The sequence below is a fragment of the Micrasema longulum genome, unplaced genomic scaffold (assembly GCF_059751315.1).
Source record: "Micrasema longulum isolate JH-2025_06_02 unplaced genomic scaffold, ASM5975131v1 h1tg001828l, whole genome shotgun sequence".
Taxonomy (NCBI): Eukaryota; Metazoa; Arthropoda; class Insecta; order Trichoptera; family Brachycentridae; genus Micrasema; species Micrasema longulum.
This window is the reverse complement of record NW_028279002.1, coordinates 121,421-193,509: the sequence shown is the minus strand read 5'-3', so window position 1 is coordinate 193,509 and position 72,089 is coordinate 121,421. Positions and strand designations below refer to the sequence as shown.

Below are 72,089 nucleotides of genomic sequence, written 5' to 3'. Positions count from 1 at the left end.
GGCCCCGGGTATCCGCAAAACGGTTGCCCAACGCTTCACTAATATTATTACTTTTCCTTTCCAGGCACTCAGTCGACAGCATCATCTGCGGAGAGTATAAATCTACCCGCGCATAGTGCGGAACCACTACCGGAGTTTGAATATGAAACGGGACAGAAGTATGCTTGTAATGAATGTCAGTCAACTAGTACTGACAAGAAACGGTTTACATGCTCCGAATGTAAATATTCAACTCCACGGAATAGTAATTTAAAGAGGCATATGTTAAAACACACTGGTGAAAAACCTTTTGCCTGCTCAGAATGTAGATTTGCAACTAAACAGATGCATAATTTAAAGGAGCACATGTTGATACATACTGCCGAGAAACCATTTGAATGCTCGGAATGTAAATATAAGACTCAACGGATGAGTAATTTAAAACAACACGTGTTGACGCATGCTGTTGAAAAACCTTTAGCATGCTCAGAGTGTAAATACACAACTCAGCGGAAAGTTAGTTTGAAACAGCACATGTTGATACATACTGATGAAACACCGTTCGCATGCCCAGATTGTAGTTATGTAACTCGTGATAAAAACAGCTTAAAACGGCACATGTTTGTACATTCTGAAGAGAGACCGTTCGCGTGTTCGGAATGTAAATATATTACTTATAGTATAGTTAAATTAAAACGGCATACTATGATACATACTGGCGAGAAACCTTTCACTTGCTCATATTGTAACTATGCAACTCGACAGAGAGGTAATTTGAAACAGCACATATTGATACATATTGGTAAGAAACCGTTTGCATGCTCAGAATGTAACTATGCAACTTCACAGAAAGGTAATTTGAAAAAGCACATGGTGATACATACCGGTAAGAAACCACTCGCATGCTCAGAATGTAAATATACAACGGGACGGAAGAGTAATTTAAAACAGCACGTGTTGATACATACCGGGAAAATACCGTTTTCATGCTCGAAATGTAAATATACAACTCAATGGAAGAAACGTTTGAAACGGCATTTGTTGACACGACATTCTACCTAGAATACTTTCTAATGCTCAGAATGTGACTCAACTCAAGTTTAATTTGGATCAACATTCTTCATACACAAGAAGTACTCACGTCTGTAAGTGGAAGAGTGCGGACGTGTGCAATTTATAAAATTATAAACCGTTAAATGTTTCAGCATACTATTGTATGGAAGTGAAACGTGGACATCGGACAGGCAGAACGTCGGCGGCTGGAGGCGTTTGAGATGTGGTGCTTTTTTTAAATATTATAATTATTCTTTATATAGGATTCATCGAATCTCTTAAATCATCAATAAAATTATAATTGTAAGATATAAATCAATCATTAGTAAATTAAACCTGGCAAACGAATAAATTTGAATCAACAACACAATTTAGATCAAAAAACTGAAATCAATAACCATGAGTCTAATGCCAAGCCGTCTTGTTCTGCAAATATTCTTCGACTCTATAGTAGCTCTTTCCAAACAGCCTGTCCTTGACAAAATCTTAAAAAAAAATTGTTGGCAAAGCCTGAATTTCAAGAGGTACCTTGTAGAATCGTATGCAGTTTGAGACAAAAGAATCATGAATTTTTTGCAGTCTTGTAGAGGGCACAACTAGCGTACGTTTATATCTAGGGTTGAACCTATGAAAATCTCTATTTCTTCCAAAATCAACAATAGTTTTATGTACATACATTAAGTTTTCATAGATATGTATATTGACATGTGACTGTCAGTAGGTATTGAAAGCAGGGTCTCGGTGGTTTTTTATTGATTACAAAAGGCTGTTAAGTAATTAACAGCATTTATCGATACTATCCCTGGCCGATTACCTTTCTTTCCCATCATTCCCTTGACCCATCCTTATGGTACCTACCTTACAACAAGATAAAAGAAATTGAAAATTAGAACAACATTTTGACACTTCACATACATTTGCGTTGAAAACATCGGTACAATTCGTAATGCATTTCATCATCCAGTGGTTAAGATTAAAGAACATTTACGTCATATCAAAGGTCCATCCATGTTCCTATTCTTTCTTTAAATATTTCCCTATCATAAAACCAAATGAAATTTGTTTTTCATTTACAGTCCGCCTTTTCGTTAACAGAGACATACGCAAAACCGTCCAATTTCGCCCTTGATGGATATTTTTCCCAAAGAGTCTAATCTATGCTCAACCTTTAAAAAAATATATTTTCATTTGAGTTCGGTAAATTTGTTACATTAAGGAGAAAAGTAGATTTATGTCACTAATTTTACTGGGTGGCTTGTCAGAACCTGTCAAAGTCCGCGTGTAATTTGTTGCGGGCCAATTACGACTCTGTGTTTTTTAATATACTGCCCGATGGGAAAGACAAAGGTAAGTTTTTCTTGTTGCATAATATAGACAATGGTTTTCAAATAATTTCCTGTTTATATAATGTGCTGTCAGTAGCTTCAATCAAGAATTATGACGATGTGCAAATAAACCCGCATAAGTTGAGCCTCTGGGTTTTCAATTTTGCCCAAACGAAAAAATGAGTTAGGGTTGTCACTTTCTGATTTTAATAATTAGTTTAAATTAAATTAAAACTATTACGAAGGTTTTGCACACATAAGTTATTTTAGATTTTCAAAAGTGTTATTATTGTGGATAATTTAATTTAATTCTACTTTGCCTTTCTTAATTAATTTGAAAATGTGTTTTTATATTCCTTATATTGCTTTTTAATAGTTTCTGAAGCATTTCTAATTGTTTGCATGGTATACGATTTGTTTCTATATTAGATTATTTTCATCATATCTGGAGTTAACCAGCCTTCGTTATTATCCACCCTCAAACGATATTTTTTCACTCTCGTAGCTATGGAAAAATAATTTACGAAATAATTTACATTAATTTTTAAAATTGATGTCGTCTAGTTTTAACCTTCTTAGTTGTTCGTTAACTATATTCCTGAAACAGTTATTATTTCTCACAACATAGGTATAAGTATTTGCCATGTCGAAAAATGTGTGTACCTTCCTAATATTAAAAAATGTCATTTAGGTAATTAAGATTAAAATTATTGGCATGTGTACTTAAATAAAACATTTCTTTAAATAAACAAGATTTATCAATTTTTCTTAAGTTACCCACCAGATTTTGAAACCCTAAAGCCTATAAATTGCTTTTATGAAAACAAATAAAGTTTGGCCGGTAAAATTGCCCAATTGTTTTTAGACGAATATTTTATTAGTTAGCCATTGAAAATATGCTCAAACGACAATTTTGCTCTTGAATTAATAATTCAATAAAATAGTTCTTAGACAAGAACGCCATATGAGCTATATTTCAACAAATAATGGTTGCGGGCAAACATGGAGGAACCTGCAGGTAATTTTGCCCGCCATCAAAATTTTAAAATGCTTGAAATCGCATTTAAATGTGACTGAATTTACAATTGTAACCTAATTCAATGATTACCAAGGTCATTCTTTGTAATTAAAAAGTAAAGCAAAGTTTACATTTTTTTGGAGAAAATCAACATAATTGCAAAAAAACGTGCAACATTCTAATGTTTTCCGTCTACGGTTTCGCAGTATTTATATTTATTTACAACTTGTGCCCTTTTCCCTTGTTATTTCTTTTCATACTACAATCGATTTAGTACTAAGTGCACATAGGTTTAAATTCATTGATACGTTTATGCTTTGCTATTGCTCAAATTGGGGCTATATTTCCACTAAACAATCATTTTTCTACATTTCTTCTAGGTATTCTTTCTAAAGCTCACCTTCAAATATGTTGGAGGCTCAAAGGATATTAGTACTTTCTCCCGAGAGTTCTGCCCTTTGCTGTCTTACTGATATTACTACTACTACTACTACTACTACACTTTCGTCTAAGAGATTGCTGTTTGACCGCGTTCACTCGGATTTCATCCTTCGTATGCCAGTTGCATGTTTTGTTTACATTATGTTGTTAAAACTTCATTATGCACTCCCAGTTTAGTTGCTTGACATATTTTTATTATATAAAATCGACAATTATGACTTGGGCCCAAATGTAAAATTGTTTTTTTATTAAGGATTTTTTTAACTTTTCTTTATTTTACTTGTGTGTGTAAATGGAGTATCTGATTATATTAATAAACGAAATTTGGCAAAAAACCCTACTTATGCCCGTTTTCCGTATCAGCACAGATTAAATAGTATTTTTTTAATTAATTGGATCGGCCAAATTGTGCGGGTCTGCTGCGTGACATAAAAAAGAAAAGAGGGCGCCTCCGAGGGGAGTATTTAAAACAAGTGTGCGTCTAGTGTGTTGAACTGAAGAGGGCTGCAGAGAATAGAGAGCAGCGGAGGATGGGACGCAGTACTTGGCTGCCAACTGATTCCCAGGATTAAGATTGCGAAGAAGGCGTGATTTCATAAAGCAAACTAGGTACTTATTTTACTACATATTTTTGTTAATCTTAGTTCAATTCAATTTTATTGATATCAAATCAATTTTATGATAGTGTATTTATATATATATATACAATATCACAAAATAGGGTATCTTAATTCATACGTATAGAAATAACAATAATAAAAAGTCAGTAAAATTAGTTGCGTATTAAAATAACGTATACATAATAGCTTAAGAATAATATTATGTTTAAAAAGTAAGAGAATCTTGTAACGAAAAACTTCCTCAGAGACGTAAAAAATGTCAATGTCCAAAGTAATATGGTTCAACATAAAGATAGCCCTTCCAACAAGCATAACCCTTGGCCGGTTGGTTCTGTATATTGGAACGTGAAATTTTGACGCTGTCTAAGGTAATTATCCGGAATACAAAAGCTAATGCTCCGCATAATTTCACGGTTGTCAATAACACTGCGCAAAAATCGAAAGAAATGCATAGAATTTTATTAAGATAATTTTAGATTCCCGGGTTAATGTTCCATTTCAGTAACCACCCGGCTGTTAGTTTATTTAAAAAATCGGCATTGTGTACACGTAATTTACTTTTTTGGATTATACCTGAGAGTAATCAAGTCAAATGGAAAACACTCGTCCAAGATTTTAGTTTTTCAGCCGCCCGGATACGACGTCCTATTAACCAGATAAGTACCGTTTAGTACATTTATGTCTATGACCTTCTGTATTGTGGTCTAAATTATCTGTGATATTGTCTATGCAATTCATCAAAATGGCCGCTCGCGCGTGTCACATCAAATTAAACATTACGAGCTCAATTCCGTGTTCCCAAGATCTTGTTTGCATAAAACGTAAGTTGTTATTATAAATATTGAAGTTTCCGTTCGTAATTCATTTGTGTGGAGCCGAAACGAGCGCTAATACAGACATCTATTGCATCTAGGGTTGTGCCTTATTTCGCGAAAGGCTATTCTTGCACTGCTCTATATGGCGGTAGCCCGCTGTCAATATCAATATCTTTCAATAATATTATTAATATTTAAAGCATTAACTTTGTAGTCAAACATTTTACTATTTGTTGTGAAATATTTGTATACAACTACTAACCGACTTTTCTGCAATATTTTAGTGGAACAACTATGGTGAAGGTGTATGGTGGGTTTTGCATGTCTCGAAACCGGTAGACATATAACAGTCGGTTAGTGGTTATGTACAAATATATTTAATAACATTTATTATTATCTATTAATAAATTCTGTAAATTGCAATGCAAGGAAATGTGAAGAGGTTTATTCAATTTTTATTCCACTCCCACCACGTTTACTAGATACCATTGTGTATAAATATGTCCTTAAAAATGCCCATTGGGCGTATATATACATAAATAAGTAGTAAATATTATGTGTTCAACTTTTTTGTTCTCAGGCTGCTCTGCTCTTCAGATATAGCGAGGTGTTCATATTCGATTATGGAACAGACCGCTTCAGTGAGTATAAAGGCTGAACTAGAGACTGGCGTTGTTAAAGAAGATATTTTCCATACTGGGGGAGGGATACCACGTCCCTATAGAATTGAGGAGCCAGGTGTTATTACCGTGAAGTCTGAACCGGGGACTGGCGATGTTAACGGATATATTCTCCACATTAAGGAAGAGGCGTCATGTTCTTACAAAAGCGATGAATTAGGTGTTTCTAACGTAAAGGCTGAACCGAGGAATGGCGATGTTAAAGCAGATATTCTCCATGTTGAGGAAAGAGCGTCATGTTCCTACAAAAGCGATGAACCGAGCGTTGCTACCGTAAAGGCTGAACCGAAGACTGGCGATGTCAAAGGAGATATTCTGTATACTGGGGAAGGGACGCCATGTCCCTACAGAAGCGAGGAGCTATGTACTGCTACCGTGAAGACTGAACCGGGAACTAATATTGTGCAACAGAATACTATGGAGAGTGATATTCCGACTTGTACAGAAATTGACATTGATTACCCTGATATAAAACAGCAATGTTTAGAATCTTCTTGTAACACTGAAGTTATCTCTGGTAAGGAATGCATTTTACTTCATTATTTAGGACGCATGAATTGTATATATAACATTTTTTCAATAGTATTGTGTATGGTTGGGCAGGTCCTATCGTAGTCAGTAACCGATAGGTGTGAGTACTACAAACTTTCTTTGCTCACAGTCCCGAGTACCGAGTATCATCCGCGCCCGCCGCATCTATACATTGGCGACATACTAAGTTCAATGCTAGCCAACACCACCCCTTTTTAAAAATACAGGTAAACGGCGTTTTTCGCCGCTTCGATTTGCGCCGATTTACAATTACGGCGGTTGGTGCCGGCGTGGGATTCCCCGGTTCGGCTGACACCAGACGACAGTAGGCACCAGATGTTCAGACACAGGCAACACGGTGAATGTTACACAGTGTGTAAAGTGACAACTCAAACCGGCTAATGAGAGGTCATGAGCCCTGTAAGTGCCTAAACTTCCATATTCCCTTCTCTAAATTGTTCTCCATCTCTGTTGTAATTTGTGAATCTTAATAACTCCCTAGGGGTAAAATCCAGTCTTTCGTGGATGACAAGTAGGTCCCTGGTGTCCGCATAACGGTAGCCCAACGTTTTCAACCAGTTTAACATTATGAATTTTTCTTTTCAGAGAATAAGTCGACAACATTTTTTGCGGAGAGTGAAGATCTACCGTCCCATAGTGCAGAACCACTACCAGAGGCTGAATACGAAACACTACAGAAAAAACCTTGTAATGTACGTCTATTGACGAGTGCCGGCAAGAAACGGTTTAGTTGCTCAGAATGTAAATATACAGCTTCACAGAATAGTAATTTGAAGCAGCACATTTTAATGCATACTGGCGAAAAATCGCATGCATGTTTAGAATGTGAATATACAACTCGATGGATGCATCATTTAAAACAGCATATGTTAATACATACTGGCGAAAAGCCGTTCGGATGTTTAGAATGTAAATATACAACTCGAAGGAAGGATAGTTTAAAACAGCACATGTTAATACACACTGGTGAGAAACCGTTCGCATGTTCAGAATGTAATGTTAAAACTTTGTGGAAAAAAGATTTAAGAGTTCACGCTTTAATACATACTGGCGAGAAACCGTTCGCGTGCTTAGAATGTAAATACACAACTTCTAAAAATTCTTTCTTAAAACGGCACATGTTAATACATACTGGCGAGAAACCGTTTGCGTGCACAGAATGTAACTACGCTACTCGACGCAAGTGTACTTTAAGAAAACACATGTTGATTCACACAGGGGAGAAACCGTTCGCATGCTTACAGTGTAATTATACAACTCGACGGAAGGATCATTTAGACATGCACATGTCGATACATTCTGAAGAGAAACCGTTCGCTTGCTCAGAATGTAAATTTAAAACTCATCGGAACGGTTATTTAAGAAAGCACATGTTATTACATTCTGGTGACAAACTGTTCGCCTGCTCAGATTGTGATTATGAATCTCGAAGCAAATGTTTTTTAAAACAGCACTTGTTGAAACATACTGTCGAAAAACCATTTGCATGCCCAGAATGTAAATATAAATGTAAGCGGAAGTATGTATTAAAAAAGCACATGTTGACACATGTTGGGCGAAAAGCTGTTCGTTTACTCAGAACGTAATCATACTTTGTCGCCGAAAGTGTATTTAAAAAGCTCGTAAGGATTCACACTAATAAAATCCGTTAGATGGCACTTTATAAAAGGGTCAGATAATCTAAAAGAGCATACAAGTATACCGCATTTTATCATATTATATTAGCTGAGACTATCTCAAAGATTAATAATAAAGATTTGTTTATATTTACTATCGTATCTTCTACAGAATGTAAGCATACAACTGAATGGATGTTTTAATTTCTTAATTCTAAATATTATTACTTACATTATACTATTTTATTTTATTACAAGTTGCAGAACAGGCATTTTTACAAGCATTAACGTTGCTAGGAATATTTCCTTGCAATTTCGTACTGATACATTTTGTTAATAAAAATATTATTTTATTTTAATTTTACTATTAAGATTTTTTTTTTATTTTTTTTTTTATTTGGAAGTTCAACAAGAATACATAAAATACATACATTTTTTAAGTGAGCATAACTAACGTTCTTTACATATATTCTCAATTATAGAACTTCAACATCTTTCATAAATTATATAAAATAAGAGTGTAAATTCAATTTAAGTAATGGTAAAGATTAAGTTTAGTGAAAGGTAAAAATAAAGAAAGATTTTTTTTTTTTTTTAAAGAAAAGAAAAGAGAAATTAAAAACATATAAGATATAATAAAATAGACTAAAATTAATTTACATACACAAAATAAGGATTAGGCATTTGATCTAAGATACATAGTAATGTTTTTTTTATAACCATTTGCTCTATCATGATAAATGTCAATGTTAACTTTTTTTTCTATTTTGTTATAGAGTCTTAACATACTTGCAAGAGGGTTAAAATGTGCCATATTGTTTGTAAAAATTGGAAGGTAAAATGTATTAGGTGATCTAAGGCGCCTACGGGGAACGTACAATGACACACTTTGAACACAAAACACTGAATCAACATTATTGTGAATTATATTATACAAGTACATCATATCTATAATTTGTCTCCTAGTTTCTAACTTTTCAATTTTAAAATACTCCAAGCGCTCTTCATAACATTGAAGTATTCTGCCCATGTTACACTTAAACGACAAAGAACGAAGAAATTTTTTCTGTACAGTTTCAATTATATTTTTATAAATCACATAATGAGGTGACCAAACAATACTTCCAAATTCCAACTTGCTACGTACAAGAGAATTATACAAACAAATTATTGATGCTGCATTTCTAAATGGCTTGGATATTCTGTGTATGAAGCCCAGCATTTGTAAAGATTTCTCTTTAACAATATTGAAATGATTGGAAAAAGTTAAACGTGAGTCAAATGTGATTCCAAGATCTCGGATTGTGCTTACTGAGTTGAGGTCAATATTATTAATGCTATAAGTAAAACAGTTTTGAGTTCAAGGTTCGTAGGTTTTCACGGCCTTCAGAATACAGATAGTGTTTTTCTGGGTTATTATGCCGTGTTTGTGGGCTTTGTATTGCCGACGTTTCGGAGCACATTGCAGTGTCCATCTTCAGGGCTGAATGTATGAGTGTAGTTTTTAGTGTGTTTAATTGTGAGGAATTTGTACCGTGTCGCAGTCGGGCAATGTATGTGGTTAAGTGTGTGGAGTTTGTACCGTGGGCTTTGGAAGCACCGGGTACCATGAGGTTCGTAGTCGTAACCCATCATCCCTGTTTATGTTATTAGGATGCTTGTATATTTCTATGGCTTCCTTTATTAAACGGGCTTGATGATTTTTGGGCTTTCCAAGGACATTTGGCTCAAATGAGAAATTATGCCCTGTTTCTATGTAGTGCTCTGCAAGAGCTGATTTATCCGGGTAGCCCAACTTGCATGCACTCTTGTGCTCTTTTATTCTTGTCATTATGTTTCTGGCAGTCTGCCCTATGTAGACTGTTTCACAGCTTTTGCAATTTAATTTATATACTCCATCTGTTTCAAGTGGGTCCCGATCTTTTACTGATTTTAGTAAGTTTCTTACTTTTGAGGTCGTACCGAACACTGTCCTTATGTCCCGTTTCTTAAGCGTTTTTGCAATTCTATCCGTGACATTTTTGACATAGGGAAGGAACGCTATTCTTTTATCCGTATTAGCATCATCCATCTTGGAAATATTCTTTGGATTTGTTACCGACATTATTCTTCTTTTTATATCCTTCTTTTCATAGCCATTACTTTCTAATACTTTTGTCAGTATATTCAATTCCTCTTCTAGGTTACTTTCTTCACAAATACGTGTTGCCCTTCTGGCCAGCGTGTTTATGATGCCTAATTTTTGAGATGGGTGGTGATGTGAGGTAGCATGGAGATACCGGTTTGTATGTGTGGGTTTTCTATACACCGTATGTCCCAGTCTGCCATCTTCCTTTCTGCTTAATTTGACGTCTAAAAAAGATAGGCTTTTGTCCTCCTCTACTTCCATAGTAAACTGTATTGCCGGGTGGAGATTATTTAGGTGGTCTAAAAACACTGTTAATCTTTCTGCACCATGATTCCAAATGACAAATACGTCATCTACGTATCGAAGCCATACTTTGGGTGCATATGGAGCTGTGTCCAAGGCCGTTTCTTCAAATGTCTCCATGAAAAAGTTTGCTAGAACCGGCGATAAAGGATTGCCCATAGCCACTCCTTCTAACTGTTTAAAAATTTCATTTTCAAAAGAAAAGTATCCATTTGTTAAGCAGTACTCAAATAAAGCGCACATGTCTTCACTAAAAATCTCTCTTATAAGTACCATTGCGTCATTCAGGGGCACATTCGTGAAAAGTGACACTACGTCAAAACTGACTAATATATCATCCTTCTCAACTTTTAGCTCCTTTATTGTATCCACGAAATGTGAAGAACCTCTGACAAATGAAGTGGTTTTTCCCGTGTGTTTTTGAAGGAGACTTGCCAAGTATTGTGAGAGTTTGTATGTAGGAGCACCTATAGTGCTTACTATTGGCCTCAAAGGAGTGCCTTCTTTGTGTATTTTTGGTAGTCCGTATAGTGCTGGAGTTTTCGGAGCTTGTGTAAATATCTTCCAATGTAAGTCTTTAGGAATATTAGATTTCCTCACTAACTCCCTTATTCCTTTATCAATCTTATTGGTGGGATTTTTCTTTAGTTTTTCATATGTCTTGCTTTTTAATAGCTCACGCATCTTGTCAGAATATGTTTTTTGATCCAATACCACGGTTGCGTTTCCTTTGTCGGCTGGTAGAATTAAAATATCTTTATTGTCCCTTAGTTCTTTTAAGGCTATGCGTTCCTGTTTGGATATGTTAGATGGTGGTAATTTAGTTTTTCTTAATATCAGGCAAGTATCTTGTCGGATTTCTTCCGCAACTGCAATAGGGATCTTCTTACTTAGTGCCGCCTCAACTCCACATATTATGTCCTCAACCGGGATGGTCTTAGGCGTAACTGCAAAGTTGAGTCCTTTACTGAGTACCGATATTGCATCTTTGCTCAGAGTTTGGCTAGATAGATTCATCACCACTTTCTGTGGATCCAGTTGAATTGTCTTTTCTTTCTTTCTCTTTTCCATTTCTTGGAATTTCTTTTTCTGTTTCTTCTCTACTGCTAGTTTACTTCTTTCAGCTTGGGTATGGGTTATGTCTTCAATCTTCATGAAGTGTTGGGGTGTCAAGGTAGCACCGAGGAGAAGATGCAGATCATACAGGGTTTTCGAGATTTTGTTTAACTCGAAACGGGTATTGCTTATCCTTTCCCTGAGTAGCGCTGCTTCTGCTCTTTGGAATACTCTCTCGGACTTGAGTGTGCGAATATTTCGATGTATTTTAATGTGTGTAGGTATGATGTCGGTAACAAATCCAAAGAATATTTCCAAGATGGATGATGCTAATACGGATAAAAGAATAGCGTTCCTTCCCTATGTCAAAAATGTCACGGATAGAATTGCAAAAACGCTTAAGAAACGGGACATAAGGACAGTGTTCGGTACGACCTCAAAAGTAAGAAACTTACTAAAATCAGTAAAAGATCGGGACCCACTTGAAACAGATGGAGTATATAAATTAAATTGCAAAAGCTGTGAAACAGTCTACATAGGGCAGACTGCCAGAAACATAATGACAAGAATAAAAGAGCACAAGAGTGCATGCAAGTTGGGCTACCCGGATAAATCAGCTCTTGCAGAGCACTACATAGAAACAGGGCATAATTTCTCATTTGAGCCAAATGTCCTTGGAAAGCCCAAAAATCATCAAGCCCGTTTAATAAAGGAAGCCATAGAAATATACAAGCATCCTAATAACATAAACAGGGATGATGGGTTACGACTACGAACCTCATGGTACCCGGTGCTTCCAAAGCCCACGGTACAAACTCCACACACTTAACCACATACATTGCCCGACTGCGACACGGTACAAATTCCTCACAATTAAACACACTAAAAACTACACTCATACATTCAGCCCTGAAGATGGACACTGCAATGTGCTCCGAAACGTCGGCAATACAAAGCCCACAAACACGGCATAATAACCCAGAAAAACACTATCTGTAGTTTTGAGTTCTTTTTCTTGTAAACGTTATTTGATAGCATTTTTTAACATTAAGGTGCATATCATTCAGTTTACACCATTCACTTAAGGAATCAAGATCTTTTTGAAGCATTGCGTGATCATCTGTTGATTCAATTTTACGAAATATTTTCAAGTCATCAGCATAGAAAAGATAATTACACTCTAACAGGGAGCCAAGATCGTTTATAAAAAATAAAAATAATAATGGTCCAAGATTAGAGCCCTGCGGCACACCAGATGTTACAGTTAAAGGTGATGATTCAAATTTATTTATGCATACAATTTGGGTTCTGTTTTTCAAATAAGATATCATCCAATTTAGAAGATCGCCATGTATACCGATTGCTTCCAACTTTTGTATCAATATATGGTGGTTAACTTTATCAAAAGCCTTCTGGAAATCTGTATACACAGCATCCACCTGACATTTTTTATTAAATGATGAACAAATATAGTCACAATATTCCAGAAGGTTAGAATTGATAGATCTTTTAGGAAGAAAACCGTGTTGCTTGGGACAAATTAATGGCTTAACATATTCCAGAACAACTTTATAGATTAACGATTCAAAAACTTTGGCAAAACATGAAAGAATACAAATAGGTCTGTAATTCGTGACAGACGATTTATCCCCAGATTTATGGATGGGGGTCACATTAGCAATCTTCCACAAATCAGGAAAAATACATTCATTAAGAGATTTATTAAATATCATGTACAATGGTTTGCTTAATTCATTGCTGCAGTTTTTTAAAAACATACTTGGTATCTGGTCAGGCCCTGGACCCTTATTGATATCCAAATTTTTTAGAGAAACTTTGATTACATCTTCGTTAATTTTTAAATCAGATAGGTTAAATTGGTGGTATCTATCATTTGATACTTTGGATGTATTTGATACATTCTGAACAATGTTTGATTTACTGAAAACAGAGGCAAAATAATTCGAGAACATTTCAGCTACGGCAATTCCATCACTGGCGCGTTCATTTTCATATATCATAACTTTTGGAATACAGTTAGTAGCACGCTGTGTTTTAGTAAATGACCAGAATACCTTCAAATTGTCTACTAAGCCTTCCTCAACAGATTTTATATAAGTTCTATAGCATTTCTTTTGCAAAGCTTTGGATCTTTTTCTTAGGATGGAGAATGCCTCATAATCCAGTGGATTATTGTATTTTTTCGCCCTCGTCCGCATTTTATGTTTTTCTTTTAAAACCTTAATTAATGGTTTACTAAACCATTGTGGATAGTTACAATTTGATTTACTATTTTTAAATGGGGCATGTCTATCTATTATTTCCCATAAAATGTTGTAGAAAATCAAGACCATATCATTTGTATTATGTTCTCCAAACTTCATCTTCTAGTCTTCAGATGATATGTCTTGACGGCAGAGTTCGTAATTACATTTTTTAAAGTTGTATTTGAGAGTTTCGCAATTTTCATTCAATAATTGAGTATTCTCAATTTCAAATGAAATTTCGATTGCTGGATGATGCTGATCAATTGCTACAAGACCGTCGACTGGAAAAACTTTTAAATTATTTTTATCAGAGAAAACTAGATCCAATATTCGACCATTATGATTGCATTGATAATTAAATTGATAAACGTTACAGATACATGCAAAGTCAACCAAAATTAATGATTTTGGGCTAGTATAATTTGTAGGACAGAGAAAATTATTATTACCTGAAGCATCTGATACCCATTTAATTTCAGGTATGTTAAAATCGCCCAGAATGATGCATTGTGAATTTGATTTACGTTGAAGACATCTGTACTGAAGCTTTTGAAAGCAGCTATTATAGTTAGAGATATTTAAATTTGGAGGAATATATGCTACACAAAGATAAATACTAAAGTTTGAAGTAATATTCGATTTGATTTCCACCCAAATGTCTTCATTTTCACTTTCAAATGTTTTATTTCTATTGGACACTAGTTTTTTCGAGACTGCTATCAAAACTCCTCCACCTTGCCTTGAAGTAGAACTTGATGTTTCGCGATCTCTTCTGAAGACAGCATATCGCCGGTCAAATATTTCTTCACTAAATATTGTTGAGTTAAGCCAAGTTTCCGTCAAGCAGATTATGTCATAGTTATTATTTAAAACCTCTTGATGAAAATTTTCGGTTTTTGTCTTCATGCCTCTTGTATTTTGATAATATATATTTAACGAAGTGAAAAGAATTTTATTTGTTCAATTTCATGTACATTTGTTGCATAAGAAATAAGAAGAGAAATCACCTATAAATTAACTAATATTATTTAGACAATCTAAACTCTTAATTAAAATGGCTGGAGATGTATCATTCCGTCGAACAAAAATACGACCGTTTCGTGTCCACACATATTTGATTTTTTTCTCCTTTGCTTTAATCCTCGTAGCTGCGTGGAGGGTTTTGTTTGAAGGAGAAAGATGTTCACTAATATATATAGGAAATTTTGTTCCTCCAATTCCAACGTGCGAAGTATTTATTTTATCTCCTGGGTTTTCCCGGTTGAACTTCATAACACCACCAAGCAGGGCGTCCCTACATTTAGTGCTAGATAGCTTTACGATGACTGAACGAGGTCTATCACTACTTTTGTTTGATTTAGACACCCTAAAGCATGAAAGTATGTCAGAATCATTTAATTTCATTCTGACAGTCCTTCCCAGTTGAGTCACCAAATCAATAAGGTTTTCATTTTTATTTTCCGGAATACACTGCATTTCGATATTATGTTCTCTTGACTGTTGTTCCATCTGTGAGACACGAAAACTTAGCTCTTTGACTGTTGTCACTAGTTCATTATTAACGGTTTTCAGGGAGTTGTTTTCGCCTTCTAGATTTGTGACCTTAAGTAGTAAGTCATCATATTTTGATGACAGGAAAGAGATAGTTTCCAATATTTTATCGTTCTGATTGAGAATTTTTTCTAGTTTACAATCAATATCCATATTTTTTTTTCCAGAAGATGTTACGCTTTTCTCCTTAATGGATTCTGTAAAAACTATTGGAGATTTACTGGTACTAGATCGTGGATCATCTATCTTACACTCATCACATTTCCAGTTGGCTCGATATATTTTAGACATTTTTTTAAACATTTCTGTTGTCGTTCCCACGCATTTGGGATGTACAGTTAGATAACATCGTGCACATTTTAGAGCTTTAACGGGACTTACCGATTGAACACACTTGCTACAGTTCATTTCGTATTTAAAAAAATGAAGAAACAACTTAAAAATTGTCTATGATTCTTCAGATATAAATATGCACAATTGTGTAAAAAGGTCTATGGTTATGAGTCTGCTATTGGTTATGGTAAAATTTTTGTCTCTGGTTATATTCGACCAATGAGCGTTAGAATTATGTCCACCAATTGACAGTTCAAAGTTACAACAATACTAATGTCAGTCAAATCACTATATTTTAATCACTTTATATTATGTCCCAAGTTGATTTCAAGTCTTGCAAATAACACCACTATTCACTCACAATTTTTGCCAATCAGTAAGATTGTACATTAAATTATTAAGCAGAAAAGTCTAGCAGATAATTTGTGTTTACTTTAGCCACTTCAGTTACAGTTCTACACAACTCAATTTATATATGATATTCTATATGAGATGACTAAGATGCAAATGTTGATGGATGCAGAAAATGTATGAGCGTAGAATTATAATATACCAGAACCCCCACCCCCTGCTCGACATCGTGGCCCCGTAATATTGCAAAACCGTGAAAAATATAATATTATAATACAAATATTAGATAATGTGTTATGTTATTTTTCGTTTTACCACAAAAACATTTTACTGACTGGATTGTATAAAAAAACAGGTTCTTTTATAAGGCAAACTTGAAAAAAAGCATTAAATAAAGATTTATTAATCAAGTAAAACGAATACAGTTTATTGTTATTAAGGCTTTTTAATAGAAGGTCAGGTAAAAAATTCGACTGCCCTGGCAATAACGTTAGTATTAACGAAATGTCCGCCTTGTTTTATTTAACAACCTGATAGACGGTAAAATAATATCGTTCTTAAATAACATTATTTGTGAATTCGCTACTTACACATGAAACGTGATACCACCATATTCCTTTTAATCATAGCAGTATTTTGTCACTTAAAATCGGCGTAATTAAATTTAAATCGGCAGTTGCGTACTAAACGACGTCTACAGAGTAACTAATGTCCAAAACGTTAAACTACTCATTTATGAATAGTTTAATTGGCTTCAGTTTGATGTGCGCGGTTTCTAGACTGTTATAATTCTATGCGTAAGCACTTTTCCTTAATATCAAGATATTGTGGAGGTCATAACCGTCAAGCCGTAAAGTTGGCAGGGCCAAACAACCGTCTGGCTCGCAACGCGTAACGCGACGCAACGTCAGCTCGGACAAGTAATTAAACGTCGTGCAGCGAAAAAATACGCACATTTTATCTTGGCATATCGCGTCGCCCGTCCACCAGCTCCTCGCCAGTGTTCGCTATTGTAAATTCCTTTTGTACAAAATTGTAAGGATGTAACTCGTGTGTATCTACTCAATAAATAACTTAAATTGTAATCCATCTTTCTCATTAAACCTCGAATCAATTCACGCGCACCCGTCCATACAATATAAAAGTGGTACAAAATAAAATTTTTGGTCCCATACCCCGTCTGCCTTCTATTTTTCCTTCCACAACAAGTTCGAGAAGGACATACTTCTCGTTGCGGAATATGTGACCTAAGTATGAGGCTTTTCTTCTTTTGACAGAGGTCAGTAACTCCGAACTTTGTTCACAATGCTTAATTTATTTATTTATTCAGGAAATCATACAATCTTTATAAAAGGTACAAAAAAACAATTACAGATTTCACATTAATTTATTATGAATGCAGGAGGAGAGGAAAAAATAATTAAATTCTATAAAAATAAATACATAAAAAGCACATAAAAGGGGAAGACATTGTGTAACGGACGGTTAAATATGTAAATGAAAATGCAATAATATAGTTAGGGCCCCCGGTATCTGTAGGCTAAATGTTGGACCCACAATAAAGGATGAATATTCCACTTTCGGGTCTGACTTTAGCGATACCGGGGTACTATAGAGCAGGAATTTGTGTTACAGGCCCTAAAAAGGGCCTGAATCTAGACGTTTGACGCGTTATTGCCCTAACATGCATATTTGTATTTGTATAAAGACTAAGGACTGCCTTAAAAAAGGCATTTTGTAATTGATGTGGCGCGTGCGGCGGCTCCCAGCGAAGTGACCGGGCCGAGCGCCGGCACCTCCCTATATGCACTTTGGGGGAGGCGCGCCGGCCGGGTATAGTGGGAGCGGTATTTCCCCCCCCACTCCCGTATTGGCCTAACGCCGGTTCGGACGCAGGTAGCGGGAGCCCGCAACACGCCCTATATAATGTGTACATTTACAACAATAAATATTGAGTTCGCCTCGAGACATCAAGTTAGTCTGATCGTTTCATTTCGTCACCCCGCCCGACCTCCCGCTCTACTACTGGATCTACACCTTGGACTTGACCATCGCTTCACCCCAGGACTACGAACCAGTATCTTCCACCGACCTACGCAGTGACACCGGACTTGAGAGGAATTTCGAGACTACATAACTTTCGGGATTTACGACCCCGAGAGCGACGACGGCAGCGAGACACGGCCAACACCTACCCCTTGCTACAGGATTGTGGAATACAGTCCAAACTGTTACTTGTACAGTACACATTGTATAGTTCCAACATTACTTTCACCCCTCTCTCTCTGCTTCCTTAAATATTTATCATTCTCAGTGAAAATTCATAACGAACAATAATTAATTAGATGCAGGTAGTAGATGTAGATATGAATAAGTTAAAATTAAGAGTTGAAATTAAAATTAAAGGTTAAACTAAGCAATTAAATATAATTGAACTCTTTCACTAGAATCATTAAAATTTATCCATAAATTAGCCACTAATGTAATTGTAGACGAAGAACTAAGACTTGTAAAAAATTGTTGTCAACATGGACATAATACGAGAATATCAGACAAATACCCTATGCAACTTTCGAAAACAAGACAAGGACAGTCGAGACTAATAAACCAGGGGCTGAAATTATACAATAAACTACCAGACAAAACTAAACAACAGACTCAATTCTTTTGAGATGTAAAAAATATTATCTTGAACAACAGAGTATGAATAAAAAATGTATGTGTTATTTTTGTAAAATGAATGTAATAATCCGTAAGGGTTAATAAATAAAGTTTTAAATAAAAAAAATAAAAAAAGTTGAAATTAAAATCCTGCTTCATTGGACACACGATCAGTCCATGAGAATAGAAGCATTCTTCTAACCAAAGTTCTTATTAAGTCATATAACAATAATCTAGATCCCGACATTGAGATATATTTTTGAATTAGAAGATAGGAAATAACAAAATGGGATGTAGGATAGGTGGACTTTCATCAACTGGGGGCCATTTGCATACAAACCACTCAATCCCACCAACCACTCGCGCAACCAAGTTTAAAGTGTATTTTTATTTATTAATTTCAAAAGAGACCATTTAAATTATTATGAAAAAGTGGCGGAATGAAAATGTTTTTTTGTTGTCTGATTCTATCACAACACGGCATAACTGAATTAAAATCGGGAGTCGGTTTCAGTTTGATGCGCGTACGCGGTTTCTGGCCAATTATAATTCTATAACGTGTGATATACTTCCGTTGATCTTTTTCACCAGTTAAGATCTGTATAGTTTATTTATGTCTATGACTTTCTATATTTCCGTGGTAGAATCTCTGATATTGTCTATGTGCCTCAACGAAATAGCCCCACCGCGTGTGTCACATATCATATCAACTAAAATCTGGGATATCAACCGCTACGCGCTGTATTCAATTTTCCTAAGGTTTTGTATGTATAAAACGTGAGTATATTATTATTATTATAAATCCGCCGTAGCGTAGGATGGCGTGGAAGTTCAAGTACCTAAATAAAATGTCTATTGCATAGAATGCCGTACCCCATTTCACGGAAGGCTGTTCTTTAACCCTAGCTCACTTATCTTATATTAGACGCACCCGTCTCTTCGCCAGGACACCAATTATACACATTAGCCATAGTTGTTCCTCAAAAATATAAAAACAACACGACATGCATTTTAATAAGACGAAGAGACGGGTACGTCTCGAAACTGATAGACTCAGAAAATTCGAAAAGTGGTTATATACAAATATTAAACAGCACTTAGTAAAATATTTGACCACAAATTTCATGCTTTAAACATTAATAATAAACAATATTTTGTTTATTATATACTGGATTCTACTCCCAAGGGAGCTGTTAATATTAACATGTTACAACAGAGATGAAGAAACACCATTATGTGCGGAAAGGAAATGATACAAGCTTTGTCTGTCGACTAATTGAAAAATGGACCTTTAATCTTAATTTATTTGGACGATATCATATTTTTTGTTGCAATGTCTGTTGTTTTCAATTAACAAAGGCAGGATTAAGCACAGAAAACGCCATACTTAAGTTGACCGAGACAATTACAACATCTATAGATAATAGTAAGAAAAGCTTAGCGGTTTTCCTAGATTTAGCAAAGGCATTTGATACCATTTCTCATAAAATACTAATTAAAAGATTACAAAATATGGGCATTCAGGGAATTATCCTTGATTGGTTTAAAAGTTATATATCCAATAGATTACAAAAAGTAAAAATTGGCAATGAACTAAGTGATGCTGCAGAGTTAAACTATGGTGTTCCCCAAGGAAGTACATTGGGATCGCTACTGTTCTTGGTATATATTGACGGACTTTGTAGGAGTGAATCTCTTGGAAAAATAATATCTTTCGCTGATGATACAGTATTAATATATAGTGCCCCAAATTGGGCAGAGGTTCATGACAAAGCTAACAAAGATATGATGAGGGTAAACGATTGGTTGAACGACAATTTGCTTACTCTCAATGCAGAAAAAACAAAGTTTATCTGTTTCAGCCCATCTTCGGTGGGACAACCAAACTCCGGGTATGAACTAAAATTACATCATTGCATAAATAATGTAAATTGTAAATGTACACTATTGGAAAATGTCACTAGTGTAAAATATTTGGGTTTAAAAATAGATAAATTTATGAGATGGAACCTACAAACTGAAGAAATTTCTAATAAAATAAAACGTTTGATTCATTTTTTCATACCTTTAAGAAATATACTAAGGATTAAAGAACTAAAACAATTGTATCATGGATTGGTAAATTCAATACTAACGTATGGTCTGATTGGCTGGGGAAGCTGCACTAAAACGACTATGGCTTCAGCAGCTATAGCTCAAAAATCAGTGTTAAGAGTTATATTAAAAAAACCAAACCGATACCCGAGTGATTCGCTCTTCAAAGAATTTCAAGTGCTGGATATTCGTCAACAGTATATATTGAGGTCAGTAGCGGTCACACATCTCAACAGGGAAAAATACGCAAGGGTTTGTCATGTTCATAATACTAGACACTCCAATAAGGATCTGATTCTACAGAGAGGAGTCAATACTTTTTTAGCTCAAAGGCAGCAATATTATATAGGCCCGAGGGTATATAACCTTATCCCAGTTTCGTGGAAATGTGGTGGGATTGCCAGGCTGAGGAAGGTGTTGACTGCATTCTTAATCCATATTGGTCGGAGGGAGTCAGAGAATTTTTTGTCCGATGTAGAAGGACGTAAGCTGGTTGCTTGTTTTAATAGTAATGACTTGGGACTTAGGATATAGGTAGAGATTTTGGTATTATTTATGTTTTCTCTGGATATTCATTGTTTACCTTTAAGACTGAAAAAGCACACATTATGATAAAACTGTAAATACTTTTAAATATCATTGTAAAATACATAATTGACTGCCTTAGAACGGGGGAACCTATCCCTAGTTAGGCAGTTTAGATGAACCAACAGCAAAAATAAAAAATATGTATGCTTACTGTTACTACTGAATTAATTTGTTTTATAAATAATTACTTGTATATTGCTGTAATAAATATGTAAAATAATAATAAAAAATAAAAAAAAATAAAAAAAAAAATAAAAAAACATATTACAACATAGATGAACAACATTTTAGAGAAGGCAATATAGAAGTCTAAGCATCTACAGGGCTTATGACCTGTCATTGGCTGGTCTAAGTGTGTAAAGTGGCCACTCAAACCAGCCAATGACCAGTCATAAGCCCTGTAGATGCCTAAACTTCTATATTACCTTCTCTAATATGTTCATATTAATAATAAAATAATATAGTTGATTTGCGTCAAATTTAGGGTTAGGAATAAACTATCTTCAACCTTTTTCATGTTGTTGTGTTATTGATTTAACTTATCTGCCTAGAATTATACAGATGCTATTTGAATATCTAGTAGAACAGATTTAGAAAAATGTGATCAATCTTTGCTTTTTAAATACTATGCCATAATACTGTGTATATCTGATTATATTTTTTTTACATTGTCCTCTTTGGAACTTTATTATTTAATATTCATACCTTGTTTTTCTTGATTGTTATCCTATTGCGTCACATGTCATTATAATTTTATTTAATCAATGTTACTATGTATTTTTTATTGCTAATTATTATGACTTGACACGGACACAGCCTAAAAGGCCTTAATAAGTTCATTAATATTTAAACGAGTGTAATTTTGAATGAATAAATCTTATTATACCTATGTATTTTTAATACGTAGGTATTAATATTTTGTTACTCCCATTTTTGCCTCTATTACCGCCCGTACTCGTTTAGCAACTTATAATACAATTTATGATTTCAGTGGTAAGTGATTTTTAATAAATGTCCTTTATTTGTGATATTTTCCTTCGCGATTTCGTTTTTTAGCATTTTCTAAACATTCTAACAGATGAGGGTTCCGATTAGATTTAATCTGTTAAATAAGATTCGGACTGTCTGTTTTTGATTCTTTATTTTTTCCTATCTAAGTGAAACCTTAACGACTTACTAAATAAACGTAGGTGCTGAAATTAATTACCTTATTTCCACTCAGTGGTGAATTGGGCTCTGCCAGCAATCATAGCTTATCTAGATAATTTTTGTATTATGGAAAGTAAGATGATTCTTCTTACGCTTCAGGTGCTAGTCCAGGTAGTGTGCACTGATTGGCGTCTTAGCCAATCATTTTTGAGGTCCTGGGTTCTATTTCTGGCAGACTGGATATGAAATATTGGTTTCAAAGTGTATTTAATTGTTTCCTGACTAGTACCTGCTACGGGTGTAACATAATATTTGTAATTAGTTATATTCATTATTGGTCAATCTTATTTTGTGAAAATATTAATGCGAAAAATACGAAGTTATTAAATGAATATTCAATTTTCTGTATGCATAAATTACATTTTCAGGCGATTGATCTTCAGTAGTGAGGTGTTCGTATTCGACCATGGAACAGATCGCTTCAGTGAATGTCAAGTCTGAACTGGAGACTGGCGGTGTAAAAGGAGATATTATCTATTTTGGGGAAAGGACGTCATGTCCCTACGGAAGCGAGGAACCAGGTGTTGCTACCGTGAAGGCTGAACCGGGGATTGGCGATATAAAAGGAAATATTATCCACACTAGGGAAAGGACACCATGTCCCTACAGAAGCACAGAACTAGCTGTTGCTACCGTGAAGACTGAACTGGAAATTGGCGTTGTAAAAGAAAATATTCCCCATACTGAGGAAGGGACGCCATGTCTCTACAGAAGCGAAGAATCAGGTGTTTCTACCGTGAAGGCTGAACCGGGCGATATAAAAGGAAATATTCTTCATATTGGGGAAAGAACGCCATGTTCCTACAGAAGCGAAGAACTAGGTATTGCTACCTTGAAGGCTGAACCGGGGATTGGCGATATAAAAGGAGATATTCTCCATTCTGCGGAATGGACGCCATGCCCCTACAGAAGCGAAGAACTGGGTATGTCTACCGTTCAGGCTGAACCGAAAACTTGCGATATAAAAAAAAATAATCTCCATTCTGGGGTAAGGACGCTGTGTCTCAGCAAAAGCGAGGAACCAGGTGGTGAACCGGGTACCAGTACTGAACAACAATATACTACCGACAGTAAAATGCTGATCTTTACGCAAATCGACATCGATTATCCTGATATAAAACAGGAATGTTTGGAATCCTCTTTCAATGCTGATGTTGACTCTAGTGAGTAATAATGCATGTCACTTTACCATTCGTGGATTATAAGTTGTAAATTAAGGTATGAAATATAATATTGTTGTCAGTAATATTGTGCGTGGTTGGGCAGTTCCTATTGTAGTCAGCAGCCGGTAGGGGTGAGTACTACAAACTTCCTATACCCACAGTGCCGAGTATCATCCGAGCCCGCCACTTCTAAACATTGCTAGTACTGGCCGACGCCTCACTATTTTGATACAATCTATTTCATTTTGAACTAATAGGCGTTATGTAAAACCGATAAATGGCAATCTACTAAAGCTAAAATTTATGCTACCAAATATATAATAACACAAGCGAACGAATTTATAAATATCGAAATAAGCAATTAAAATTCATTTTTTTATCAATATTCCTACAGAGATGAGGTAGAATTTTTTTCAAATTCAGGATTATCGATATTCGAGCGTTTACAGGGCTTATGACCTGTCATTGGCTGGGTTGAGTGGCCACTTTACGTACAACATTCCCCATTCCGCTTATTAGCGAATATAAAAAAATATATACCTACTTCCCCTCGGGAGAAATCCAGATTTGTGTATGTACAAAAATACACATACCAAAAAATAATTAAAATTCAATTAGTTTATATGATTGCGTGACTTGTGTGTATTTTAGTCTAAAGTATTTTTTTTTCTTTTTTGCACCACAACAGGCCAGGAAGCCCAATTACAGTGGTGAATTACATCACAGAACACCCAGGCTTGAGAAAAATCACATTTAATTTTTGTGTTCTCACCGGGAATCGAACCCGGAACCTTCCGTCTGTGAGTCAAGCGTCTTGACCACTACACCACGGAGGCCGCAATATTTTTGTGAATTTCAGTTTAAAGTAATACCTATGAATTTTAAGTGCGTTATATTTAGTTAGTATCTCAAATCAAAGATCGATGTAAGTAGTTATGAATACTATTAGTATTAAGTAAGAGAATTCCTTCCAGAGAGACCCATCATGTCTTTCGGGGGGTGCGAAGAGAAGAATGGAATGCCGCATAGGCGTTTTGAATATAAGGGGAGGAATAGACGAGATGAAGAATGCGCTGTGTGAAAGCATGAAGAATATGGGTGTAGATGTTTTCCGTATGAGAGTGGATCGCTCGAGCTGAATGACCTGCTTGTGCTGTGGTCTGGTATTCCGGCGACGCTCTCTCCTAAAATGGTAGTGTTTGAATGAATATGAATTTGTTAGCGCCAGACTCATATAAATCCACTTTTAGATCGGAATAATTAGCATTATATTGATTACCGGGTATGCTCCAGTGATCCCGGCAGCTGAAGATGTGAACCGCGAGTTCTGGGTAAATGTAAAGGAAGCGCGTGCGAGGAAAAAACCGAATGAAATAATAATTCTAGCCCGCCTGAAAACAGCGATAGGTACGAATAGTGATTCTAGGATAAATGGAAATGGAAAAAAAATGATCGAAGTGTGTCTTGAGTGGAACTTTTTTGTTTCAAATATCTTTTTTAATCACAAGGGGATTCACCGATACGCATGGGAAAGAGGGAATAAATGGTCTATGATTGATAACATGGTTTTTGACTGTATATTAAGAACAAACACAACCGATACTCGCGGGTTTTGGGGCGCTGTAATAGAATCTGATCACTTTATTTATTTATTATTTATTTATTTATTTATTTATTTATTTATTAACGGACATAGTCCATGTATACAATTTATAAGGTTTAAATATTACAATAAAAGAGTAGTTTAAAACATTTAAAAAAAAAGAAAGAAGCATTGACAAACATAAGGTACATCGAGACAAGATCTGGACTATTTATTTAGTGCTCGTTTAAATCGTTGTAAACTCAAACCAAAAAAGTCCAGATCCTGTCTTGAGTTAACAATACGACAAAGGCGGGTCATTGGAGAATTTAGGCCATAGTTTGTTCTATGCTGATCGATGAACAGTACTTCACTGTTTCTCAATCTACGAGTCGGAATATTGAATTTTACTTGTCCCAGTAATGATGGAACATCGATTATACCATTTAGTATGCCGAACATATATATGGAGTCAATATTAGTTCTACGTTTTTGTAGACTAGAAATATTTAACATTGACTCTATTTCAGCATAAGAATAATTATCTCTCTCTAGTCCAAGCATCCACGCTATTTTTCGAAGCAAGCGATGTTGGACTGATTCAATGTGATTTATGCGATTGACATAGAATGGAGACCAGACCACTGAGGCATATTCAAGAAGAGGGCGAACAGTTGAGCAATAAAGAGTTTTGATTGTACGGACATTAGTAAAATCAGAGGATATTCTGTTAATGAAGCCAGTGATTTATTTACTGTATTATCTATATGCTCGTTGTATGTCAGTTTATAGTCCAACTTTATTATTATAACAAGAGTGATTATATTTCGTGGATGGGAGCTCACGGACAAAAACTTCAACACCTTCATCTAGACTCAAAGTTGAGCTGCAAGTCGAGAGTGTAGTATGAATGTGATTTAAACGAAAGTTTAAGTTATTAGGAAACATAATAAAATACTGAATACATGTATTTGAATCGAGTTTGTGTGAATCGGTTGAAAGTGTGCGGGATAGCGTTACAAAAAGTTAAAAGGCTATGCATGGTGGGATAATCTATTAGTTGCAATATTTTACGCAATTTGTAGCCATATATGAAGCGAAGTGTAGTCGCATGCAAAAAAATAGCATAACGGTGTCTTGATGCTTCTCTCCAGGTTCATTTTATGACTTTATCTTTTTAGGCACTAAGTCTACAAAATTGTTCGTGAAGAGTACAAATCTACCTTCTCATAGTACAGAACCGCTTCCGAAGTGTGAAAACAAAACACAACAGAAGAGGAAGACGATGAAACCTCCGAATGTACATCTATTGACGAGTGCTGACAATAAACCGTTTCCATGCTCGGAATGTAAATATACAACTCGACAGAAAAGTCATCTGAAACGGCACATGTTAATACATTCAGGCGTCAAACCGTTCGCATGCTCAGAATGTAATTATATAACTCGACATAAGAATACTTTAAAACAGCATTTGTTGATGCACACTGGTGAAAAACCGTTTGCATGCTCAGAATGTAATTACACAACTCAACAGAAAGGTCACTTGAAACAGCACATGTTTACACATACTGGCGAGAAACTGTTTGCATGCCCAGTATGTAACTATGCAACTCAACAGAAAAGTCATTTAAAACAGCACATGTTGGTACATACTGGCGAAAAACCGTTTGCGTGCTCAGAATGTAATTATATAACTGGACATAATAAAAGTTTGAAACAGCACATGTTGATACATACCGGTGAAAAACCTTTCGCGTGCTCAGAATGTAAATATATAACACGAAGGAAGGATTGTTTAAGAAGGCACGTCTTGATACATACTGGTGAGAAACCGTTTGCATGCTTAGAATGTAAATATACAACTCAATGGAAGGATCATTTAAAACAGCATATGTTGATACATATTGGCGAGAAACCATTCGCATGCCCAGAATGTACGTATGTAACTCTACATAAGAAAAATTTAAAACGGCACATGTTGATACATACTAGCGAAAAACCGTTCGCATGCTCAGAATGTAAATATGTAACTCGAAAGAAGAATTATTTAAATAGGCACATGTTAATACATTCTGGAGAGAAACCATTAGCATGCTTAGAATGTAAATTTACAACTCTACAGAAAGGTCATTTAAAACAACACATGCTGATACATACTGGTGAGAAACTGTTCACATGCTCAGAATGTAACTATGCAACTCAACGGAAAGGTCATTTGAAACGGCACATGTTTAAACACACTGTTGAGAAACCGTTTGCATGCTGAGAATGTAAATATACAACTCAATAGAAGGAACAATTAAAACTGCCCATGTTAATACGAACTGGCCACGCACTGTTAGTATGCTCAGAATGAAGCTTTGCAACTGGACATAAAGGTAATTTGACACAGTGCATTTATATGTGTGCCTGTATATGCTTATATTATTTAGATACCGACTTTTGTTACTAGGAACATAATATAAATTAATCTCTCAATACGGATGAGGCGTTCATAGAAAAGAGAAAAAGAATATTGTCATATAAAAAAAAAAGAAATATATTCCTATACAACTTAACGGATTGTTCAGTTTTTATAATATACGTATTTAGGTTCCTATATTAAGGTAAGCCGATGATTTTATTTTGCGAATTTAGCCATAAAAGGGGTCGCAAAAGTTGCCTTTTGGATTACTTGGGATGTAAAAAATATTCAAAATTCAGAGAATTCTTCTCCATTTATTATATTTTAGCAATGCTATCGAGGACCAGAAGCTACATACGGGAGCTTAGCTTAAGGAGAATCATCGAGGCTTAAAAAAACAACGCAATAAGAGTATTTTGATTACCGATGCCCAATTTTTACGCTACAGACTACATCGATGTAATTATTTGGTTTAAATCCCGAGTAACACTATCTTTAGTCTAAAGCAAAATATCATATAGATTTTTGGAGGTTATTTAAATAAATCAAACACCTTTTCTCACACTCTTACTTCTATCCCTTTCCACACGCAGGGCGTAGAACGTCGCGTAAGGATGGTGACAGAAGTTTCGATAAAAGCAACTTGGTAGAGATGGTGTTATACGGACTAAAATAATGTCAAGATCCATTGCCGTTATTTGAGTGTAAAGCTTGGGTTTCCTAGGACAGCGGTGTCCGTATTTCAACGGCCGTAGTGAACAGTGATGCGGTCGACAGCCGTCGCAACGGTTACTAGAGAGTGGTTTCCTATAAAAATGGTGTTGATTACACCGTTAAAAAATAAAACAACTATTCACCGCTACGACGGCTGCCTACCGCATCACCGTTCACTACGGCCGTTAAGATACGGGCACCGCTGTCCTAGGAAACCCTAGCTTAAGAAATACCTAGTATAAATGTGGGGATCATAATCCATTGATCGATACAATACAATATATTCTGCAAAACTTTACCAAGTATTGCTCATCAAATATTCGTCCGTGTCTTCGGTACATAAACTTCATTCCGACCATAGAGACACGAAGAACAAAGAAACGCAGCCTGTAAAGAGACGTCAGGGTGTCGTATCGTCAGCCAGTCCAACTTGTCTGCCAAATCAAGTTAATCCTCTCGTGTTAAATACACCATAAAACACTTTCTTCTGTCTATCTACAACTGGGGTAGGAGCTCCACAACCTACAACAAGCAAAACCTTACACAAATCATAATAATTGCATTATTTCCATACTCTCCCTTATATAGAAAAAAAAATTAAACATGTTTCAATGATTTTTAAGTATTTTTTTTTTCAGGAAATTATTGCTTTCTTTTTTGTATAGTTAGTTTTATTTCCATATAAAAGTGAAATCCGGTATTTTCTGATGGCTGAAAATTTTATTGAAACATTCCAAAATAAATCAACTTCAAGCCTCAGTTGAACGTTTTTATGCAGAAAACAGCCAGTCCACAATTTAGTAAAAATAAGGTATTGGTGTCATCAAGTTTAAAAAGGTTAATTCTATGTTCTGCTTAAAACTGCCAGGCCGCTTTTATACAAAACGTGTAATAATCACCTCCTGAAAGTTCCACGATGTCAAAATGTCATGAAAATGAATGTCACTTCATACATTTTTTTGAGTTTGTCTGAGGTTTCATCAAATATCAGATCTGGCTGTTTTCTGCAACGTGCATATTTTAGGTGGTGTGACTACGCGCTCCAACCAGGGAGCGGACATGGAATGATGATGATAAATAACATGTTCTTTTATTAAGTTTTTTATTTTCAATAAATGGGTACAATATATTGAGAATATTTTTAGTCAACAATATTTTGAGTTTGTCCTAATTTTTGTAGACAAGGACTGGATTCAACTCCCTGGGGAGCTGTTTATATAAACATATTACAACAGAGATGAAGAACATTTAAGAGAAGGTACATTTAGGAGAAGGTAAGAAATTGAAAAAAATAATATTTTCAGGCGTTGCCTAGTATGTAGGTGAAATAATTCAATTAGTTGAATCTCACCTGCATAAATAAAGGTTTCAGCTCTTTAACTTCACAAACATCAACAGATGAAAGAATTGAAGGAATATGGATGTTCAAATATAGGCAGAATGGTGAATGTTACACAGTGTGTAAAGTGGCCACTTAAACCAGCCATTGACAGGTCATAAGCCCTGTAGATGCCTGGACTTCTATATTACCTTCTCTTAAATGTTCTTCATCTCTGTTGTAATATGTTCATATTTTTAGTGTTTATTTATTTATACGCCCAATGGGCTTTTACATTTATTAGCAATACTTTCAAGTGCAGCAGTTATAACGTAAGTATATAAATGAAGTTAAAAGTAAGAATAACATAAGAATGACTAAAAGAAACAATTACAAATTAAAATAAGGAAAATTTGAATCGGGTTGTGGTCCCGTGGCTAGTGTATCGGACTCACGGCTCAAAGGTCCGTGGTTTGAATCCCACTCTACCCCAACTTGATTCCTTTTTTCTAAAAGTGAGTTATTTACAATTCGTTGATAACGGCCTAAGGACCTTGAGAGGTGATTCTGAACGAAAATACGAAACTAATTATTCATAAATGGCGCTTTTATAATTTTTTATAGAAAATGCCATTTTTACGTTTATTTTCCACGGAAATTTTACAAAACTTGGTTTGCGGAAACTTTACACTGTGTTGATTGTGTACAAAAAAAAAAGATATTTTTTTTTTGTTTTGTACACTATTTTGTGAAAAAGGCCTAAATTATATTGTAATGGTATTTGTTACAATCGATATAGTGTAGTTTCGCAAACCAAGTTTTGTAAAATTTCCATTGAAAGTAAACAAAAAAAATGCATTTTTCAATAAAAAAAAATATACCTATAAAAGCGCCATCCATGAGTAATTAGTTTCAAATTTTTGTTTAGAATCACCTTAATCATATTTTTTTTTGTTTAAATTCTTTACGAGTTTAAATTTATTTCAACAGAGAGGGAAAAAGCTTTCGAGAAGGGAATATGGAAGTCTAGGCATTTACAGGGCTTATGACCTGTCATTGTCTGGTTTAAGTGGCCACTTTACACACTGTGTAACATTCACCATTCTGCCCATGTTTGAACATCCACATTTCCTCAACTCTTCCATCTGTTGACTTTTGTGAAGTGAAAGAGCTGAAACCTTTATCACGTGGGTGAGATTCATCCGGCTGAACCAAATCACCTACTAGGCAACGCCTGGAAACAATTTTCCAATTTTTATACTTCTTCTTTTACCAGGTAGTAATTCAACAATGTTTGATTATGTCCAAATGCTTGCAGACTGGCTGGATTTCCTCCCTAGGGAGTTCATATTTAAATTTATTTCGAATGTGAATGTTACACAGTGACACGGTACACGTGAATGTTACACAGTGTGTAAAGTGGCAACTTAAAACAGGCAATGACAGGTCGTAAGCCCTGTAAATGCCTAGACTTCCATATTCCCTTCTCGAAAGCTTTTTCCCTCTCTGTTGAAATAAATTTAAATATGAACAACTCCCTAGGGAGGAAATCCAGCCAGTCTGCAAGCATTTGGACATAATCAAACATTGTCTTTACGAGTTGTTTACGATTTGATTTTTAATTCTAACATTATTCTTAAATACATATTTTTCTTCTTTTTTACTAGGCAAAGTTTCACTTTTTATTTTGCATTGCATCATGCATTTTATTGTTTCTACATGTATACAAAAAAGTGTTGTTTATCTTAAAAATTATTACTCACTATGTTTGTACTTACCTGTATAATTTTTGTAAATGCCCTTTGGGCGTATTGTAAAATGAAATTAAATTAAAAAACGAACTATTTGGTGTACGATATATATATATTTTTTAATGGAAAAACAATATATCCCCATGTAGAGTAAGATATTATAAATATTTACATCTCATACAATTAACAACATCGCCGCTCTACTATGCGCTAGCAACGAGTTTTATTTTAATTTTAATTTATTTTTTATCTTATCGTTAATAATAAAATTAAGGACATGATAATACGTTGAATTTAGAACGAGATAAACAGGTGTTATACAGAAGAATGTTTCAGCACGTGCCGTTGTAAATAACGCTTTCTTAAACATGTAAAACTACATTGCGAGCATGAGAACGGTTTCTGGCCAGAATGTATTAATACGTGACTTCTTAAATTACTTTTCGTTGTACAAGTATAACTACACTGTGAGCATGCAAACGGTTTATCGCCTGTATGTACCATCATGTGATGTTTCAAACTATTTTTAAATGAAGATGTGAAACTACATAGCGAGCATAAAAATGGTTTCTCGCCTGTATGCATCAGCGTGTGGCTTCTTAAATTACTTTTTTGATTAGATGTGAAACTGCATTGTGAGCATGAAAACGGTTTTTCACCAGTATGTGTAAACATATGACTTCTTAAATTACTTTTTTGATTAGATGTGAAACTACATTGTGAACATGAGAACGGTTTTTCGGCAGTGTGTACCAACAAGTGGCGTTTTAAATCAACTTCTCGTAAACACGAGAAACTACATTGTGAGCATGAAAACGGTTTCTTTCCAGAGTGAATTAACGTGTGGCGTTTTAAAACACCTTCCCGTAAACATGAAAAACTACATTGTGGGCATGTAAACGGTTTCTCGCTAGAATGTATCAACACATGGTTTCTTAAATTAACATTTGTTGTACAAGTATACCTACACTGTGAGCATGAAAACGGTTTCTCGCGAGTATGTGTCCCCATGTGTCGTTTTATATTACTTTTTTGATTAGATGTAAAACTACATTGTGTACATGAGAACGGCTTTTCTGTAGTATGTACAAACAAGTGACGTTTTAAATCACATTCCCGTAAACACGAAAAACTACATTGTGAGCATGAAAACGGTTTCTCGCCAGTATGTTTCAACATGTGACTTTTTAAATTACCCCTAGCTGTACAAGTGAAACTACATACAGAGCATGAAAACGGTTTTTCACCAGTATGTGTCATCATGTGATGTTTTAAACGGTATTTTAATGCACATGTAAAACTACATTCGGAGCATGAAAACGGTTTCTCGGCAGAATGAATCATCATGTGATTTCTTAAATTTCTCTTCTGATTAGATGTAAAACTACATTGTGAACATGCAAACGGTTTTTCGGCAGTATGTACTAACAAGTGACGTTTTAAATTGGATTTATGTGAACACGTGAAACTACATGCTGGGCATGAAAACGGTTTCTCACCAGAATGTATTAACATGTGACTTCCTAAATTTTTTTTTTGACTACATGAAAAACTACATTGTGAGCATGAAAATGGTTTCTCGCCAGAATGTATTAACATGTGACTACTAAAATTATTATTTTGAGTATGCGTAAAACTACATTCTAAGGATTTTAACGGTTTCTTCTCAGCGAGGTTTCTCCCTAACACCCGTTGATCACAAGTTTTGTTCTGTAGTGTTTTATATTCACCCTCTGGTAGCGGTTCTGCACTCTGAGAAGGTAGATCGATTCTCTCCAGAGATAATGTTGTCGGCTTAGTGTCTGAAATGTATATTTCATATTATGTTGGCAAGAAGGTGCATAGTTTTTCGCCGGAATTGTGGAAAAGCGAGAGTGTTGTCAAGTTGAGGAAAGTGTTGACCTCGCTCTTTCATGACATTGGTCGTAGGGAGTCAGAGAGGTTGATGCATGCCGCGGATTGAAGATTCTTACTGGATGTTGAAAATGTTGAAAATAAAATGTAAAAATAAAAAATAATGACAAAAGTACAAAAGGCAATCATTAAATTTCGCATATATTCATTATTTTTGTATAATTAATGTTAGTCGGCCTCGTGGTCAGCGCATTTGCCTACCATGCAAGAAGTCTAGGGTTCGATTCCCGACATGGTTGATGTGAAATATTTATTAAAAATTGTATATTTCACTGAAGCGTAAGACTGATCATCTTACCTTCATGTAACGACAATGATCAAGATACGCTGCGATTGGTGTACCAATGCAGTGCGCTATGCACCATTAGGTGCGGAAAGGGAATGATGATGATATTTGATGTATGTATGTATGTGTATGCGCATGGGTATGTGTATATATGTATATGTATATACTTACTTACTAGCGTGTCCGGTTGGATTATATCCTGCCACTCCAATATGCATGTATATATATATATATATATGTATGTATGCATGTGTGTATGTATATGCATATGTACATATATGTAAATGTATCAATATTATTATATATATTTTTTTAAAGTTTTATTTATTTTAACAAATAAGTAACATACATAATTGTATTTTTGTTCCCGCAAAGCCAAAGCTTTTCTGCGGGTTACATGATTTTTTTTCTTTAATTTATAAAAGGTAAGTACATAGTTTAGTAATAAATGAAGAATAAAATATATTTATGTGCACACTTAAGTTTCACTTGCTGTTTTTGACTATTTTTTAAAATGAATTTAGGTTTTTTTCCTCACGATTTTCATCTGGTATTTGTATACTAGTAAGTTTATATTTTATTTGTCTGCTCTTTCTTTTGATTTATAAATAATTATCATGTATTTAAATGTAATTGCCTAGCTTGGAACGGGGTATGTATCCTTGTTAGCTGGGCAAAGTGTACAAAAAAATGAATGTTACATTATTATTTGTATAAATAAAAAATAAATAAAGTTTTAACTCGGTAAAAAGTATCGAGCCGTCATTTAGTGGATAGCAGAGACATCAGCGAACTAGTAATAGACCCTGGCAATGACTAAAATCTTGAGTGGACATTATACTGTCATTGTCGATAGTTCATTAAGCCGGTCTACCCAAGAAGTACATTTTAAAATAATAACCAATTGATATTCCAATTTTGTAAAACACAAAATAAAGAAACCTTATACGATTCTCATAAAAATGAATTCGGGCAACAAATCAATTGAAATGAAATGGGAGGGACACAATAAACTTTGAATTACCTTTATAGCGAGAGGATTCCAAACATTCTTGTTTTGTATCAGGATAATCAATGTCGATTTCCATATTCATCTCTATAGTATATGGTTGTTCAGTACTGGTCCCCAGTACTAGTTCTTCGCTTTTATAGGGACGTGGCGTCTCTCCCTCAGTATGAATAATATCTGCTTCTACATCATCAGTCCCCTGTTCAGACTTCACGGTAGCAACGCCTGGTTCCTCGCTTCTATAGGGAAGTGGCATTTGTTTTCCAGTATGGAAAATATCTCCTACATTGCCAGTCCCCGATTCAGCATTCACGGTAGCAAAACCAAGTTTCTCACGTCTATAGGGAAGTGGCATTTGTTTTCCAGTATGGAAAATATCTCCTACATTGCCAGTCCCCGATTCAGCATTCACGGTAGCATGGGTAATATCTGCTTCTACATCATCAGTCTCCTGTTCAAACTTCACGGTAGCAACAACTGGTTCCTCGCTTCTATAAGGAAATGGCATCCCTTCCACAGTATGGAGAATATCTCTTTCTGCATCGTCAGTTCTCGGTTCAGACTTAACACCGATTGAAGACAACATCATATGTTCCGTTGTCTTTAGCTCCAATACAAATACCTCGTTTTATCTGCAGATCAATCACCTGAAAATGTATACGATGCACATCTAGAGCAGTTTGTTTACAATATTTAATGTTTAATCTACTATTTCAATTGTACAAATCACAGCCTTTAAAAAATATTCAATGTAAAAATAAAATACTATAAGAAAAGACCAATCACAGAATCCTAAATTATATACGAGAAAATGTTTAAAAGGCTATAAAGAGATGGAGCTAGGTGGAAGTAAAATGGATTGTCTCATTCGCCCAAACCTATATTGAATCAACTGCTCCACAAGTGTATAGCTTATGTTAGGTTTTGGTTATTTTCATTGTGCGTTTTGTAATATAAATAATATAGATGTACATATATACTTAGTTTTTAAAACAGTCTGAATATTTTATTTATTATCTCTGTTTATTAAGAGTTAATCTTCTTTGTTTATTCTCAAATGTAAACACTTTTCAAAAAAGTATATTGTTACTCAAAAATGCTTATTTATTGGTGGCGACTTAATGTACACTTAACTGGGATTAAGGTAGGATTAGATTGTTATGTCACGTTGTGGACCGGTGTGCTGGGAAGCTATCTGTGTATTTTATATGGTCAGAATTACACTGTTCTCGCGCGCTGCGTCATTGCGCCACGATGTAACCTGCTTTTACACGCTCGTCGTATATATATAACAATACCTTAGAAACTGTCAAAAGTCAGAATATGAAATGGCGGCCATTTGGAAACGCAGCAAACAATGTTGCCAGTCTAAAGGTCTTATTTAGCGCTTAGAGTGTGACATACTGATTCATATTTTATTTCCCTTTATCGATCAATATACATTGGTTAGGCCGATATTTTTTTTCCGAATTATGAAATAAAAGGGGTCTAAAAAGTTGCCTTTTGGGTTACTCGAAATGCAAAAAATATCAAAAAAGTATTCCACACTACTTTTGGCCCTTAACGAGAGCTTGAACTTTTCAAAAAAGTATTTTTGTGCTAAACCGGCTGTCATTTCGTATATAAGTAAGAAAATCAATACAATTAAATTTTATAATGTGCATCTTAGGGCGTGCGTTGCACTTTGTTTTGTACTAAATGGGTAGCATTGTTTTAATGAGCCATTGTTTTCGTCAATATTAGCCAGGTGCTTGACGGAATCATTTCCACGGAGTGTAAACTTTTTGCGTTCTGGTAGTTTTAAAACGTGTCCAAATTTGCAATGTGATTAAGTTATATCTTTGCTAACAAAACAATAGTTTGATATAGATAATAAACAAAATGTTCAGACAGTTATAAACTTTAAACCTTGGCTGAGGGCCAAAAGAAGTATGGAATATATTTTTTAATAATTTTTACGTTCAATGTGATCCGAAATGCAATTTTTTAGACCATTTTTACTTTGATTTATTTAGGCTCATTCATATGTACATATTCTTACCAAATAAAAATATATTTAACATACAAAATTCATAGACATTTAAAAAGGAACAGAGAAAAAAATGAGAGGGAAATATTTAAGGGTGCCTAGGTACGCGTTAATCAAGTTTTTTACTTGTCTATGTATGAATATTAATTTTCATTTCCTTCTTCTATCTGCTGAAAGGTAATTATTCCACTCGTGTAATGGGTATACATATTTTTAGTCAGATCCAAACTAATCCGAGTTATGTTTTGTCATGTAAAATTTTAAGGGGTTATTTTTTATCATAGCGTATAGCTACTTATTTTTTAAATACTTATTTATGATTTAAACTTATTGCAACAGAGGGAAAACATTTTTGACTAGGGAATATGGAATTCTAGGCATTTACAAAGCTTATGACCTGTCATTGGGTGGTTTAAGTGGGCACTTTACACACTGTAACATTCACCATTCTGCCCATGTTTGAACATCCACATTTCCTCAACTCTTCCATTCGTTGACTTTTGTGAAGTAAAGTTTAGTACATTTGAAAAAAAATTATGTAATCTAAATTTTACTAAAGTATTTTTATTTATTCCAGAAAAAGCCTTTTAAAATAAAGAAGTGACAGAATGGGAAAGTTCCTTTGGTGCCTGATTCTGTAGGTTTAATCAACATCCTGTAGATTTAAAACGCGTTAGTGTGAGTTTTCTGAACGCGCCAGCTTAAGTTAAACCACTAGTACCTAATGTTATCCTCAAGCACCTACTATAATTTTTCTTAAATATATTTAGTTGGATTCGTGGCGGAATGATTAGCGCGTTTGCCTGCCATGCAAGAGGTCTCGGGTTTGATTCCTGACATGGTGTGTAATATTTATTTAAAAGGCTGTTTTTACACTAGAATATTTATTAGTCCCTGGACCAACTATGATTTTTATTTAAATCTAAATATAAGTCTCCACTGTCAGAAAAGTCACACACGCTCTGCGTCTGGTAACTAATATTAATGTTGTACTTTGCCAAAGTCCGTAAGCCGTTGAAATAAATAAATATTTATTTAAAAGGGCGTTTTCACACTAGAATATTCCATAGTCCCTGGACCTGAAGCGTAATACTGATCATCTTACCCTCATGTAACAAAAATGATCAGGATACGCTGCGATTGGTGTACCAATGCAGTGTCCTATGCACCATTAGGTGCGGAAAGGGAATGACGATATTCATGACCACATTCATGGCAAAAAAATAAATACTCAATTTTTATTTCTTTATTAAGTGATACAATAACACACTGTATTTTTCATTTCTTATAGGAATATGTAGGTATGATTTGTTTCAAAATTGAACCAACCTGCAGATGTCAAAAGTAGGAATAATCGGCGTGCTTGCTTAATGCTCACAAACGGAAGGTTCCGGGTTCGATTCCCGGTGAGAACACAAAAAATAAATGTGATTTTTCTCAAGCCTGGGTGTTGTGTGATGTAATTTACCATTGTAATTGGGCCTCCTGGCCTATTATTTCAAAAAAAGATGAATGAATGAAAAGGAAGAGGGTTATGTATCTAAAGACTTAATTATTTTAGATTTCTTTAATTTTATAAAGGACTGTGACCTTCTCTTGAATAAATTGATTTTTTACCCCATTAAGTGTTCTTAATTCTTATTGTTATCGAAATATACGTGAAATATCTCGTTTCTTCAGAATTTTCGGGTGTACTATACAAACCTCATACCCCACATAAATCAGAGGTATTTTAATGAACATAATAATGCATGAATTGAAATGATCTTTGCATCTGAAACTGAACAATTTACTTTTTGGGGTTACGAGGTATTGCATGTTCGCTGGCGATATGACGTTTCAAAGAAAAGTTCCGTGAACATGTATAACTACATTGTGAGCATGAGAACGGTTTCTCGCCAGTATGCGTTAGCATGTGATATTTTATGGAACTTTTATATGCACATGTATAGCTACATTGTGAGCATGAGAACGGTTTCTCGCCGGTATGCGTCAACATATGTTCTTTTAAATGTCTTTTATATGCACATATATAACTGCATTGTGAGCATGAAAACGGTTTCTCACCAGTATGCATCAGCATATGGTATTTTACATAACGTTTTTGTGAACATGTATAATTACATTGTGAGCACGAGAACGGTTTCTTTCCAGTATGTATAAACATGTGATCTTTTAGATGACTTTTTTGTGTAAATGCATAACTGCATTCTGAGCATGGGAACGGTTTTTTACCAGTATGTTTAAACATGTGATATTTTAAATGATTCTTTTGTAAACATGTATAGCTACATTGTAAGCAGGAAAATGGTTTTACTTCAGAATTTGGCGACACACATTCATTCAAAGTATTCTTCTTTTCTGTTTTATATTCACCCTTTGGTAGTGGTTTTGCACTACGAGACGGTAGATTGATACTCTCCGAAGATACTAATGGCGACTTAGGCGTATCTGAAAAGTAAAAGTGTTAATATTAACTTGGGGGAGGGTAAGCCTTTGGCCAAGGTTTAGCGGATATCACGGACATAAGCGTGATTATAATACCCAAGCGAGGACTTAAGGGAACCTTATATTGGTTAAGCAGAGCCACAATAGAATTTGTATTGTAATTGGCGGTACTTAATAGAGACGATCCGCTTGAGCTTATTTCTTAATCAATTATGTATATATTTTGCTTTCTTTTATAAAAAAAAAAAACAGAAAATACACGAATCGATTGACAAGTAAATCACTTCTGTTTGATTGAAATTTCTCAAAGTCTATTGTAGACGACATTTTAATTTAATGGGCACAAAACGCCACCTAGAATGTATCTCTTAAAATTTAAATTCAGAGCGGGCATGCGAGGAGACACTATTAACTTTTTCATACCTTTAGTTTTCCGGGAGAATTTCAAAGATTCTTGTTTTATGTCAATTTCTGTAAAAGTCATTGTATCACTAGTAAACTGTAGTTCTGTACTGGTCCCAGGTTCAGCCTTCACGGTAACAACACCAAGTTTCTCGCTTCTGTAGAGACATGGCGTCCCTCCTGTATGAAGAATATCTCCTTCTACATCGCCGGTCCCCGGTTCAACCTTCACGGTAGCAACACCTGGTTCCTCGCTTCTATAGGGACATGGCGTCCCTTTCCTGGTATGGAGAATATCTCCTTCTACATCGCCAGTCCCAGGTTCAACCTTCACGGTAGCAAAACCTGGTTCCTCGCTTCTGTAGAGACATGGCATTCCTTCCTCAGTATGGAGAATATCTCCTTCAATATCGCCGGTCCCCGGTTCAACCTTCACGGTAGCAACACCTGGTTCCTCGCTTCTGTAGGGACATGGCGTCCCTTCCCCAGTATGGAGGATATCTTCTTCTATGTCGCCAGTCCGCAGTTCAGATTTAATATTCACTAAAACGATTTCCACAATTTTTATAACTAATTCTCAAGAAAAGTATCTATGAAAATAATTCAAATTATTTATATTAAAAATTGAATCACAATTATTTCACGTTGAGTTATGAAATAATACAATTTCTCAATATGATTAAAGGAAATTCGTTATTGATAGCAACTCCAATTAGGGACATACTTATCGGTATTAGTTGTGAGGATTTTTTTTATGTTTTCGGTTTTTATGGTTTTACATAAAAAAAGTTTAAAATCTGACTTCCTGAAATCAGATGTATATTGTTTATAATAGAGTAACGACCACGAAAAATACATAGTATAAAGGGGGCTTCGAACGTACTATATTTATTATCCTGAACCTTTCTGTTTTCATAAAACAACATACTGTCTGAACTACCTTATCATGGCTGAAATCCGTTGAAACCAGGATATGTATTTTATTGAAATAAATATATATGTAAAAAAATTATATCAGATACCAGTCACCAGTCATCAGTCACGATCATTCTACAGGAGAACAAAGAACTTGATTGTTTCATGGTTATGTGCTTCGAAGATTACGAAAAAGCGTTTGATAGTACGCATAGACCTACACTCTGGAAAATACTAGAAGCATATGAGATGCCAAACAAACTGAACAAATTATTAGAGCCTTTCACTTAAGTAGCGAATGCCGAATCAGAATTAACGATGATGTCAAGTATTGGTTTGGGGTCGCCACCGAAGTTCGCCAAGGAGTCATCCATACACCTTACCATTTATAATCCTTCTGGACTTCATCTTAAGGAACCTAATTCCATTAGATCAAGGAATACCTCCCCCTCTCAAAACCTCTGCGACCTAGAGTATGCCGAAGTCTTCAGGTCACTGTGTCTAAGCTAAATAGGTACTCCGCATGCATGGGTTTAAAAACCGATATTGCAAAAACCCGTGTACTGTGTAACAAACTTTCGTGCCTTGATGCTCAAAATCCTTTGACTCTGTCAAAGCAAATCATCGAAAGAGTTGAGAGTTTCAAATACCTGGGGTGATATTCCAAACGCTCTCGCGGTCGTAGAAAACACTTTTATCTCGAGTACAAAAATACAAAATACGCGTACAAAAAGTGTTTTTTTCAGAATAGCATCGCAGGGAGTATATGTTACAGAAAATAGCGGCTTTCAAAAAGAACTGGAAGTTCGGCCAGGAGTAGCAGGCGCCACATTTAACAGTATGAAGGCTGTCTGGAGATCGGATATTTACTCAGTGAAAACCAAATGTCACTTATATAACGCCTGCATAACACCTTTTGGCTCTCAATTGGAACTCCTGGCTTGTTGTGGTGCTACGAATCAAAAACATTTGTTACTTACTTTTCGTGGCAATTTGTACGTAAAATCTTCTTTTGCTCGTCCAACGATATTGTCATTTATATATTTATAATCCAAGACATAGGGACGCGTACCGCTTAGTTATTGACAGCAAAACCATAGATGAAATAAAAGTAATTTTAAAGACGTTTTCTTCTTTTCCTATTGGCGTTCATCTACGCACTGGAATGTTCCAGCCAGTATGTTTTAGTCAATAACAAAATGTTATGCTATGCCTATTCGGATTACAAAATCCCTAGATTTTTTTTTAACATTTAAAAAACATTGCTATCTCGATTTTTAGAGATTAATCAATTTTTGGAATATCTCGATGTATCGTTTGTATCTTTGTCTGGGGTGCTATTCTAAAGCACTCTCGTGGCACAATAAAACAGTTCTTCTCGTGTATTTTGTATGTAAATACCCACTCAAGATAATAAAGCCACGAGAGCGTTTGAAATACCAGCCCTGGATCATTTTGACCAATAAATATGTTAATAGAAAAACTGATAAAAGTGAGCATATTCATCAGTGACTTCCCGAATGAAATAGTGAAGATGAGTATAATGACAATTGATCTGAAACATAAAAGTTTGTAAAACCCATGAAAACATGGGATAAAATATGCCGATAAGAGAAACTTTTCACACGAACATAGTTCGTAAGATGATTGTCAGTTATTTGTTTTTATATAAACCGTGTTTCAGGACCAGACCGCGAAACTTCAGAAAAACATTTCCAATGCTCAATTTAATCCTAATAGATTGGTAAAAGAGGCGATCGAGGTTTGGAAACATCCCGACACTATGAACATAAATAATGGTGGTTACGCGTGAATGTTTACTGCCATTTATATGTTTTGGTTGTCGGCTTTTCCTTGAGAAGTTGGAACCTGAGCAGCCTGGCAGTACCTACCGCATTGCAACAATTCACAAATTCCATATTAAAATAAAACTGCCAGCTGTATTTTTTTCTTCAAACAAATGATTTCTTCTGTGATCCGCATGAAAAACTAACAATACATAATATTTGTACCGCTATCTAGCTATATAAAGTTACCGCTAAAGTGTCAGCATTATTATCATCACCGCATCCAATATCCAAAAATATTGATGCACAAAGCTGAATAAGAAAAAACCTAACATCCTCATCATTCCCGCATGTATTATCTGGTGTAGCGACGGGGAACATTTCAAAACAGGTGAGTCGATTTCCATTATGTATTAAGTGGTAGTAAACGTCCTAATTAAGGAGAGTGTGGGCTGACCTTGTTGGACCATCTTGGATCAGTTCATGCGCTCTCTAAGCTATAGATGAATTAACTTTTTCGCTTCTCTCTCGCGTCACCAAATGGGATGCGTTTAAAGTCATCCCGGTACCCAGTTATAAAGAAAACACATAAAGTTATAGATTGTGAAGCGCCGCAGATTTCAAATTGACAAGCTGTAGACAGTAACGACTGCGTCACGGTACGAATCCAAAGTACTTAACGTAACTCATCTTTCTACATAAATACTATCATCCCTGATGATGTATACCTCCTTATTCTTCTTCTTCAGCCCTGTTCTCTCCACTGCTGGATGGCGGTCTCTTCCAAACGTCTCCATTCCTTCCTATCACCCGTTTTTATCATCCATGAATTACCGGCAATAGAGGCAATGCCATCGACCCATCTTTTCTGTGGCCTTTCAACACTTCTATCGTTTGCCCATGGTCTGTACTTTATTATTCTGGGTGTCCACCTGCCATCATTTTGTCTCGCCAAGTGTCCTATACACCTCCTGAGACACAATATTTCAATACCATTAGTGTATAAATCTGTGAATAAATTATCAGTTGGGGCTCTATTTTGGAACAACTTAATTTGTCAGCATGCTTCGCACTCAGAGCATAAACACAAATGTGGTATTTGATTACAACACCAGCGGTGCTATTTTGAACCACTCTAATGGCCGTAGAAAACACTATTATCTAGTGTATTTACATACAAAGTACGCGAAATAAAAAAAAATCTGCGGCCGCGAGAGCGTTTAGAATATCACCCTAGGTTTACTAGTATGGAAGGGCTAGTGGTTCCTAGATGTTGAAATAAATATGGCAAAAGAACACAGCTATACAGTATGCATAAAATATTTAACATGTTACCAAACAATATAAAAAACAGTGAGATAAATACAGGAGTGAGACGTATGCTCAAATTATGGCTAATGGAAAAAAGTTTTCGTATTAATAGTTTTTAATTTTTAATAACGTAATAAAATATGGTACCTATAATATGTAGCGGCATAGGTTTTCACTGATAAAATATCTACTGAAGAAATATTCCGTAAATCACAACTTATGACACCAAAACAATTATACGCTAAAACAATACTCACTTATAGATTCAAAAACTACTTTTACTCAAATGAAAGACATAACCCTCACAATACATCACATACAAATAATATAAACGCTAGATCCTCAACACATAGACAAATTAAACAAATATAAAACTAAAACCATTTTCAGACAAAGAGATTTTGAGTATTATTCAATTAAAATCTATAACCTACTTCCACTATCCATTAAAACAATTAGTAACGAGAAAATGTTTAAAAAGGCTATAAAAAAATGGATAGTGGAGCTAGGTAGAAGTAAAATGGATTGTCTCATTCGCCCATACCAATATTGAATCAACTGCTCCACAAGTGTATAGCTTATGTTAGGTTTTTGTTATTTCATTGTGTTTTGTAATATAAATAATATAGATGTACATAAATACCTTGTTTTTAAAACTGTCTGAATATTTGTTCATAAACTTTGTTTTTTTATGTTAGTCTTCTTTGCTTATTCTCAAATGTAATTTAAAAAAAGTGTACTGTTAAGTGTCCTCGGCACGGGTCACATTATTTGTGTTATTAATTATAGTTTGTAATCAAAAGATATGAATAAATAAATAAATAAATATCTCCAGTCTTCATACTGTTAAATGTGGCGCTTGCTATTCCTAGCCGCACTCCCAGTTTTTTTTTGAAGGCTGCCATTTTCCGTAACATATACTCCCAGGTATTTGAAACTCTCGACCCTATCGATGACTTGGTTTGACAGAGTCATAATATATAACGCCTGCATAACACCTATTCTCCTCTACGGATGCGAATCGTGGCACCTCACGTGCAAACAGCAAAATACGTAAGAAGTAATAAGAGAACGTACGTAGCAAACTCCGATGACGACTGTCATCGAGAGAAGGCGAAATGGTCGGCTTGACCATGTACTGCGGATGCCTCCTGAGAGCCTTAACCACGCTTGCCTACTTTACATCATTGGCATCAAGTTCTCGACGTCCTGGACTTCACTGCTCAATGTTCGTCGGCAGTTCATGTCAGAACTACGGGACTCGAGCCTGACTTGGGAGGGTGTACAAGAGCTGGCAGCCGACAGAGATGCCCGGAGAATCATCGTGTGCTCGACACCATATGCTCCAACTGGAGAGCGGATATGGAATGATGATGATGATAATATATAATGTTTTTCAAATCAAATTATGATTTATTTAGGTTACGGATGAAAAACGAAGCAATATATAAGAATTTGCTGACTAGTTGCATGCTTACAATTCAGTAGGACTTTTCAGCAATTTATAAAAGTAAAACTGTCATACTTATCTATAGTTACGGATACTCTGATCTGTCATATCGAGCGGGGGTCAAAACAGCCTTTAATTTAAGTAATTTCACAGTAAAACTTTCTCACCTACTCGTACGTGATTTAATTAATGATTAATTAAATACAGTTTTTTAGGAAATGTACATTCACAATCTGAGCAGTTGAATGGTTTGATATTTTTTGTTAAATAACTTATAAACATTCATATAGAAACTCTGAGCACGACAACGGTTTAAAATTTTCTTTTCTTCTCTTATTCTTCTTCTCCTTCTGGCTCTTCTCCACTCGTCCACTCCTAAACGTAGGCCTCCTTCAACCCTCTCCATGCCCAACGGTCTTAGGCTATTTACATTCACGCTTTTCCGAATGCTTCACAATACTGCTTCATACTCACTGCTGTGATTATTTATGTGCAATATTTTTTTGGAAAAGATTCTTTGAACCGATGATGCATAAATAAATGAATATCGTCTTTCTAGCGAAGCTGCGGTCGTCCGGGGTTTCCGGTTTCAAGGGCGCCAGAGGTTTATAGTCAGTATGAGTTAACATATGCGATTTCAAATTATATTTCTGAAAAGATTTTCATTGGAACTCTGATCATGATAATGGTTTCTCGCCAGTATGAGTTAACATGTGTGATTTCAAAGCAGAGCTCTTTAAACATTTAAATTGACAGTCTGAGCACGAGAATGGTTTCTCGCCGGTATGAGTTAAAATGTGTAATTTCAACTTGTCACTTCGTGAACATTTAAACTGGCACTCTGAGCATGAGAATGGTTTTTCGCCAGTATGAGTTGACATGTGTAAATTCAACTTATCTCTTCGTGAGGATTTATACTGGCACTCTGAGCATGAGAATTGTTTCTCGCCAGTATGCGTTAACATGTGTAATTTCAACTTGTCACTTCGTGCACATTTGAATTGGCACTCTAAGCATGAGAATCGTTTCTCGCCAGTATGAGTTAACATGTGTAACTTCAACTTATCACCTCGTGAACATTTAAATTGGCACTCTGAGCATGAGAATGGTTTCTCCCCAGTATGTGTTGTCATGTGTGATTTCAAGGCAGAGCTCTGAGTACATTTAAATTGGCAGTCTGAGCATGAGAAAGGTTCTTTTCCGGTATGAGTTGACATGTGTAATTTCAACTTATCTTTTCGTGAACATTTGAATTGGCACTCCAAGCACGAAAATGGTTTCTCACCAGTATGAGTTAGCATGTGCGATTTCAAGTTACCTTTTCGTAAAGATTTATATTGGCACTCTGAGCATGAGAATGGCTTCTCGCCAGTATGCGTTAACATGTGTGGTGTCAATATACTCCTTCGTGAACATTTAAATTGACACTCTAAACAGGCGAAATGTTTCTGTCTTGCTTGCGAACCTGGAATAAAAACATGAACAATATAATCGTTGAAGCGAGTATTCATTTTAAACCTAAGTAATGGAAAATGAGATGTAGCATTTAGTATGTTTAGACTTTAAATAAGCTTCTTAGATAAACAAAATTTTATTAAGTACAGTTTGATAAATATTTGAATAACTACTGCTTAGGTACTGCTTTTGTGTACCAACCGCAGCATTTTTTTTTGTTTTGTTTCATAAAGGTAAGATTAATTTCTCTTATACTTCTTCTTTATCTTTATATATAAAAGGCAACGTTCTTTGTGTCCTCGATAGACTAAATAACTACTGGACAAATTTACGTTTAGCTTTTTTTGAAAAATAATGAGCTTTGCGCTGGGCATGTTTATATTCTTAAATCTAATCCGTAGAAAAAAAATTTGGAACGTAAACGTTTTATTTATCGACCGACCAGAGTTGCTTTTGACGAGAATGATAAATGGGAAGATGTAATTTTTTTGTACATAATAAAAGTTTGTAGTTGATTGTTGACAAACAACGTTCCTTTTTTTGGATCCCAATCAGATCCTTTCCATAAATAAGTTATGATTAATTTCTACCGGTAAAAAGAGCAGAGTTTGACATTCACCAAAAAAAATCTACATTTCAATAGTAATTATATATTTTTTGGAATTCAATTATACACTAGTATCTAGGTACATACTTACAAATGAAAAGTCACTCCATCTTTTTTACGTTTATCCGAACGGTTTTTACACGCTTTCGCGAAGCAATCAAGCATTTTGGTTTCAAATTAAATGTCAATCTTAGGTCAAAACCCGGCTGGCGGTTAAAAAACGACTAAATATGCGTTAGGCATGACTGAGCGTTTGGGCATGAGTTAAGTGTCACAAGTCACAGAAACACCGATCTGTTTCTATGTTTCGGTAAAAAACGATCTTAAAATTAGACTTCAATTTAGGAAAAAGGCAAAGTCACAAAATTCAATTTTATTTAAAGCAATTAAAAAGTATTACGAAATGGAAAAAAAATATTTATGAAGAAAAAAACATATCAAAATTTAAAATAATGGTCAAGACATATGTGATAAACAATTTATAAATTAAATATATTTGTAATGTTATTATTAGAACACACATAACAATATGTATGATATGTGTGCCCTACTTGAAGATTTAAATAAATAAAAAAGGAAACGCGGTCTGACTTTTCATCATGAAAACGTATTCCCGCATTTTCTCCCTGGATTATGGCACTTGAGCAGTGTTTTTTTTTTACAATAGATCCCTACAATTGATTTTTTTTGATAAATTATTTTCAATGGAAACTACAATCATGCAAAAACACGTAAAAACTTCCAGTTTTATCGGGTATTTTCGAGCGCACGGCATGCAAATACTAAACTATTTTTGAAAAACGGAAAACGTACCGATAGAGAAAATTTCATTTTGATACCTACTATGTTTAAAAAATGACAAAATCGGTTTAGAGGTGCGGAAAACAGGACAGCGAAAAGTCGATTTCGTATATTCTAACAAAAGGTCTGATATGCAATTGTCTTTTTCGCGCAGTATCGGAGAGGCATCTGCAAGATAGTGACAGAAAAACAATGTTCAAATACTTACCTATATATCAAAATTCCCTATTAACGAATAACCAACTTTTTGTGTATAATAAGAACGGAACATTTTTTAGAAATTCTTGAAGTAAATAGATTATTAAATAAACCCGATGTGATGTCGATAAGCAGGGGTGGGCTGCAGGGGGCTCGAAGGGGCTCGCGCGAGCCCCTTGTTAAATTTAACTTGGGCCGGCGAGCCCCTTGTTAAATGAAGAGAAATCAATATTCTCACATCAAATCAGTACATAAATGCCATTTCAGTGGATGGTTTAAATGTATTTTGAAACATAAATAAATAAATTTTGTTGCCTTTTGAAATTTGTCGAGAAATATATTTATTAGGGATGCCCAATAAAAGAGACCTATCCGGTTTTTGTCTGTATAGTGAAACAATTGCCTGCAATCGCCTAGCAATGCTTTAAAACGCCGATGTTTGATAATACACTATATTGCTTCCATATGTTCATGTTTTTGAAAAAAAAAAAATATTAAGCCAAATATGTTATTATAAATATTTGTAAAAGGCAGATTTGCCGTTTATGTTAATAAAATAAATAAATAAATATGTTCTTAGATGTTCAACGCAACATTTTTGCGATTCTTTGAACGATTATCCGTCTTGCTTTACACGTGCACATTTACAACTAATTAAAAAAATATTTAATTTGTTGAATTAAAGAATTTTCTACCATAAAAAAACAAGTCATATCTATATTTTGTCTTTTGATGTGCATATTAAGCATTTCAAATTATTTTTAATTACTATGTATTAGTATTTTGGATAGTTTGAACAAAATGATACACCTCCCCCTTCCCCCTCCCTCTTACCCACTAACCATTCTACGAACCCCCCTCCAAACAACCTCCCCCCGCGAACCCCTTGTTAAAAAATTGGCAGCCCACCCCTGTTGACAAGTAAGTATAACTTACTTGAGGAGATTTCATCGTTCTGAGAGGCAACTAAACATTCTTGTCTAATGTCAGGATTTTCCATATCCTTATCAGCATAGATTATATCACTGGTTATCCTAGGCTGGTAAGTACTAGTTCCCGGTTCAGCCATCACGGCAACAGCACTTGGCTCTTCGCTTCTGCAGGAACCTGACACCCCTTCCTCGGTAAGGACGATTTCTCCCTTTACATTGCTAGTTCTCTGTTCAGCCTTCGCGGTAGCAACACCAAGCTCCTCGCTTGAGTAGGGACGTGATGCTCTTAGCCGAGTATAGAGAATTTCTCCTTTAATATCGCCGGTCCCTGGTTCAGCCTTCACGGTAGCAACACCTGGCTCCTCACTTCTGTAGGAATATGACACCCTTTCCTCGGTATAAGGAATGTCTATTTCTACATCGCCAGTCCCCGGTTCGGCCTTCACAGTAGCAACACCTGGCTCCTCGCTTCTCGTCCCGTAGGACGCTCCTAACCCAGTATGAAGAATTTCTCTTTTTACATCGCCAGTTCCCAGTTCAGTCTTTACGGTAGCAACACCTGGCTCCTCGCTTCCGTAAGGATGGGAAGCCCCTTCCTCGGTATGGAGTATATCTCCTTCTACATCGCCAATCCCCGGTTCCATCTTAATATTTACTGAAGCGATTTCCATAACCCTGGTGTTGAGAACGGCTACGAAGTAATTCTTTGATATATCTGGTGATAAATATCCTAGAAATCATACAAAATATATAACCCTAAAATTAAATATTAAAAGTATTTTTTAAAATTCTAAAATACCTAATAAACTACTTAATACATTTTGAAACAATGGTTATTTATTACTATTTCATTGATTATTTGTACTACAACAGGCCAGGAGGCCTAATAACAGTGGTAAATCACAGCAAAGAACACCCAGGTTTGAGAGAATTTTTTTTAATGACAATGATGATATTTTCAATTATGGATCAATTCCATAACCGATTTGATAAATCTGATGCCACATAAAATAAATTATCACCATCATTAAATGTATAAATTGCTATCATTTTTTTATTGTGTGTAGGTTATTAAAATTAAAATAGAATTAAAATTAATGAATACATTTAATTTAATTGATTAATCGGGATTAAATGTGTTAAGTTAATAAGTGGGAGAGGAGGCGGGCCATGCGCGGACGCAGGTCGTTCTTACGCTGGATCTAGAATATATCTATATAATCATTAGTCAGTATGTGGCCCAGATTCTTAAATTTTGAAGTTAACATTAAATGTTGTGATCCTGAAAAACATGTGGTGATGGTGCGGGAATTCCTGAAAATTACCGCATGTGTTTGTTTAACCCTAGAGTGGTAACAGAGGAGACTCGTCACCCCAGAGAGACAATCACGCTCTAATATCTCGAATGTGATTTATTGTCTCGTTCTAACATTTCATGTCATTTTTGCTGATGACATAATAGTAATAAGAGCTTTAAAGCATCGATGAATTGAGTCTAACGATTAATGTATTGCATGAGGCTTTTTGTAAAATCGGTCTGGATATGATACCTCTATGATAACTTTATAGCAGTTTGAACTCAGATTTTCTTGCCAATTAATGTTAAGCAAACATTAGTCCAGAGGTTACTTCTTCCACTCCTTGACTGTGCGGATGTATGTTATTCAGATGCTAGCTCTGAATCACTTAATAAGTTAGAACGATTGCAGAATATTTGCATACGTTATATCTTTGATGTTCGCAAATTTTACCACATAACCGAGTATCGCACGCAACTACACTGGCTCAGTATCAGGCATAGTAAAAACATTCACATTCTATAAATTCTTCACAATATCTTAAATAATCCCACTTCGCCTGTTTATCTGAGAAAGCTCTTCAACCTCTTTCACAACACGGACTATCTTTTCATTCTAGTAACGAGAGAACCCTTTTAAAACCCTGCTATCGCTCTAATTTTCTTGCCTCCTCTTTCACAGTAGTAGCCGCTCGATTGTGGAATAATCTACCCACTAATGTTAGAGACCCCCCTTCTTTATTTACATTTAAGTCAAGATTGAAATGTCACTATCGAAATATTTAAATTGTTCATTTATCCTTCTTCTTTCCTTCCTATCCCCTCTCCTCTCTTCACAGCATAGTGTTAATTTTTTGAATATGTATTTATTTTGTTACTTTTTGTTTTTAATTTTTGTATAAAATCGTAAGATTCAATATGTCCATGTACTTGTAATTTTCTCAAACTGAACGGTTTGGGTAGGTAAGAAGAAATTGCCTTAAGGCAATATGCCCGCCCTTATATGTATATGTATATAAAGTGTTAAATAAATAAATAAAAAGACAGTTTCATGCAAAGAGCAGAAGTATTCACATCTAGCTAAGACGTTTGCTTCACACAGGGGAGTTCCGTGTTCGATATATATTGCGGTGCTAGAAATAAATGATATATTATTCTACTTTACACATGTACTGGAATGGCAACTTACTGTTTACGGTGATTTACCAGTGAAATCTTAGTTGATTCGTCCAATGATTTTGAAATTTATGTATTTATTATCCACGACGCAGAAGGTAGAATTTGACAAAAGAACCACAGATAAAATGTACGATGGTAGACAATCCACAAACAAACATAGAAATTACGGGGTAGTTTTTTAATATGAAATTATTATTTCGACTAGTGTGACATCACAGCCACACAAGTGTTATGGACTAACCTTATACGACTTAAAAATGTTGTGGCGAGCAACACCAACAGCCGTAAGGTGAGCAGGTCCGAACTCCGCTTTGGCCCGCAACGCGTAGTCCGCGGCAATATCAGCCCGGGCGCGATACTAAACGCCGTGCATCGGAAGAACTTACTACATTTATTTCATCTTTGAGTTTCGTGTCACTTGCCTGTACAAACATAGAAAGTAATAATTTAAAAAATAAACAACACTTTTTTGTCTGCATTTAGAAACAAAAAAACATGCTGCAGTGCAAAATAGAAAGTGAAACTTTGCATAGTAAAGAAGAAAAAAATATGGATTTAAGAAAAATGTTAAATTACTTGTAAAGAATTTAAGCAAAAAAATCATATTAACAAATTTACGTGAAAAACAAATAATGAAAATTAGTTTACAGTAAGTATTTATAATACAATAATATAATATACTGTACAAAAAATTGAAAAATTAAAAATTGCAGGAAAAAGTAAGTTTTATTATGACTTCAATAATTAGTTTTAAACAATGCATTTAAGAGCGTTTTAAAATGAATAATTGTTGCATTAAAAATGTCTGTATCGCAAGTAAATTTGATAGCTAAGGAATGTACACGCGGAATCGGAATTTTGTGCATGGTTAGTACCTACTTAGTTTATGGATGTCTATGACCTTCCATATTGTGGAAGAATGGTTAATGATATTGTCTATGTGCCTCCTCGAAATGGCCGCACCGCGTGTCTCGTACATAATATTAACCATTACGCTGTGTATTCCGTCTTCCTAAGGTTTTGTGTGTATAAAATGTGAGTTTGTCATAATTATTATTATTAATCCGTCGTAGCACAAGGTGCTATGGAAGTTTTCGTTCGTAAATAAAATGTCAATTGCATAAAATGTCGAGCACCGTTTCACGAAGGACTGTTATTTAATACCCTTGTCCATAGAATTAAGAATAGTCCAGAAGGAGCGTAGAATCATATTTAAATACATCGGACTGTGTCCAATAATTCCTCCACTATGCCTCACTTTCGCCGCGCGCATTCGTGAAACCGCCGCGTAATGTTGCACGATGGGAAAATATAATTATAATACAATTCAAAAATTGACATAAAAAAACATTTTTCTTTCACAGAAGCTATCGACTTCCGATAGCTTCTATCAAGACGAGTTCAGATTCTATGAAGTTCTTTAGATACATCAATTGCTGAAACCATTTTCCACCTTATTTCCACATCCATTGTCAGTACGGTCGTGGAAGATTTTTGTTGATTGACAGCGTTGCGCTGTGTAAGTTTAAATCGGGACGTTATAGGTTTCATCGTATCTCAATAACGGCGACAGTCTTGATGTATTGGGACGGATGGCAACCCTAGCACATTCTAATAGTTAAGTAAGATTTGGAAAAATCTTATATCGTGAAAATATGATTGCGAGGAAATATGGAGTTGTTAAATGAATATTTAATATTCTGAATGCATCGTTTATCTCGTTTACATTTCCAGATGATTGATCTTCAGTAGAGAGGTGTCCGTATTCGATTATGGAACAGATCGCTTCAATAAGTAGTGTCAAGGCTGAACCTAAGGCCGGTGACTTAGAAGATGGGACGCCATGTGCGAGTGAAAGCGAGGAACCAGGTGTTGCCAGCGTGAAGGTTGAACCGGGGACTGTCGATGTAAAAGAAGATATTCTCCATACTGGGGAAAGAGCGCTATGTCTCTTCAAAAGTAAGGTGCCAGCTGTCGTTACCATAAAGGCTGAACCTGAGATTGACGATCTCAAAGAAGATATAATCGTACAAATCGATGGAGAGGCTCTTTGTCTCTTCAAAGGCGAGGAACCAGGTGTTGTTACTGTTAAGACTGAACCGGGGACCAGTACTCAACAACATACTATAGAAAGTGATATACAGATCTTCACGGAAATCGAAATGTATTATCCTGATATAAAACAGCAATGTTTGGAATCATCTCGCAACATTACAGTTCGCTCTAGTAAGTGATACTGCATTCCACTTTACTTTACTTTAGGGAGTAGATGTTGTAAATTAAAATTTAAAACGCAACATGTGTGGTTGGCATTGGCAGTCTCTTTTGTGGTCAATAGCCGCCAGAGGTGAGCACTACAAACTGCCTATACCCACAGTGCCGATCACCGAGCACCGAGCACCGAGTATCATGCGAGCCCGCCACTTCTATACACTGCCAACAATAATAATAATGATGTTTGGATAATTTATATAGCGCCATTTTTGTGAAAATCACCTCAAGGGCGCTGTACAATAAATAAATATCCCAACACGTCTTGCTGCTACAGAGCGCATGGACGGTTGGGATTCTAGTTCCTCGTCTCCAATTATGATATACTACAATTATGATATATATGAGCTAGATAACAGAACGTCTTGCAGCTACAGAGCGCATGGATAATAAGAAATCTAGCCCCTATTTACATTTTTATTTTCAATTATTTTATTTGACAATGAAGTTTGGAGTTTAAGTGATATTTTAAAAACGAAAAAAAAGCAAATTTACAAAATTAGAATTTAGATAACAGCAAGTCTCGCAGCTACTGAGCGCATGGACGGTTGAAATTCTAGACCCCATTTACTAAATTTAGATATTTGATAGTTGATAACATTTACATAATATGATAAAAATAATATGATAGCTAACATCACAAAAAGTCTTGCAGCTTCAAAACGCATCGACAAATGGATTTCAACAACATAAGAATGATTTTAAAAAGTTAATAATAAAAAATAATTTTAAGAAACGCAATAATAATACATTGAGCAAAAAACTAGTAAGTATGGGAATTAAGTGAACATGTAACAGCATAAAAAGTAAAATATAAAAAAAACTAAACAATGATACCATTCCTTAACTTATTATTAAGGTTAACAAGACAATAGACGATACTCAAACTCAAACTCGTCCCTGTTTTATTTTGGTGTGCAGTAAACAGGATCTATTGTCTTTTTCCTAGTAAATAACTGTAAAAACACTTGGTTCACATTTGGCTGTTCCCTGGGAGATGATAGTAGAAACGCATCTGTGTGCGTAGTGTAGAGTGTAGATACCAAGGAATATATCCGCTTCTTTTTAATTTTGTTTGTTATTACTAAACGCATGTTTACCGCCTAAAATTTCTGATTATTATTATTTTACTTTGATTAAGATGTCAGATAAACTCGTGTATTAATTCGAGTAATTTTACGTGATACAGGAAAAAGGGTGTCATTTGTATTTTTATATGAACATAGATAGGTAGCACTATATCATACGGAAATTGTTTTATAGTAAATAGTTAAATTTTGGCACTTGATCTTCACAAATATACTCTTTTTTAAACAGTTTTAACAGAAGCACAGTTATAAAATCACGAGAGTTTTTGGCGTTTGAATATATTTTGGTTTGGTTAGGTTAGAACAAAGCTTTGAATATAATAACGTTTATAAAACAATGCTTTAAATTAATTATCTCACTCTTTGTTTATGGCATGTCCACACCTTAGCGACTCAACTCAATGTTTATAACAATTTAACACATATTTGTGTATTTTAAACTAAAGTTGCAGAGAGGAGCTATATTTCACACCCAGCCCGCTCGGAGGCTGGTACTAATTTTAGTACTGGCCGACTCCACACTATTTAATTTTTGATTACTCAATTTTTAAATCAATAAGTGTGATGGAAAATCGATAAATTAGCAACGCACTTAAGCAATGATGCAAAGTAAATAATCACACAGCTCAGTATTTATAAAAATGATGAAACAAGTTATGGGGATTAATTGAAAATTACAATCATATACCCAGCGTTGGTAAGCTCAATCTGTACACAATGTTTCTATCTAGGCCTAGTCAGGGTCTATTTTATATACTTTTATTTTATTTTTATTACTTTATTTTTTTACATATTTATTACAGCAATTTACAATGAATTATTCATACAACAAATTAATTTATTAGTAAAAGTAAACATATATATTTTTTTTATTTTTGCTGGTGGTTCATCTAAACTGCCTAACTAGGGATAGCTTCCCCGTTCTAAGGCACTAAATTATGTATTTAATAATAATATTAAAAAGTAACTACAGTTTTATTATTATGTGTGCTTTTTCAGTCTTAAAAGCAAATAATAAATATACAATGAAAACATGAATAAAACCAAATCTCTATATCCTAAGTCATTACTAGTTAAACAAGAAATCAACTCACGTCCTTATACATCGGACAACAATTTCTCTGACTCCCTCCGACCAATACAGATTAAAAATGCAGTCAACACCTTTCTCAGCCCGGCAATCCCACCACATTTCCATGAATCTGGGATAATGTTATATATCCTCGGGCCTATATAGTATTGCTGGCTTTGAGCCAAAAAAGTATTGACTCCTCTCTGTAGAATCAGATCCTTATTGGAGTGTCTAGTATTATAAACATGACAAAACGCTACGTATTTTTCCTGTTGAAATGCGTGACCGCCACTGACCTCAATATATTCTGCTGACGAATATCCAGCTCTTGAAATTCTTTGAAGGGCGAATCACTCGGGTATCGGTATGGTTTTTTAAATATAACTCTTATCACTGATTTTTTAGCTATAGCTGCTATTACAAGTAGGCGTCTCTGGTGTCCGCTAAACGGTGGCCAAATGCTTCCCCCCAGGTATATATTATGACTTTATCTTTTCAGGCACTAAGTCGACATTATTTTTGGAGAGTATAAAGCTTCCGTCTCATAGTGCAGACCTGCTACCTGGGTGCGAATACGAAACACGGCAGAAGAAGAAAAAGAAGAAGAAACCTCGTAATAAACATCTATTAACGAGGGCTGTCAAAGAACGGTTTACATGTTCTGAATGTAACTACACAGTTCAACATAAATGTCACTTCATACGGCACATGTTGACACATACTGCGGAGAAACCATTCGCATGCTCGGAATGTAAATTCATTACTCGACTGAAAGGTACTTTGAATCAGCACATGTTGATACATTCTGGCGAGAAACCGTTCGCATGCGGAGAATGCAATTTTAAAACTGTACATAAGAACAATTTAAAAAAGCACATGTTGATACATACCGACGACAAACCGTTCGCATGCTCAGAATGTAAATACACAACCCGGCAGAATGATACTTTAAAAAGGCACTTGTTAACTCACACTGGAGAGAAACCATTCGCATGCTTAGAATGTAAATATGCAACTCGATCAAAAACTCGTTTAAAAGAGCACATGTTAATTCATACTGGCCAGAAACCGTTCGCATGCTCAGAATGTGATTATGTAACACGACATAAGAAAAGTTTAAAACAGCACATGTTGATACATACTGGCGAAACACCCTTCGCATGCTCAGAATGTAAATATATAACTACAAAAAGGGATTGTTTGAATAGGCACGTAGTAATACACTCTGGCGAGAAACCGTTCGCATGCTTAAAATGTAAATATAAAACGCAATGCAAGAGTTATTTAAAACAGCACATGTTGGTACATACTGGTGAGAAACTGTTCACATGCTCAGAATGTAAATATGCAACCCGTCAGAAAGGTCATTTGAAACGGCACATATTAATTCATACTGGCAAGAAACCGTTCAGATGCTTAAAATGTAAATATGCAACCCGATATAAGGATCAATTAAAACAGCATATGTTCTTACATACTGGCGACAAACCGTTCGCATGCTAAGAATGTAATTATAAATCTCGGCATAAGACATGTTTAAAACAGCACATATTGATACATAAAAACATCATAGCTGTGAAAAACTCCAGGAGTAGCAGTGAAAGCGGAGGCATGACAGTTGTTAAAGATAAGGATGGAAAAATGGTGACTAGTGAGAGTGGAATAAAAGAGAGATGGAAGGAATACTTTGAGGAAGTTTATGAATCGCACACTGGTAACTCGGGCGGTGCCGATGTATCGACATTATCCGAGGTGTGTTTGAACGCAAATGATGAGGTAAGTCAGATTAGTATGAAAGAAATTATCAGTGTTGTCAAATGTATGCGGAATGGTAAAGCGCAAGGGTATGACTGTATTGCAGCAGAGTTTATTAAGTCGGGTGGCAAATTAATTCTCACATGGCTACATAAACTTTTTAACTTGTGTCTCAAGGAGGAAAGGACTCCACCTGATTGGAGGAGGGCAGTTGTTATGCCGTTATACAAGGGAAAGGGTTCTAAGGTGGAGTGTGGGAATTACAGAGCTATCAGTCTTCTGAGCGCTGTCGGCAAAATGTATGGAAGAATACTGATAGAAAGAGTAAGAAACGTGACCAAGGAGAAAGTATGGGATGTACAGAGTGGATTTATGAATGGTAGAGGATGTATGGATCAAATATTTGCATTACGCAATATGACAGAAAAGTTTTTGGCGAAAAACCAGAAGCTTTTTTGCGCTTTTGTTGATTTGCAAAAAGCATTTGATCGAGTTGATAGGAAAAAATTATGGATGGTTCTATCGGAGTATGGAGTGAGTGACAACCTTGTCCGCGCTATTGCTTCCTTGTACAAAGATAGTGTAGCGTGTGTAAGGGTAAATGGGTCATTAACTTCCTGGTTTGACATCCCTAAAGGAGTCAAACAGGGATGTGTAATGTCACCGTGGTTATTCAACATATACATGGATAAATGTATGAGAGAATTGAAAAGTATGGATGTGGGAGCGAAAATGAGTAATCTTACTGTCAGTTGCCTTCTGTACGCCGATGACGCAGTCCTCCTAGCTGACAGCGAAGAGGAACTGCAATCCTTGGTTACAAAGGTTTACGAAGTGTGCAAGGAGAGTGATTTGCTAATGAATGTGCAAAAGTCGAACGTCATGGTCTTTGAAAGAAATGTAACTATGACTGAATGTAAGATGGTAGTAAATGGAGATAGTTTGAAACAGGTCGAAGAATTTGTATATCTGGGTAGTATGTTTACTAGAGATGGAAATATGGACAAGGATATTGAAAGGAGGGTTAGTGCCGGTAACAGAGTTAATGGTGCCTTAAAGTCTGTCGTAGCAAATGAGTGTCTATCGCAAGAGGCTAAATTAGCAGTTCATAATGGAGTTCTGGTACCAACCCTAGTGTATGGAAGCGAAGCATGGAGTTGGAAAAAAAGGGACGAAAGTAGACTGAATGCTGTTGAAATGCGATCCCTCAGGCGAATGTGCGGAAAAACAATGTATGATAGGTGCCCTAATGTCGAAATTAGAGCAGAATGCAAGGCTGAGTTAAGCATTATCGACAAAATTAAGAAAGGTCTTTTGCGATGGTTCGGTCATGTGGAGCGAATGAATGATGAAAGAACGGCTAAAAAGATTTATGATGCGAATGTGTCTGGTTGTAGAAGTCGAGGAAGGCCGAGAAAGACATGGCATGATCAAGTACAACAAATTCTTGAAAGTGGTCATGTGAAAAGTCGGAATAATCGACGTGCGTGCATGAGAAGATGTATGAATGTGAAGGAAGCAAAGGAAGTGTGCCAGGACAGAGTGGTGTGGCGTTCTATCCTCTCTGCCTACCCCTCTAGGGAAATGGCGTGATGGTTAGTTAGTTAGTTAGTTAAAAAATCATACCGCTCGTATGCTGAGAATGCAAATATGCAACTCAATGTAAGGATCATTTAAAATAGCACATGTTGATGGTATTTGAAAGGGAAAGTGAGGTTACTGACTGCATAATAAATGTAAACAACGAATGTCTTAAACTAGTACGAGAATTTGTGTATCTGGGAAACATGTTTTCAAGAGATAAAAGAGTAGAAAAAGATGTTGGAAGGAGAGTGAATGCGGGCAACAAAATGAACGGAGCACTAAGCACAGTAATTGCTTATAAAATATGTCAATTGAAGAACTGTCCGTCGAACTCGTCAATCTGTACTCTTCGACATTCCTAACTCAATGACTAATTTAAAAAATAGCACTCTATGAAGAATACAGATTACCTATAATGACAGTTTTAGTGACATCGACATACTACATGGTAAATACCATATTTTTATTATATCAGTTAAAGATATTTTAAATTTATCTCCTGCTTGACTTTTAACTTTTAATTTGATTTTTAATTTTATCTTTCAACTTAATTTTTAACTTAATTTTAATTAAAACTTTTCATTTTAATTTTAACTTTTAATTTTAAACATTTGATTTCAACTCTTAATTTATACTTACTTACATCTACTACCTGCATCGAATAATTTATTGTTGGTTGTGATTTTTTACAATTAAATTGAAATGTTCATGGAAGCAGAGAGAGAGGGAGGAAAGTAGCTATACAATGTCTTCTCCTTTTTATGAACTTTTTATGTAATATTTTTATTTTTACTTTTTTAGAATTAAATTATTTTTCCCCTCTCCTCCTGCATTCATTAGTGTGAAATCTGTAATTGGTCTTACTTTTAAAAAAATGTTCTTTTATACCTTGTTTTATATAAAGACTGTATGATTTCATAAATAAATAAATAAACTGGTAGTGCACAACTGAGTTTTAGTCCCAACACTTATGTATGGAAGTGAAATATGGAACTGGCAGAGGAAGGATGAAAGCCGAGTGAACGCGGTTGAAATGCTATATTTCAGACGAATTTGTGGGAAATCAATGTATGACAGGGTTACGAATGATGAAATCAGGCGAGAGTGTAAATCTGAGTAAAGTATAATTGATAAGATTAAGAAAGGTTTAATGGTTTGGTCACGTAGAACGAATGGACGACGAAAAAATGGTAAAACGAGTATATATGGCGAAAATGAACGGCAACGTGAGACGAGGACGACCAAGGAAGACGTGGCATGATCAGATAAACCAAAATCTTATGTCTGGTCATGTCAAAAGCAGGCAGAACCGAAGGGCATGTATGACAAGATGTATGTATGTGGAAGAGGCTAGGATTGTATGCCAGGATAGACGTGTGCGGCGATCCATTCTCTCTGCCTACCCCTACGGGGAAATGGCGTGATGGTAGTAGTAGTAGTAGTAAGCACTAAAAAGTTTATTTGTGTCTATGACCTTCTATAACGTCGTATTATCGTCTGTGATATTGTCTTTGGACCCCCTCGAAATGGCCACACCGCGTGTCATAAGGTCATTGCGTGCTGTAATTCGCGTTTTTAAGGTTTTGTCTGTATAAATCGTGAGCCTATATTTTATTTTAATTTTGAAAGTTCTGCAAAGATAGGTAAAATCAATGTAATGCAGACTACAATAGGGAAATATCGCATAGACTTTATTTAAGTTTATTGTTGTGCACACAGTTCTATAGTGGTATAATTACAATGATATTATTATAAAAAAACATAAACCGAACACAGCACCACTTGCGTACACAATAATAACATATATGTGTCGGTTAACATCAAAAATGGATATATCCAGACTAAGCACTTTTTCACAAAGAACACTTTTCTGAAACTGATTATTGCTATTCTGAACAACTGTGGGTGGCTTCAGCCAGACGACAGAATTTGATCCAGGATACGGCTCTACCTAATGTAGGGAGTACCGCTTTACCCACCGTTAAACTACTGGGAATTTTACTCAATTCTGACCTATCTCTTGACGCTCAAATTAGTAGAACGATAAGTTCATGCTTCTACCAGCTGAGACAAATTAAATGCATACGCAAAAATTTGCCGGTTGATGCCGCCCGTCAATTAATAAATGCGTTTGTAGTGTCTAGAGTCGATTATTGTAATGGTATCTATGCAGGTCTACCAATGATCAAAATGACTCGCCTACAGTCTGTATTGAATGCCGCAGCGAGACTTATTTTAGGAATCTCTAAGTTCAGTCATATCACTCCACTACTTCGGGAACTACACTGGCTACGTTTTCCACAGAGGGTCGAATACAAACTTTGTTGGCTTATGTATAAGTCACTGCACAACTCTGCTCCGGAATATCTAAGGGAACTATGCATTCCAGATGAACTAGCTGACAGGCGTCTCACGCTTAGATCAGCTACGTCTACGGCGAGAGGAAAAGTTATTATACCTCTACGCAAACAGCGCACTAAATTTAGTGAACGCGCATTTGCGGTCGCAGGCCCTATGGCATGGAATGCTCTCCCAGCAGAGGTGCGAGGCTGTGAGAGTGAAGTGATGTTTCGGAAAAAACTTAAAACCCACTTGTTCTCTAATCATTTGAATAAATCCGTAGCATGTGACAACAAAATAAACTGTTTTAATTAAATTACAAATTTAAAAGCTTCAATTAAATTAAGAAGCTTTTTTGCGCTTTTGTTGATTTGCAAAAAGCATTTGATCGAGTTGATAGGAAAAAATTATGGATGGTTCTATCGGAGTATGGAATGAGTGACAACCTTGTCCGCGCTATTGCTTCTTTGTACAAAGATAGTGTAGCGTGTGTAAAGGTAAATGGGTCATTAACTTCCTGGTTTTTCCTGGTTTCAAAAAGGGATGTGTAATGTCACCGTGGCTATTCAACATATACATGGATAAATGTATGAAAGAATTGAAAAGTATGGATGTGGGAGCGAAAATGAGTAATCTAACTGTCAGTTGCCTTCTGTACGCCGATGACGCAGTCCTCCTAGCTGACAGCGAAGAGGAACTGCAATCCTCGGTTACAAAGGTTTACGAAGTGTGCAAGGAGAGTGATTTGCTAATGAATGTGCAAAAGTCGAACGTCATGGTCTTTGAAAGAAATGTAACTATGACTGAATGTAAGATTGTAGTAAATGGAGATAGTTTGAAACAGGTCGAAGAATTTGTATATTTCGGTAGTATGTTTACTAGAGATGGAAATATGGACAAGGATATTGAAAGGAGGGTTAGTGCCGGTAACAGAGTTAATGGTGCCTTAAAGTCTGTCGTAGCAAATAAGTGTCTATCGCAAGAGGCTAAATTAGCAGTTTATAATGGAGTTCTGGTACCAACCGTAATGTATGGAAGCGAAGCATGGAGTTGGAAAAAAAGGGACGAAAGTAGACTGAATGCTGTTGAAATGCGATCCCTCAGGCGAATGTGCGGAAAAACAATGTATGATAGGTGCCCTAATGTCGAAATTAGAGCAGAATGCAAGGCTGAGTTAAGCATTATCGACAAAATTAAGAAAGGTGTTTTGCGATGGTTCGGTCATGTGGAGCGAATGAATGATGAAAGAACGGCTAAAAAGATTTATGATGCGAATGTGTCTGGTTGTAGAAGTCGAGGAAGGCCGAGAAAGACATGGCATGATCAAGTACAACAAATTCTTGAAAGTGGTCATGTGAAAAGTCGGAATAATCGACGTGCGTGCATGAGAAGATGTATGAATGTGAAGGAAGCAAAGGAAGTGTGCCAGGACAGAGTGGTGTGGCGTTCTATCCTCTCTGCCTACCCCTCCGGGGAAATGGCGTGATGGTTAGTTAGTTAATTAAATTAATTTAACAATAGAATCACTATGTAAAGCGCCCTTGAGGTATTTTATTATGAAAATGGCGCTATATAAGTTATCCATAATAATAATAATAATTCGACTAAATTGTTATTTATAATCAAATAATATAGACCTAAAACCAAGAATACTCCTAATCAAGACCTATGTATGGAGTATCTTAATGTATGGCTGCGAGACATGGTGCCTATCCGAAAGAGATAAACGGAGACTAGAGGCTTTTGAGATGTGATCCTATAGAAGACTACTAGGAATTTCCTGGAGAGGCCACATTACAAATGAGGAGGTTCTCCAAAGAATCGAAGGTGGAAGGCACCTGCTCAGGACCTTGTCCGAAAGGCGAGCGAGATGGATCGGCCACGTAATACGTCAAGAATGTCATAATGGAGGGGATGACCGAGGGGACAAATTCTAGGGGACGCCCACGCCGAGAGTACCTGGAGGACCTTTTAGAGGACGTGCGCTGCTCATCATATGTTGACTTTAAAAGAGCCGCACAAGACAGGGAGGAATGGAGGAGAAGGATGAAAGTAATTGCTGCCAGCCAATCCTAGGATTGAGACCAGAGAATAAGAAGGTCTGACGCAAGTAATAAAAATATTCTACGTCATTTGATTTGATCGATTAAACTTAGTTTCCGTGTTAAACTTATATATAATTTGGATGTAACTCATTTTGATATATCGCAATGGATTTAACTAGTTTTGATAAAATTAATTTGTGGATTTAACCAGTTTTGATCTAATCTGTCATTGAATGTCAGGGTTGTCACTTTTACGAAGTAAAAAATAAATAACACTAATCGTTTTGAGTGTTATTAGGTTATTTGAGTGTTATTGAGTGGATGTTGCCGATTTTGATATAAAATTAAACATCTGACAACAATAATTATGGTATAATATTGGATTTTCCCATTTTTGAAATAAGTATTCTATGTAAAACTAAACTTTTAATCGTGTTCCACAAAAAATGTTTTTTTACCAATTTTGGATTTAACTAATTTTGATATCCACCATGATATATGATACAATTTCTGAACAGGACAACAAAATGTGACGAGAATATGTTAAACGCATGACTCCATTTGTATTTGTATTGTGGTATCTTCATAGTTTTAAATAAAGATTGTGGTTTATGAAGATATTAATTTGTGTGAAATGTGGTATAAACACACTACGAACACTGAAAAAAATATATGAAATGGAGCCGCCATATGTTGTCACCGTAAAGACTGAACTTGAGACTAGCGATGTAAAAAATGACTTCCTCAATACTGAGAGAGGGTCTCATCTCGTCTCATCAAAAGCGAGGATCCAGGTGTTGCCGCCGTCAAGACTGAACCGGAGACTGGCGATGGAAGGAGATATTCTCCGTTCTGCGAAAGAGATGCCGCGTCCCTACCGAAGCGAGGAACCAGTTGCTGCTAACGTGTGTCTTTTGGACCATAAGACACACTTTTTACTATGAAAATTCAACCAAAATTGGAGTGCGTCTTATGGTCCAATGCGTCTTATTGTCCGCAAAATAAGGTAGTAAGCATTCTTTTTTATTTATTACATGAATTATTTTTCTATCCATCCTCTATCACAACATGGACTACCTCTTCGCTCTAGTAACGAGAGAACCCCTTTATTTCCCCTTCACCGCTCTAATTTTCTTGCCTCGTTTTTCACAGTAGTAGCTGGTCGAGTGTGGAATAATCTACCCACTAACGTTAGAGACACCCTTCTCTATTTACGTTTAAATCACAATTGAAATGTCACTGAACAAATTTATTTATTTTATTTTATTTGGGAAATCAACAGTTCTACATACATTTTTTTGGTAAACAAACAGATATAATGTATAAACTCAGAACTAATGACAGATTTCCACATAGTATACAAAGTTAGTAAAGAAAATATTACATATCAAATAAATACATACAATTTATACATATAAAAATGTTATTTTTATGTCCTCAATAATCAAGGATTTTTTAAATATTTATTTTCAGAACATTAAGTTACTGTAAATTGGGCGGGAAAAGGACAAGAATGCTTGAAGAGAGGATAAGGAGGGGAGGGGAGATGTATATTATTATAATGTCTACTAAGTTACATAATACATTTTTAGTGTAAATTTTAAATCTGACAGAGTGATGTTTGTGTAATCTATATTTTTAAATTTTGTATGTACACATTGAAAAAGTCCTACGAAAAAAAGCATTTTTAACATAGATGTTTTACTTATTGGTACATGAAACAGGTGATACCGTCTACAAATTCTGGCTGGCACATGTATTGTTATTAAACCAAGCAATTAGATTTGGCATGAAGAAAACATTCCAGAATGTTTTTAATAAATATAATAAATATTAGGGGTCCTAGAATTGATTCTTAGGGCTCGCCAGAATCAATAGAAAAGCAGTTGGGTGTAATTTGTTTTATTTTTTAGAAATTTAATGAACAACTTTATAGAAGGTTTTCCTAAAGTCCGTGTAGATTGATTCGTCTTGGAATCGGTTGCACATATTTTTTTGAAGAAAATTAGTACAATAAACTAATTGAGTTCCGTTATGATAAACTAAGTTGTGCACTCGTGTGTATCTTAAATGCAAAACAGACGCATTCCGAAATATGGCAGTTGCTTTCGTTTTACTCACATGTATTATGCATTTTTTTGATTTGTGTCCCTTTTTTATTTAAGCAGCTTTAATTGTATATATTTTTTCGCGATTTTTACGCGTCCACATGTGAGAATGCATTTAAGTTCAACAGAAATTTGAAAAAATATTATGTTAAATTTCATTACAATTACACTATTAATAAAGTTATAATGCCTTTATAATCGGACCCGTTTCAAAAATATATATTTGAATTACTTTTGGTGGCCATTCTTAAAAGGATTACTAAAAATTTGAGAAAAAATTAAACCGAATTTTGAGAATGGCCGATTAACATGTGCTGTTTTAAACGATCCTTCCGCGGAGTTGTATATTTACATTCTGAACATGCGAACGGTTTGTCGCCGGTATGTATCAACATGTGCCGTTTTAAATTACACTTGAGCCGAGATGCATACTTACATTCTGTGCATGCGAACGGGTTTTCACCCGTATGTATCAACTTATGCTTTTTTAAACAATCCTTCAGTCGCGTTGTATATTTACATTCTAGGCATCCAAACGGTTTCTCACCAGTATGTATCAACACGTGCTGCTTCAAATTACCTTTTTGATGGGTCGCATAGTTACATTCTGCGCATGCGAACTGTTTTTCGCCAGTATGTATCAACATGTGATGTTTCAAACTTTTCTTATGTCGAGTTACATAATTACATTCTGAGCAGGCAAACGGTTTTTCGACTGAATGTATCAACACGTGCTGTTTGAAATTTCCTTTCTGTTGAGTTGTATATTTACATTCTGAGCATGCGAACGGCTTTTTGCCAGCATGTATCAACAGGTGCTGTTTTAAAATTTTCTTATGTCGAGTTATATAATTACATTCTGAGCATGCGAACGGTTTCTCACCAGAATGTATCAACAGGTGTTGTTTCAAATGACCTTTCTGTTGAGTTGTATATTTACATTCTGAGCATGCGAATGGTTTTTCGCCAGTATGCTTTAAATTGTGCTGTTTTAAATTACCTTTATGGTGAGTTATATAATTACATTCTGAGCATGCGAACGGTTTCTCGCCTGAATGTATTAACAAGTGCTGATTGAAATGAGCTTTCCGTTGAGTTGTATATTTACATTCTGAGCATGTAAACCATTTCTTGTCAGCAATCGTCAATATATGATTATTACAAGGTTTCTTCGTCTTCCTCTTCTGTCGTGTTTCGTATTCACACTCAGGCAGTGGTTCTGCAGTATGCGACGGTAAATTTACACGCTCCACAAGTAATGTGGTCGACTTTGTACCTGAAAAAATAATGCCATAAAGTAAACATAGTGGGAAGCGTTGGGTCATCGTTTTGCGGATACCAGGGACCTGCTTGTAAAAGATCCTGACTAGGCCTAAAAGGAAACTTTATAAATATACTGATTGAGCTAATCCGCGCCGGTCATATGATTATTAATGAACGTTTAATTGCTATGACTTTTTTCATCATGTTTATAAATAATTTCGGCTGTGTGATTGTATATTTTGCATCACTGTAAAATACATTGCCGATTTATCGGTTTTTATTGGTTAAAAATGAAGTACATTAAATTTAAATAGTGTGGTGTCGGCCAGCAATGAACTGTTGGATATGTATAGATTAGCGGGCACGGATAATACTCGGTACTCGGCAATATCGGTATAGGGAGTTTTCAGTACTCGCCCTTATCGGCTATGGTCTACAATAATAGTTTTTGATATAAAATTTCTGTTTAAAATATTAAACTACAAAGTAGATACTAACCTCTTAAAAAATACAAATAAATGCGGGATCGAGAACACTCAGACATTGGGAAATATTTAAACTGCTTTTGTTTTCAAATAATGCTACATACCGCACACCTATGGCCCGCATGTGTCGGGAATATAATATATACTGCCGAAACAATAAAATTGTCATTTCAATATTTGAGTTTGTCCAAATGTTCGTAGACAAAAGACTGGATTTCACCCCCTTGGGAGTCATTAAGATTAATAAATTACAACAGGGATGGAGAATACCTTAAATAAGGGAATATGGAAGTCTAGGCACTTACACTTACATTTGGACAAACTCAAATATTGTAATGAAACCAACTGGTCCAAGAAGTTTAAAAATTGAAAAATTGTTTTCAGGCGTTGCCTAGTATGGGAAATAATTCAGTCAGATGAATCTCTTCGCAACAATAAAGGTTTCAGCTCTTTAACTTCACTGAAATCAACAAATGGAAGAATTGAAGAAATATGGATGTTCAAACATAGGCTCAATGGTGAATGTTACACAGTGTGTAAAGTGGCCACTTAAACCAGCCAATGACAGGTCATAAGCCCTGCAAGTGCCTAGACTTCCAAATTCCCTTATTTAAGGTATCCTCCATCCCTGTTGTAATTTGTTAATAATAAAATTGTCATTTTTCATGATAACCAGCTTTTGCGAATAACCTCTGAGGAATAAATCTTATTCAATAAGTACACACGTACAACTTATTTTTTATTGCGTTGTATCCTGTATAAAAAAAATATTTAAAAATATGTATTACAACTTAATATATAAATCTATTTTGTGTAATTCTATAATTGAAGATATATATGCATGTAAAATTGTATCGACGATGCTTTCAAATTGTATGTTTTCCAGTGTGTATCTTTGTTGAATTACCTTATAAAATAAAATAAAATAAAATAAAAATAGAAACTGCCTAATCACACACAATTATTTCTGATAAGAATATATTATTTCATACTTTATTTACAATTTATATTCCATGAAGGTAAAGTGGAATGCAGTATTACTCACAAGAGTCAACTTCAGTGTTGCGAGAGGATTCTAAACATGCTTGTTTCACATCAGGATAATCAATGTCGATTTCCGTAAAAATAAGTATATCACTCTCTTTAGTATAATTTTGTTCAGTACTGGTCCCCGGTTCAACCTTTACGTTAGCAACACCTGGTTCTTCGCTTCTGTAGGGACATGGCGTCCCTTTCGCAGAACGGAGAATATCTCCTACTTTTCCAGGCTCCGGTTCAGCCTTCACGGAGGCTACACCTGGATCCTCGCTTTTGAAGAGACGTAGGTTTTTTCTCCCAGTAGGTAAGATGTCTTTTACATCCCTATTCTCTGGCAACTCACTTTTGAAGAGATATAGCGCTCTTTCCCTAGTTTGGATAAAATCTTCTTTTATATCGTTAGTCCCCGGTTCAGCCTTCACTGTCGTCATACTTGAGTCCTCACATCCGTAGGGATAACGGAGCCTCTTCCTCAGTATGAAGAAAATTTCCTTCTACATCTCCAGCCTTCAGTTCAGACTTAACACTGATGGAAGCAGACTTCATATGTTCCATAGTATTTAGCTCAAATACAAAGACTTTCTTTATTTGAAGATTGATCACCTGAAAATACACGATTCACACCTAGAGCAATTGATTTATAACGTAATTTTTAATTTTTAGTTTATTTGGTGTTTCAATTTATTATTTTATTAAATAATGACAAAATACAAACATTTATTTATAACAGAGACACAGCTTATAATCACAACCAGGAACGACCCATGTTTAAGAACTTGCCCCGATTCACTAAAATAAAAAATATCGACATATTGCTTTTTTTTTTAAATATAATTATCTTACATTTTTTGTGTTATGATTATATTTTTCACAATCTGGCAACATTACGCGCTGATTTCACGCATGCGCGCCGTTCACGGCTACTTTCAAGTAGGGGGTTTTCTAGACATATTCCGATGTATTCAAATATGTTTATACGCTCCTTCTGGACTATTCTTAATTCTATGCTATCATTTATTAAACCTGCATTCTATACAACTAAATAATAAAGGAATACTTTTAAAATCACAAAGTTAAAGTTCGTAAATATAACAAATCAATAAACCAATTGATTGCGATTCAATCTACATTGGAAAAACTAAAAGAAACTTTTGAATTAAGAATAAAAGAACACTTGAGGCGTCTAGATAATAATATTTTTTCTTAATTCGCCAACCATATGATAGAAAATAATCATAATTTTAATAAATACACTGGATTTAAAGTTCTTCATGTTGAAAATACAATATTAAAATTAGACAACTTGGAAATCTTAGAAATTAACAAAAGTCTACTGCTGTCTAGTTTTAAAGGTCATATTCATCTCACTTTACACTTCACACTTTTCATCTTCAGAAGAACAAAATGACTTGACTTGACTTGTTAGCTCTATATGTTTAGATGAAAGATTAGGTAATTACTGTTAAAATAAAATAGGATAGAATACATTAGTTGAGTATACCTCGATAAAGAAGCTTGTGTAGCTTTGAAACTGGTCGGTAGAAAAGTAAAAAATAAGTGGTTAAAAACAAAGCTGTTTTATATTTATTTTATTTTATGAAAAAAAAATAACTTTACTATTTATATGTGTAAGAACAGACCAATCAATTTTATTCAGATGTTGGTTTATTATTTCGTATTTGGGTTTTGCGAAGTAGATTTAGAACATGTAAGATTATTGTTCTTATTAAATATAATAGATAAGTTTAGAAGGGGATGATGTGCGAGACTTTGACTCTGACTTTGGCAGATTCAATGTTGGTAAAAACGAGATCAATTAATCGATTCAATATTCTATTAATAGGTGAATTATATTGAGCTATCGTTAGAAAATTTCGACGGTAAAATATATATAGAGGATGTTTACTCAACTTACGCGGTACATAAAATGAAATTAATAAATCAGAAGTATCAAACATCAGTTTTATTGTTTTATACAAAGTCAGAGGATCAAAGTCATTCAATAAAATAACACGATTTTCTGATTGAGACATATAAGTACCAAAATACAATAAGCGATGTTTATGGATAAGTCACAGCTTTGGCAACGTTGGCCCCGTGACATAAGTAATATTCGATTCCTAGAAAAGTTTACAAGTAAAAACATTAGGACAATTACCCGAAATTGCTCCTTTGTTGATGGCGAACGAATTCACACTTAACTGTGATCACACGCTCGTTTGATAAAGACAATATCTTAGGAACTGTCACACGAAATGGCGCCCATTGGAAAATGCTGCCAACTAAACAGAATTCAGACAATGTTGCCAGTCGTCTATACTAAGTGCTTAAAGTGTGACATATAAACTACTGGTTAAAAACGCACGACACGTTTGGGTGATGAAAATAGTTTACTATATTTTCGAAGTATATATTTTTTTTGAAATTTGATTCATATTATTTTTTCTACCTGGCAGAATTTTGGCCAGCAGTATTGAAAATAGAAAAACCCCAAAACGCCAATTTATTTATTGTTTACATGATATATTTATTTATGATTGGTCTGTTGAACAGCCTTCTGAGAGAGGTGGATCTTTTCCATGCTGAGATTACCAGTTTTACACTTTTCCTCTCTAACCACGTATTTTAATGTGTATTATAGTCCTAAAAATGTAACATGATTAGAATGACAGTTGTCAAAGAAGTGACGACATAACTTTGTTGTAACGTCAAAGGAATTATTTATATTGACACACAAAAAATCATTTGTATTTGGCGTGTTAATCATTTTTTTCTACAATGCTTGAAACATAAGTCAACATTAAGATATAAAATCAGCTTTAAAACTAAAATAAACCTAATTATTAACGACGAGATGGATAAATTGATCAATGTAAATTGATCGAATAAAAAATAATTAATTTACTGTTGTTCATGAAAAAAGTATAAATGTCTTATTTTTTTGTGAATAATTGTGTTAAACACACTATAATAGGCTTGTTTTTGCGTTTTATATATGAATTTTCGAAAACAGAGTTTCATGATTGCATGCAATAACTGATAAAATGGATTGGATCAGCGATCAGTAATTTTCCATCACTAATGAAATTAATTTGACAGCTGTCATTCTAATCAAGCTATATTTTAAGGACTTTAGTGACTTATTCGTCTTTGTTTACTATTGTTTTTATGGAGCTTAATAATTATATTTTTGTAATTACCTAATAATATAATTTATGAACATTTCAATTAGCAGTATTACTACATTTAAATTTAAAAAAAAAACGTATTTAAAAAGTAAATTTAAACTGTAATATTCATTGTTTTTGTTTAATATTTCTTGTACGTACGCTTATGTATGTTACTTCTTCACAATCTTTTGTATAATCCCACTTCGCCTGTTTATTTGAGAGAGCTCTCAACAAATAATTGAATTAAAAAAAAGTTATTATGGCATATTAATTAA

General features: G+C 35.1%; 7 protein-coding genes and 1 long non-coding RNA gene across 10 annotated transcripts in view; 4 read left to right on the top strand and 4 right to left on the bottom strand.

The window, feature by feature from the left end:
• Positions 1-1,402, top strand: part of LOC148273822 (uncharacterized) — a 4,588-nt gene extending 3,186 nt beyond the window's left edge. Inside the window, exon 3 of the long non-coding RNA XR_015824462.1 lies at positions 65-1,402. This is a non-coding gene — a long non-coding RNA (uncharacterized LOC148273822). The remainder of the gene's footprint in view (positions 1-64) is intronic.
• Positions 1,403-5,173: 3,771 nt separating this feature from the next.
• LOC148273821 (uncharacterized) lies at positions 5,174-8,291 on the top strand. Its single transcript, XM_088238104.1, has 3 exons — positions 5,174-5,257; positions 5,832-6,448; positions 7,069-8,291. Exons 2-3 carry the CDS (start codon positions 5,875-5,877, stop codon positions 8,067-8,069), a joined length of 1,575 nt encoding a protein of 524 aa, XP_088094230.1. The 5' UTR covers positions 5,174-5,257; positions 5,832-5,874; the 3' UTR covers positions 8,070-8,291.
• An 11,127-nt stretch (positions 8,292-19,418) lies between these two features.
• Positions 19,419-27,898, top strand: LOC148273820 (uncharacterized). Its single transcript, XM_088238103.1, has 3 exons — positions 19,419-19,526; positions 23,009-23,803; positions 26,567-27,898. Exons 2-3 carry the CDS (start codon positions 23,047-23,049, stop codon positions 27,652-27,654), a joined length of 1,845 nt encoding a protein of 614 aa, XP_088094229.1. The 5' UTR covers positions 19,419-19,526; positions 23,009-23,046; the 3' UTR covers positions 27,655-27,898.
• A 3,770-nt stretch (positions 27,899-31,668) lies between these two features.
• LOC148273819 (uncharacterized) lies at positions 31,669-36,085 on the bottom strand. The gene is made up of 3 exons (XM_088238121.1): positions 35,919-36,085; positions 34,800-35,431; positions 31,669-33,377 (listed from the first exon to the last, which is right to left on the bottom strand). Exons 2-3 carry the CDS (start codon positions 35,371-35,373, stop codon positions 31,891-31,893), a joined length of 2,061 nt encoding a protein of 686 aa, XP_088094247.1. The 5' UTR covers positions 35,374-35,431; positions 35,919-36,085; the 3' UTR covers positions 31,669-31,890.
• Positions 36,086-38,048: 1,963 nt separating this feature from the next.
• LOC148273818 (uncharacterized) lies at positions 38,049-41,671 on the bottom strand. Its single transcript, XM_088238125.1, has 3 exons — positions 41,559-41,671; positions 39,685-40,206; positions 38,049-39,264 (listed from the first exon to the last, which is right to left on the bottom strand). Coding segments are annotated over exons 1-3 (1,185 nt in total). The 5' UTR covers positions 41,560-41,671; the 3' UTR covers positions 38,049-38,602.
• A 3,611-nt stretch (positions 41,672-45,282) lies between these two features.
• Positions 45,283-51,681, bottom strand: LOC148273817 (uncharacterized). Its single transcript, XM_088238122.1, has 3 exons — positions 51,606-51,681; positions 49,124-49,849; positions 45,283-46,591 (listed from the first exon to the last, which is right to left on the bottom strand). The coding sequence occupies exons 2-3, from the start codon at positions 49,788-49,790 to the stop codon at positions 45,804-45,806; spliced, it is 1,455 nt and encodes a 484-aa protein (XP_088094248.1). The 5' UTR covers positions 49,791-49,849; positions 51,606-51,681; the 3' UTR covers positions 45,283-45,803.
• An 839-nt stretch (positions 51,682-52,520) lies between these two features.
• LOC148273816 (uncharacterized) lies at positions 52,521-60,310 on the top strand. 2 transcript variants are annotated; one of them, XR_015824461.1, is made up of 3 exons: positions 52,521-52,630; positions 53,330-53,821; positions 56,526-60,310. XR_015824461.1 is itself a non-coding variant. In XM_088238126.1 (2 exons), exon 2 carries the CDS (start codon positions 53,368-53,370, stop codon positions 53,827-53,829), a length of 462 nt encoding a protein of 153 aa, XP_088094252.1. In that variant the 5' UTR covers positions 52,521-52,630; positions 53,330-53,367; the 3' UTR covers positions 53,830-55,061. The 2 variants fall into 2 exon arrangements, 1 of the variants encoding a protein (XP_088094252.1); XM_088238126.1 differs by lacking the exon at positions 56,526-60,310 and having other exon boundaries at positions 53,330-55,061.
• A 5,328-nt stretch (positions 60,311-65,638) lies between these two features.
• On the bottom strand, positions 65,639-70,892 carry LOC148273815 (uncharacterized). Of its 2 annotated transcripts, XM_088238124.1 has the most exons (4): positions 70,803-70,892; positions 69,360-69,433; positions 68,652-69,247; positions 65,639-67,134 (listed from the first exon to the last, which is right to left on the bottom strand). In XM_088238124.1, exons 3-4 carry the CDS (start codon positions 69,073-69,075, stop codon positions 66,137-66,139), a joined length of 1,422 nt encoding a protein of 473 aa, XP_088094250.1. In that variant the 5' UTR covers positions 69,076-69,247; positions 69,360-69,433; positions 70,803-70,892; the 3' UTR covers positions 65,639-66,136. The 2 variants fall into 2 exon arrangements, with proteins under 2 accessions (XP_088094250.1, XP_088094249.1); XM_088238123.1 differs by lacking the exon at positions 69,360-69,433 and having other exon boundaries at positions 70,803-70,890.
• Positions 70,893-72,089: the final 1,197 nt, after the last annotated feature.

Coding starts and splice junctions, on each gene's coding strand:
- LOC148273821 (XM_088238104.1), top strand. CDS start 5,875: ATGGAACAGACCGCTTCAGTGAGTATAAAGGCTGAACTAGAGACTGGC. Junction 6,449..7,068: donor TAACACTGAAGTTATCTCTG/GTAAGGAATGCA, acceptor TTTTCTTTTCAG/AGAATAAGTCGACAACATTT.
- LOC148273820 (XM_088238103.1), top strand. CDS start 23,047: ATGGAACAGATCGCTTCAGTGAATGTCAAGTCTGAACTGGAGACTGGC. Junction 23,804..26,566: donor CAATGCTGATGTTGACTCTA/GTGAGTAATAAT, acceptor TTATCTTTTTAG/GCACTAAGTCTACAAAATTG.
- LOC148273819 (XM_088238121.1), bottom strand. CDS start 35,373: ATGATGTTGTCTTCAATCGGTGTTAAGTCTGAACCGAGAACTGACGAT. Junction 33,378..34,799: donor GGAATCCTCTCGCTATAAAG/GTAATTCAAAGT, acceptor TATACATTTCAG/ACACTAAGCCGACAACATTA.
- LOC148273818 (XM_088238125.1), bottom strand. Junction 39,265..39,684: donor ATTCTCCCGGAAAACTAAAG/GTATGAAAAAGT, acceptor TTTACTTTTCAG/ATACGCCTAAGTCGCCATTA.
- LOC148273817 (XM_088238122.1), bottom strand. CDS start 49,790: ATGGAAATCGCTTCAGTAAATATTAAGATGGAACCGGGGATTGGCGAT. Junction 46,592..49,123: donor GAACGATGAAATCTCCTCAA/GTAAGTTATACT, acceptor TTTTTATTCCAG/GTTCGCAAGCAAGACAGAAA.
- LOC148273816 (XM_088238126.1), top strand. CDS start 53,368: ATGGAACAGATCGCTTCAATAAGTAGTGTCAAGGCTGAACCTAAGGCC.
- LOC148273815 (XM_088238124.1), bottom strand. CDS start 69,075: ATGACGACAGTGAAGGCTGAACCGGGGACTAACGATATAAAAGAAGAT. Junction 67,135..68,651: donor CAACACTGAAGTTGACTCTT/GTGAGTAATACT, acceptor TTATTTTTTCAG/GTACAAAGTCGACCACATTA.